The sequence below is a fragment of the Panicum virgatum genome, chromosome 3N (assembly GCF_016808335.1).
Source record: "Panicum virgatum strain AP13 chromosome 3N, P.virgatum_v5, whole genome shotgun sequence".
In the NCBI taxonomy this organism is placed as follows: domain Eukaryota; kingdom Viridiplantae; phylum Streptophyta; class Magnoliopsida; order Poales; family Poaceae; genus Panicum; species Panicum virgatum.
In genome coordinates, this window is record NC_053147.1 from 28,939,925 (window position 1) to 29,006,953 (window position 67,029).

A 67,029-nucleotide genomic window follows, 5' to 3' on the forward strand; every position below is an offset into this window, starting at 1 on the left:
CCACCATAATTACAAATATTTTCTGTTGCAGATACTGTGAAAATATTGAAGCATGGAAGTGCAGCAGCCCATTCTGGACTGAAGGTGATGTTGGCGCGGCATTCTGTGCTTGTCGCGCCACCCTGCTGTCGCGCCACCATGCAAATAATGCGATCCATTCTGGTTTGGGGAGGTGTTGGCGTGGCAGTTCCTCCTTGTCGCGCCATCCTGACTGGCGCGACAGAGTAGGCTTGTAGCGGCAATGCATGTGGCGCGATAAGGTGGGCCACGTCATCGCCCACGTGGCGCGGGGCCGGCTCGCCCTGCCAGCGTGGAGGCTTTGTCGCGCCAATATAAATGGCGCGACAAAGGCTACTTGTCGCACCAGTACGCCTGGCGCGACCAAACGGGCTATGGGTCGCAAATAAAACTACAATGGGGTTAAATTTAAAATATTATTAAAAAAAATTAAAAATAAAAAAATTCGGGCCGATGAGAATACGCGAGTACGCGATGTGTGCAGTTTTTTTTTTTTTTTTTTTGATAAGGACAACGATGTGGGCATAGCACACGTGTTTGTTGGGCTTGCGGAAATCGGAGGAAAACGAACTTCTCCGCAGAGGCCCGCGTATTGGGCCTGCCCCTACCCTACTCAATCCTCCTCTTCGCGAGCGGCCCGGCTCCTCCACACTTACCGTAATGCCTCCGTTTTTGTAGACTTGTTGGGTGTTTAGGCTGTTGGCGATGAAAAGTCTACATGGATGATGTGCTAAGTTGCTAACTGTTTGTTCTTCGTTTCCTCAAAAAAAAACTGTTTTCTCTTCAGCCAATCTTGATCACTTTGATTGACTACGGAGAGCACACTGGACTAGAAAACTGCATAGGAAAAGTGTCTTCAAAGAAAAAATGCATGTGAACAGCTCTTCAAAGAAATTGCAAAGGGATACATATGATAGGCTGGGTACTGATCGACTTGATTGTGGAGAACGAGTGCCTATCTTCCGTACGGTATCTTTGGTTCCCTCTCGCACAACAATACTTGCAGATTTTCAGTAGATAACCATCTTCTGTACCCCGAGAGCTCATCAGAAGAGGAGGGAAACATTTTTATTTCTATTTTCATCTTATCTTGTAAAGTACCAGCTCGTACAAAAAAAAACAGTACACCCTGACGCTTCCGCCTGAGGAAGAGGGGAGAGCTCTATACACCAATCAAGGAACGAGAACAACCCTGTAACGCGACAGCCAGATCTAGGAGGAGGTCTTGCCGCCGCACTTGGATGAGCCCATGAAGATGACGTGCTCCAGGGCCGCCCTGACCGGCGTGGAGGAGCAGGACATGGCCGGGGTGGGCTTGGCGATCGGGATCAGCGACTGCACCACGTCCGTCATCAGCGGCCGGTACTCCGCCTTCGTCTGGACGCACATCGCCGCGATGGCGGCCACCTGCAGCTCGACCACCCCAATTTTACTTTGTTGCGCAGATGCATTCGAGTTGCAGAGACGAACGAAGGGACGTTAGAAAGGAAAGAAAAAGGAAGAAAAAAAAAAGAGGAGACCTGAATGAGATCCTTGAGGGCGAACTGGCCTTGCAGGGCAGGGTCCACCATCTCCACGAGCTTCTGGCGGTTCGTCAGCCGCGGGAGGGCCTGCCAATTCAAGAAGGCACCTGCTCAGCTCAGTCAACACGAATCATTCCATTTCATGCGTGGTTACTGAAGGATCGGACCAGGAGTACTGACCCATGAGACGAGGACGTGCTGCCCGGGCGGGCGCCGCGTGTCGACGGGCACCCGGCCGGTGAGCAGCTCCAGGAGCACGACCCCGTAGCTGTACACGTCGGACTTGGTCGTGAGCTTCCCCGTGGACGCGTACTCGGGCGCGAGGTAGCCCGTGGTGCCGAGCACGCGGGTGACCACCTGGCCGTCGGCCTTGTTGGAGCCGAGCTTGGCCGTGGCGAAGTCGGAGACGCGGGCGCGGAGGTTGTGGTCGAGCAGGACGTTGCTGCAGTTGAAGTCGCGGTGGATCACGGCGGGGGTGCTGTGCTCGTGCAGGAACTCGAGCGCGCGCGCGCAGTCCAGCGCGATGCCCAGCCGCGTCGCCCAGCCCAACGGCGGCTGCCGCGCGCCGGCGCCGGCGGCGGCTCCGCCCGGCGGGTGGAGGTGGCTCCGGAGGCTGCCGTTGGGCATGAACTCGAACACCAGCAGCCGGTGGCTCTGGTCGGCGCAGTAGCCCAGCAGCCCCACCAGGTACGGCGAGTCCATCCGGCTCAGCAGGTCCACCTGCATTTGTGCATCGCCGAAGTTATTTCAGTTTCCTCTCGTCAGTTACTGCTGCAACCAACCAGCAGCGAGGCCATCGCCAAAGTCAAGCTCGGTTTGCAGGCAGTGGCGGACCTAGGATTTCTAAGTAGGGTATTTCTAAAAAAATGTGACCAGCTGCAATAACCTAAATGAAGTATTTTGGTTCAAGCATACTGAGTATACATACCAAATTATCTATACATATATACATATATTTCACTTGTTTTTCCGCCAGCAGGGTATTCCTAGGAATACGGGGGCATCAATACTAGGTCCGCCCCTGTTTGCAGGGTACGCAAGTACTGTGCCCGGGTGCCCCATCCGATCCGGGAGATGTGAGTGAAAGCTAAGCAAAAGCAGAGCACGCAGCATCATCGATCGATCGGGGCTCATGCACGGCGATCCGACTCGCTGGATCTCAGTTCACCGGCTCGATCGATGTCTCGGATCTCAAAGCAGCCGGTACGGTACGGTACGGTGCCCGATCCTGAGTTATACACCGGCGGACTACTTGAGCTTTGCGTGCACCGGCACACCCAGGCGCCGACATAGCTAGCTAGGAGCACTGGAGCACCGTACCCCGTTACGTGTCGGCACAGTGGCCACCGTCCCGTGTGGCCACCACCGGGCTTTATTGCCGGCGCAGCGGTGAATGGCGAGGTGATCGCCTGATCGGACCACCTGGGAACTGGACCAGGCCGTGCCAGGCAATCAAGCCGCGGGCGGATCGACGTGTGTGCAGCGGGTCACGCTAATTTGCGGTCGACCGTACGGAGCCTTTCCGATAGTGTTTTCTTCCATTTATAGTAAGTTTTTTATTGGCAAAAAAATTTAGAAAAAAAAATCAAGAAAAATTTTGGAGCAGCAGCAAATTAAAATTAGACAGTAGAAAGTTTTTTCAAGGAAAAAATCAACAAAAAAATTGGAGAGCAGAAAATTTTTTCAAGATAAAATTAGGGAAGAGGGAACCTTCAAGAGAAAAAAATTGGAAAAAAATTGTACGAAATAAATTAAAATAAATTCAACAGAAATAAATTTACATAAAAAATTAAAAAAATCTCAAGAAAAAATTTTACATTCAGAAAATAAAAAACTCAGATACAAAATGTTTTGAATAAAAAAAAAGAAAAAACGAAAAAAAATAAAAAATTAAACCCTATCGGGGCGGCGGCGGACCTCCCCGCGCGCGCCTTCCTGCCACCCGGCCGCCCCGCTGCCCCGCCGCCGTGCCACCCGGTCACCCCGCCGCCACGTCGCTCCGGTTGCCGCCGCGTCGAGCGCGCCGTAGCGCGCTCAGATCCGCGAGGAAGAAGATGAAGGGGGAAGGGGAAGGAGAAAGCATGGCGCAGCTAAGACGCGCTGCTCAGATCCACCAGCATCGCCGCTCCCACCACGGCCCCGCCGCACTCCACCGTGTCGCGCCACCCGGCCGCCGTGCCTCTCCGCCGCCACCGAGCCAGCTCCATCCCGACGAGGCCCGTGCGCTCGCTGCCATGGAGCAGAAGGTGGGGGAGGAGGAAAAATGAGAAGGTGAAGGGGAAAAGAATAAAGAAGGGGGAGCGGTAGGTGTGGAGATAGCATGGCGCACCTAAAACGCCGAGTGGGCGGATCTACCATGAGCTTTGGAATTTACTGTCAACCTGAAAACCAGTATCCGGGTGTGCAGCGCGGCCGCGCAGGTGTCGGGCTCCCGAGCACGGCTCGGCGTGGTGGTCTCGTGGATCCGACCGGCGCTGCCAGACGAAATGCTTGCATTGGGTCAAAAATGGCTGCATGACCGGCCGGACGGACAGGCAGCAGCGGTCCACGGCCACCCCGGTGCAGATGCATTGCCGTGCCGGCAGAGATCAGACCCCTGTCCCACACTCGCCGTAGCAGCAGCAGCATGCCATGAGCATCGCAGAGTACATACTGAACGTCTCCGTTGACGATCTGCTGCTGCTTCCGACGTCGCCGCGCCCGTGTCGACCTGAACGAAGTCTACTAGCTCGAAAAAGTCTAAGGAGCTTACGCCATGCTAGGGTCCACAAGCAAACAACAGCACACAGTAAGAGCAAGTATAGTAAGGTAAGTCAGCTGGCTAAATAAACTGCTACATCATCTGAATTCAATGCGGAGGAGTAAGAAACTAGAAAGAGAATGAAGTAGGCGAGTACCGAGTCACCGGCCCAAAGCAGGCGCATAGACGTGCCTAAAGCTCTATTGGCTGTGTTGCTGCTGCGCTCAGCAGCTATTGGCCGCATGTGCTGCGATACTCTCTCTCACTGCACTGCCACATTGAATGCTCTTCCACGCCGGACTTCAATCTGCCAACTGCTGGCGATTTCATTAGCCATGCTCTAAGCTGCCATGCTAGGGTCCTGGTGGCTGGCCTTAACAGTGAATGTGATAGCGTCAACGGCCCGTTCCGGATCCAAATTCCAAAACGCGATGCCAAAGGAAGGGTCGGCCCATGACACCAATGATTGCCCCGTGCACACGACCTTCCAAGATCGATCATAGACCCAACGCAAACCTAGATGACGCTCGTGACGTTGCCCCCGTGCCCACCACAAATGTGAAAAGCCAAGCCCTAACGAGCGAGCCGGGACGCAACGCCACGGACACTGTTCGTTAGCGCACACGCCGGGCGTGACCGCGTCCAACCGCCCGGAAGGCCACATGCGGTGGCCGTACCGGGACGGCGTGCGGGCGCAGGCAAGCGGCGGCGGCCGACAGGATCGGGTCGGCGTGTCTCACGCGCCAAACGGCCTAGCAACCAACCAGCACCGGAGCCAACAAGCCAGGGCTCGGGCTCACCCACCGCGAGACGCAACCACGCGCCGCGTCACGACGCCTCGGCGTGGCGTGTCACTCTCTTGGCTGGGACGGCTTCGGCCATCCGCCCGGCTGCAGCCAAGATGGAGCAGTCTGTCACGGAAGGCGCGGCTCGCAGTCATCACGCGCTGGTTTTTTGCCTTCCAGGTTACGTCCCGGAGCCAGTTCGCTCCAACGGCCGGGCGCGGCAGGCACCAACCGCAGGATCAGGAGCTCGAACCACCCCGCTGCTCTGCTCCAGCTCTGCCCTCCAACAGGTAAGGTTTGGTGCGCCGTACGCCGGGCGGAGCGCGACGTACGTGGACGTGCACGGGTGCACATGGACGGTGGCGTGAGGCGACGGTGACGTGCGTGTGGGTGTGTGTGGTTGCTTGGGTTGGGCGTACCTCGATGCGGAACTCGCGCTCGCCCTGGCGCCGCTGGTCCAGCCGCAGCCGCTTGATGGCGGCGGGGGTGCCGTCGGCGAGCCGGCCGCGGAAGACGTCGCCGGAGGCGCCCCTCCCCACCACGTTGCCCTCGCTGAAGCCGTCCGTCGCGCGCTCCAGCTCCCGGTACGTGAACACCTGCGCGCCCCGGCTCCGCGCCGGCGGCGCCGCGAACCCCAGCCGCCCGGCGTAGACGCACCCGACGCCTGCTGCATGCGCGCCGCCGCGGCGGAGAGAACCGGAACGGGAAAAACGAGCGAGCGAGCCGTCAGGATTCAGGAACCAATGCGACGCGGCCGGACACGATTGCATGCGTGACGAGACGACGAGCTTGCTCGCTCGTCGACTAGCTATAGGCACAGCACTCACCGGCGGCGGCGGCGGCGGCGGCGGCGGCGTAGCCGCACCTGGTGTTGTGGCTGCTGCAGCTGGACGTGGGCGCGCCCGTCTTGCCGTCGCCGTTGCAGCTCCCGCCGGCGTCCGCCTTCCGCGGCCTCGCGCGGCGGGTCGCCACCAGGATGACCGCCACGGCGACGAGCAGCACGAGGCCTATCGCCAGCGCCGAGACGGGCAGTATGGTGAACAGGGGGTTCGCCCGCCCGCCGCCGCCGTCCCGGCGGGGCGCCGGCCACGGGGAGGCCGGCCACGGCGCGAGGCGCGCGTCCGCGAGGTCCTCCGCGGCGAGGGGAGCCGGCGCCGGCGGGGAGGACGCGTCCGCCATCCCGGCACTCGAGGACGGAACGCGCCGGGTACGTAGCCAGCCGGGAAGGACGGGGTCGTGGGAGACGGCGCGCGCTTGCACACGGGAGATAAGGAAGGCAACGGGAGTACAGATATACTAGTAGCTGGGGTTGGGAACTACTAGCGTGGACACCGTAGCTGCTGTTGGGTCTACTCAGGCCTCAACCTGCATCCCCCTGCGCCTGCAGGCTGCAGTGCTAGCAGAGGAATGTACCAATGGAACAGCGTCGGGCAGACCGGCAGAGTCACCGGTCGTCACCCTGCCGCCGTCGATGTGACGGGCCGGTAGAAGTAGAACTCGCGCTGGAAGCTCCGTAGGTTCCTGCTCGGTTTGACGCCATGGGCTGCGCTGTCCGCTGGCAATGATCGCGCTCGATCCCGGACGCTTCTTCTGCCGTCGTCGTCGTCGAGATGGACCACGCAGGCAGCAACACGCCCCGTGCCAAAACTGGCAGGTAAAAACTAGGGGGTTCGTCTTCCGGCAGTAGATGCGCGACCATGTTTGTTACGGCGCGTGACGGCTTCTACGGAGTACTACTAGTACAATGCAGCCAGAGCCAGCAGCCTCCGCGACACGGCGACGACGGCGAGAGCTACAGCTACTGCGAGGGACAAGTCAAATCCGGGCGGGGAGAGGCGCCGAAACGGCCGAAATCACAAGCGGCCCCCCTCCCCCGCTCTCCCATCCGGCTCGTGAGCCGTGACCCGCGAGCTTCGTCTGCTTGCGCCGCGCGCCGCGCGCCGGGGTCTCGCTCTCGCGGGGAAAGGAAAACACCACTGGTCCAGGAGGAGGGTAGAGAGCGTACTGGCCTACTGGGCTACTGGCATTCCCTGCAGATTCCCGTAGCCAGGTGGGAATTTTGTGCAGGCTCGCGGCGAGTACGCCGTGCACGGGTGCTATACCCTCCCTGCCGAACTTGGTAGCTGCATCTCGTTCCATCGGCTCCGAACTAGGCGGGTTGTTCTTGGGATTGGAGTGAACTCTGCACGCATCTTTTCGGTAGGCGTTAGGCTCACGCAGGGGCGCTCCGAGTATACGTACGAGCATCGTACGGGAAATGGTTCTCGAGGAAAAGGGCTCAAGGCGCGCAGGCAAGGGAGCGCTTTTGAGCTCTGTTTGTGCTTGGTTGTCGCGTGCAGGAGTAGATGTGCGTGGAAAGGTTACGGACAAATAAATGGTGCTCGGCAGTTAATTTGGGGGTACCTGCGAGCAAGTACATACACATGCTATAACACGGACCTCGCCCGCATCGTCCCAGCCCATGAACTGCAGAAAAATAGAGTGCCGGTCTGCCGGAGTGCCGAACGTAACCACCAGGACCCTACCCATGTGTATCCATTTTTAATGCCGGATTCCCTTTTGAGACCACTGTGACGCCTAGGGCAGGTACATTGGTGTTGTCTCATAACCTGTCTCATATTGTGCTACGTAATTTAAGACGATCTAATAAACTATATGTACAATGGTTGTCTTTTTAAGTTGTCTCATAGCAATTCACAATTCCTTAATTTATGGGAAGAGTGAAAATAGAATTGTGAATTGCATAACAACAACTCATACAATGGTCAAATAGTTATCTCATAGTTCTAAATTTTAGCTCATGAGGCGGTTGTTTCGCGAAGCAACAACCTCAAACTCTCTCCCCTCTCTCTTTCCTCCACATCATCAAAAATCCTACGTTTCGGAGGCCCACTCTTCCAGTGATTGTGCGCGCAAGAACCAGAACGGGGACAACTTGAATTGCTACAGATATGTGGATATTCTCAGAGATAGCACTTGTCAATGTGCAGCGTGAGCTTCCTTTTATATTGAGAGAGGAGCCTCATGAAAGAGCAAAAGAGCTCTTTCATCAATTCCATAACTCCCTCCATTAGTCACGTTTTAATTCTCAGGTAAATCACTTTTAATTCTCAAGTAACTCACGTGAGAGTAATTGGTGCATGCATGGAGGAGACTCTTGTTATCAAGAGCAAAAACTTTGTAACTCCCTCCATTAACCAGCATTTAACTCTGCTTATTAGAAGATGAAACGTCTTCCACCAACATTGACAGCATTGAGTTTTAGTCGTGCCATGACATGCACAAAATATTTAATATGGGTCCTAGAATTATTAAATTTAATTAGACATAATATTGGGCTTGGCCCCATTAAATCCAACAACGCTATTTAGAATTAATATAAAAATAAAACTTATAGCTAATAATTATAATTATCTATCTCGCATCCTCTTTCATCTAATAAATATTGTAACACATACTCTAAAATATATATTTATCATTATCTAGTTACAATAGATTTTATTTTGCATTACACATTCATGTGTGTTTGACATATATTTAACCGAACCATTTGTTTATGAATTGGTATCTTATCTCTTCCATCATACATGACTACATTGTGACATATCATGGGTAGTATTTTTATATAAACAATAACCTAAATAATATATTGATAATAATAAAAATAGTACTTTAGAATTTTCATATTGGTGCACTTTAATATTTTATTATAGTTATATAATTTAGATTTGAATTTAGGAGTTACTTTAACTTTTCATAATAATATAATTGGATAATTTATATACAAATTTAGGAGATTATTTACAATATTTGAATAATGACATAGGTGGGTAATTTCCACGAAGATTATGGGTTACTTTAGATTTTTTTTATAATGGCATATGCGGGTATTTAGATACATATTTAGTATGTTATTTTAGTCTATTTTCATAATGACATATGTGGGTAATTTATTAGGAAAGATAGAAGATCCAATGACCATTACAATTAGAGTTGTCAAATTGATGGTTGAATATATCTAATTTTTATGAGAATTTCTAGAATTTCTTTATTTTTGTATTAAGGATCACATACTCTCCTGACTCATGGAGGAGCAAGGTCTTATATAAAACAAAAGGATATGTTATTTTGTGTTGTGTAATTTTCTTCAGAAAGTCTATTAGCAACCTTATCTGTTCACTTAAATTTATGATATTATTTTATTTCTTATAGCCACCTAACCTTTATAGACCCATGTGACACCTTGCAGTTAATTTTGCATCTTATTTTGCCTGAAGTAAACATAAACCACTTGGTTCACTTCTTGTATTTTTATATTTTTTTCTTCACATATCTGCTCGTATTATTCTCATAACACGTTTAGAGAACTGAATTTGGTTTACAAGTAACCAATAAAATGCTCTTGTTCTCATTTTTTTGCCCTTAATTTGTTGTGAGCTTGCAATAACTACGGGTGTGACATAAAGATTTTTAATTTTGTAGCTGCTTTGACAGGGGATACAAGAGTATACGTGCTTTTATATATGGGGTTAGATACCATTTTACTCAAGCCAAAAATATTTAGGGTAATTTTTTTGCTGGAATGGAGTAGTGGTGGGCATGCTTGCATTGGTACCTTGCCTAGGTGAGCTAAGGAGAGGCCTACAGAGGAGGTTCGTCCGCAAACTGTAAATTGTTTGGTTGTCTTGCCAATATGCTCTCTTGTGCCTCCCCATCCTCCCTCCATTGCATTTTAAGAGAATGGCATGAGATAATAATATATGACACACGATGAAATTTCTTTCTAACTCGGTTTAAACTAGCCCATCACCTCATGCTCGATATTGCCTAGTAATTATAAGATACATGTGTACATGGTAGAAGAAGTTTGTGGATAATATTGTGGCCCACGTTAACTAAAATTACATATCATTGCTCTCTCTCTCTCTCTCAAATAACACTTACATTTATAATTTTTAGTCTGTTATCTGTTTGTGATACATTTTAGTTCTAATTATTTTGTTTGATTTTCCATACCCTTTCGTAGTTTTTCCTTCGAGCGCTGCGTTGGTGATTGTAAGGAAAATGGATCTAATTAGGCTATTAGTGATTTTGATGATTGTGTGTCAACACTAACCCATAGACTAACAACATTTGCGAGTATACAAGGTTTAGTCTCATGGATGCGAGTAATGGACTTGGGGAATCAAACAGCAATGAACTAAGGTCAAGAAGACTTGTACAACCCTAGAAGACCTTAAAGGAACCCATGACATCATGGAAGAGAAGCCAAAGACTCACGATGAAACGAAGTCAAAACAAGGCAAGAACATTGACTGAATCATTGGGTCAGTGTATTGAAGAAGCACCGAATCAGTCAGCCACTAAGGGCAGCAACATCATAAGGTTCTGGAATGACCTATCCATTCTGGCATAGCTATGTGTAGGGCACCAAATCAATTGGAACGAGGACAAGTAGAAGCTACTGCATAGACTGACTCATTTGGTCATGCAGATCAAGAGATCACCGAATCAATTGGTGGAGCTTCACATACCAATTTAGGGCAGCTTCACATACCAATTTTTAGTTACACCAGATCAACGTAGAAGCTACACCAAATAAATTATAATTTTAATGTATCATAATTATAAAGCTAGTATAAATTAATTGTAATTGGAACTTTAAGCACTATACGATCTATTTTAACATCTGAATTTTGTTTCCTTTCATATATATATATACTACTCCCTCCGTTTTAAATTATTAGTCGTTTTGGCTTTATAGATACACTGATTTCTTTATACACCTAGATGTATAGAAAAATTATGCATCTAGAAAAGAAAAAAAATGATTAATAATGTGGGATGGAGAGAGTATTTAGGGCGCGTTTAGTTCGTGAAAACTTTTTGGGTTTGGCTACTGTAGCACTTTCGTTTTTTATTTGTTAATTAGTGTCCAATCATATACTAATTAGGCTCAAAAGATTCATCTCACTATTTCCAGCTAAACTATATAATTAGTTATTTTTTAAAACTATATTTAGTGCTTTATGTATGTGTTCAAAAATTCGATGTGACAGAGAATCTTGAAAATTTTTGAGAAGGCCTTAGCAAGAAGAAAACGTAAAAGATTCAGATGTAGGGCAAACAAAATGCTCGGTTTTGTGTGATGTGTACAACTATTTAGCCAGCTGAGTAAGTATATTACTATATTTTCTCTTAGGAAGAAGAAAACGAAAAAGATTTAGGTGTAGGGCAAACGAAATGCTCGGATACGGTTTAGCAAAAACCGAACACCAAAGGTTTCATTTCTAGTTTTCTACCGAAGGAGAAATAAATCCCTATCGCGCGGGCCGCATACTCTTTCCTTCCGCCTTTTCCTCCTCAACCTCCGACACGCTCTCCCCTCCGCCGTCGACCTCTCGAATGGAGGCGGAGCAGCAGAAGCAGCAGCCCCAGCGCCCGCGCCGCAAGGGGCAGAAGCGGAAGTTGGAGGACGAGGCGGCGGCCGCCGCCATCGCCGCGGCGGCAGCGGCGGCGGCGTCCTCGCTCGGCAGCGCGGACGCCGACGACGACAACGAGGAGGACGCCGGGTCGGCGGCGCCCCCCGAGATCTGCTGCCGCCACTCCCACGCGGCACTTGCCCGCGAGGTCCAAACGCAGGTTGACGTCCTCCTCCGGTGCGCCTCCTCATGGCGCCATGCCGACCGCGCCGCCGCTAAGCGCGCTACCCACGTCCTCGCCGAGCTCGCAAAAAACGGTAACCTCCCTTCGCCCAACCGCACGCTGGCCGCGCCGATCCGTGCGACCGCACCCTTACTGAGGCGGATCTGGTGGTTTCCAATTGCGCAGAGGAGGTTGTCAACGCGATCGTAGAGGGCGGCGCTGTGCCGGCCTTGGTGCGCCACCTGGAGGAACCTGCTGCTACTGCTGCGGCGGCGCAGGAGGATCAGCAGCTGCGGCCGTTCGAGCATGAGGTCGAGAAGGGCGCTGCCTTCGCTCTGGGTCTCCTAGCTGTAAAGGTCCCATCATTGATTTCCTAATTGAGTTCTAGTCGAAATGTTCCCTTTACTGCAATTCCTTGTATTACTGTCAAAATTTGTGTCCTACATCGGGCTGTTACTTTAAGTTCAAGTTTCCTGTATCATAGTAAGTTAGGACTTAGGAACTTCAGCTGCCACATATACAGTAATCCTGAACCTCCTAACTCACATTCTTATGTGCTCGTACTTCTTCTAAAACTGTACTAAGATCCAACCTAGACCTAGCAACTTAAGTGTTCCTTACTAGGCATATCAGCTAGTCATCTCTAATACCCTTTGCATATAAAACTTAGGAACGTAGGAAAATCATGTCCTACTCCAGTACCCTATAGGAATACTTGATTAATTGTGCTTTGAGTGTGTATGCTTTACTGTTACAGTTGTCATCAAGTTACTTTGAGCAATTTAGTCATGTATTTACTTGATGTCTCACTGCAACAGCCTGAACATCAACAACTTATTGTTGATGCTGGTGCTTTACCTCCACTTGTGAACCTCTTGAGAAGGCAGAAAAATACGACAAACTCGAGGGTAGTTAACAGTGTCATCAAGAGAGCAGCTGATGCCATTACCAACCTCGCTCATGAAAATAGCAACATCAAAACTAGCGTCAGGTTTATGTTCTATGCCTCTTTGATCTTCGACGCTCCTTGGAAAGTTTTTCACTTGTTGCTGATGGTTTTATTTTACTGCAGAATGGAAGGTGGAATACCGCCACTTGTTGAATTGCTAGAATCACAGGATCTTAAGGTGCAGAGAGCAGCTGCAGGGGCCTTGCGAACTCTAGCTTTTAAAAATGACGAGAACAAAGCCCAGGTGAGGCATACAAATAAATGAAGCCAATATTTATGTTAGATTTTTACATCTGAAATTGCACATGCTTTTATACATATATATCATGGTAAAATTTCCCTTTTATGCAGATTGTTCAATGCAACGCTTTGCCAACTTTGATCTTAATGTTGCGATCAGAGGATGCTGCAATTCACTATGAAGCAGTAAGGAACTGATTACTCGATTTATTGTGAACGCCATTTCTCTAACAGAGTGCTTTTTATACCATTGAGATTTTATCTGTCTATTACAGTTAGGTTGTTATAGGGAAATGGTCATATGCTTTTGTCTGGTGCTATTTCTCCGGTTTTGTACAATCCTTAATCAACATTTTATTTTAAGACCCCCGTGGGATTTAAATTTTTACAAACTGTACTGAGAGCTTAATACTGGACCATAGCATTGTGCTATTTTGAAAAATTTCATGCTGGACTCCATCCTCGGTTGCCTGGAAAATTTCTAGGTGTATTTCTGAAGTCTGAAACTTAATTTAGTTGGCTGTTTTCCTTCCAGATTGTATGTTGCTAACAACGCATTTTCACCAGCAACATTGCATAATTTATTAAGAGTTTATTGTGTACAAAGTGCCATTTGATTAATATTTATCTGATCATCATCCATGATATTATATTAATTTGGTTCGTGCACTGATATTCATATATAACATAGAGCCACCTTTAGTCAAACTAGTATAGATTATCAAATCGACAGAGGTAAGCATCTTTGAGGTACCTTCCATGGTCTGCCATTTCAGTTTTATTTCCAATTGTGATAGGCCTTAGTGGCTGAATCAAGCTAGTTCAGAGATCTCTGAAGCTAAAATTGAAGATTAGGAGCCTTAACAACACAACTAAGTAATTTTGGGACCTCTGGCGCAGGCTAGTATTTTTCATGATGCACATACATGGATTACCTGAAAAATTAATTATTTATTGAATGCATTTAATTCTTGGCGAGCAGTGTTGTGTCCAAAATTCGCTTACTGCCCAACCCCCATGTGGGGTGGGCTCATGCATCTGTATAACACTTCTTGCTTCGTCTAAAAGGGTTAACCCAGAGGTGCTTTGGAGCATCAAGGTTGATAACATGTCTCACCTATATAAATTTCCAAGGTCCACACCAAGCCAACAATACCACTGCTAAGTGCTAACAGGATACTAATTTGATGGGGTGTGGATTGTTACATGTTACACTAGAGGATGAAGCTATCTACTTGTTTCATGGAATATTGCAAAAACCATTCAGCGCCAGCTAGTTGGATTATGCTTAGAAATGTCAATCTCACCTCTGAGCTTGTGCAAAACAATAATTTGCATGGAACAGGCCAGAGTTATCTGCTTAAATTTCAAACATAATATTCTATGCTCATTTACCCATAAGGTCACTTCCATGCTCATTTATACACTATACTTCTACACAGTGCAAGATTACTTGTCCATACCAACCTTGTAATAATCCAGAATTCATGGCTGACAATCTTACATGGAGTATGACCATAGTCTTGTAACTATTCTATTCATGCTCTCTTTATTCCTATGCACTCTAATGAATACTCTCTGCTGAAATGTTAGGTTGGTGTAATTGGAAATTTGGTTCATTCGTCACCAAACATCAAGAAGGAGGTTCTTAATGCCGGGGCACTGCAACCTGTGATTGGATTATTAAGGTACGGTCATGATAAGGTGCACCTTTATGACACAGAAACATTTTACCATATTGGTTGGGTTCTGTTAACATGATCGATTTTTTAGTTGCGCATGGAACTTTTGAATTATTATAATATAGATAGACTAATTGCTCAGTTGAATATACCTTACAGATTGATAATTACTGTTAGGACACCAGTGTACATGATTTTTGTAAATTCTACTGATTTAAGCCAGCTAAAAAATGCTAATTATTATATGTTGTTTAAAAAACCTTAATTGTATGATTGGACATTCCTAGTCTTCTCCTGTTCCATATCCTTATCGTTCACAGTCTAGAACACGATTTTATTCAACTGAGAAGGTTTCCTTCATTATTCTTTAAGTTTCTGAAGGGTATTTCTATGATTAGCTAGATTTTGGAATCTATGCTGGTCTTGTTGATGGATGAAATGCTTCCTTTTTCAGTTCTTGTTGTACAGAAAGCCAACGAGAGGCTGCTTTGTTGCTAGGACAATTTGCTTCTGCCGACTCTGATTGCAAGGTGCTTGACAAATGCTTTACCCATTGTTTACAAATCCTAAGTTAATTTTACAAATCCACTGGTCGTTAATCAACACTATTGGCAATTACATGTCTGTGAGGTGCAAATGGCAATTTTTTTTTTGAGTGGGAGAATGACAAATTGTGGTGGAGGTAAAATTTTCAGCGGAAAACCACTGGTAGTTTGTCGACATAATTGGCATTTTGCATACTTAGATTAATTTATGTGAATTACAGATTGTGGTAGATGAAATTTTTAATAAACTGCAGATTGTTGATCATATTTTCTTTGAGGTATCAAAATATAGAAAAAGAAAGAACTGACTAATTGAATCTTTTATAATATAAAGAAATCTGGAATAATATATCTCAAGGAATGGCCAGGATTTAAACAGAATTAGGATGGTTTTTAGTTGTCCTTTTCTTAACTTTATAGACATATTTGATTTACAGGTCCATATTGTGCAAAGGGGTGCGGTCCGACCGCTAATTGAAATGCTACAGTCGTCTGATGTCCAACTGAGAGAGATGTCTGCTTTTGCACTTGGGAGGCTTGCCCAGGTTTAATTTCCATTTTAAGTTGTTTTTTTAATGTTTGTCAGTTTATTGTTATCTATTCTGGAGAATCAGTGTAGCAGTGAAAGTAAAACAATGCAGACAATTTTTGTCCTTATAAAAACTGCATAACTTTGTCAAATTTGTTGCCTTGCTCCTTTGTGTTGATTGAAACTACCTGTGGGGAAGCCAATATCATGATATATTTAGGCCAAAAATTGTAGCCAATGTGTTCATTCTTGAAAGAATCAACATAAGTTTGACTTCGGGTTAGGTGCAGTGCACCTTGGAAAACTGAAGTTATGCAGCTCTTGTCCACAAATGGCAGAGCTTCAAAAACCTGAATGTTGGCTGCACAGAATATTGTCTTTTGGTCTTTGCTCCATATTCTCTGACAACTAACCCTACTATCTTAGCAAAACTTTTGAACCAATGTAAGGCCTAAATTTGGTTTGAAGGGGTAGACCAGTGTACTCATTGGCATCTGGCTTGGTGCTAGATCCTAGGTAACACTGTGCCGCTTAAATGCCTAGCTGATTTATCCTCCCTAGATCCGCCTAATCGCAGGTTAGGTGCTAGGAGCTGCGCTATCACCCAACTAGCGCCAAGTGGAGCATTGGGAAAGACCCAATTTGTCAGTGGTAGATAACATTTGTGCTTTCTGCATGCATGTTGAAGTCAGCCATGTAAAAATGTGGCATACCAAACCTCATAGTCATAGGCCATAGCACATAACTTCCTTGTGTGATTGTTTTACTATTTTATTATATAATAAATGGATAAAAATCTGGATACACTCGATACACATTTTTTTGGGAAAGAGAGTCGGTGTGTTTGTATCTGTGTGTGTGTGGGGGGGGGGGGGGGGTACAGCCTCTTTATATCTGTACCCTCCCTTTTCTTCTTAATATAATGATGTGCTGCATGTTCGAGAAAACTGGAGTTTGTTTGATTTTCAGTTTCGTTGTTACTTGTAATTTGATCTTGAGATATTTTTTTCCCCAGGACACACATAACCAAGCAGGTATTGCATATAATGGTGGTTTGTTGCCTTTGTTAAAACTTCTTGATTCAAAAAATGGATCTCTGCAACATAATGCTGCATTTGCCCTTTATGGAGTTGCAGACAATGAGGTAATTCACGATTTTCTTTCAAAAGAAGGGTGCCCATATTTCTGAAAAGCTTGTTAGGAGGGAGGGATCTTGTTTCTCTTCTATTTCTTATTCTATTTCATCGTAGGACTATGTCTCTGACTTCATTAAAGTTGGAGGTGTCCAAAAGTTGCAAGATGGGGAATTTATTGTCCAGGTAAGTTGATGGTTGTAGTATAAATTGTTGGTTTTTTAGATCAAGATCTTTACATGCCAGCACAACATGAAGGAGATGAATACACACTGTATTCTTTCTTCTCAATTCAATAACAACTTACAAGAGTTGTGTATATATGTGTAATTAACCTGCTGCCTTTCGGCTCATATTCACATGGCCAGCAGAACTCGATGAGTTCATATGGACTCCGCGTACTACTTATGCAGTTAATAGACCCTACCTTTGGCCTCATAAAATATCACGCTCACATGCATTTGGACTCCGACTGACATGCATTTAACCAACTAACAATTCTCAGATTAATAATAAAATTCTCCCCTCTAAGATCTTTTGTACCAACTACCAAGTAAATGCCGTGTGTCAGCAGATTTGATATTTGCAAGAAACTTCATAAGAATGTTTGCTTCTGCTCACCAATCTGCCCTCTTCTCCACACAATCACAAATGAAATGATAGGGAGTGCCAATGTGCTTGCTTCGGCCATGAAACACGAGATTCTTCATCAATGCAATGGCTGCCTTATTATCAACAAACAACTTGACTAATTGGGCTCAGAACTAGTCAGTGCACTTTGCAAACTCCTCAGCCACAATGCTTGACAAACAGCAGCTGTTGTCGACATAAATTCTGCTTCACTTGTAGATAGTGCTACAATCTTATGTTTCTGAGAGCACTTAGCAAACCCCTTTCATGTACTGCCTCCATCACAGATGGTAGTCTTATTTTGGATGGGCACAATGACCAAGGTAAAAAACGTTGCTTATCAATCCTACTTATCCCGTCATTATTTACCTAGCGGAAAGAAGCGATCTTTAATTTGTAAACCTCGTGAGAACAAACAGTCTTTATGCTCCTCTTTGTAGGCACGCAAAGTAGAAACATTGCATCGTTTCCCGAGGCACAAATTTATTCCTATGTAGTTAATGGGCATTGAGCCCGAGAGGCAATGGGTGGGTGGGCTCAACTAAGACTATCAATTTTCAAATTTTCAAATTTTGAAATAAGACTATCTTCTGTGAATGGAGGGAGTAATTGCTAGCACCATCAAGGCACAACACGTTAGTAATGAAATGCAGTTCTGCATCTCTACAAGGGTTAGGCTTCATAGCTTCCTCTTTGAGCATGAGCTCTGTTTCTTTCCCTCATATGCAACAGCCATACTGAAGGCTGGTTCCTCTTCATGCGAACGCTTGAGGCGCACCTCCTCATTGTGGCATTTACTATCACAACCAGATTGATAGCGGCCAAAATCCCCTCTCTTAAAACATTTGACTTTTGTTTTGTCCTGTCTTGTACTGGAACGACGACTGATAGTGCCCAGAATTCCCATACTTCTAACACTTGATCTTTCTCTTGTCATGGCTTGTGCTGGAATTGCGACCCCCATCATCTTCCTGGCCACTGCGGCCACTTTTGCTGCATTCATGTCTAGACGTTGGGACTCTCTGCCACCCCAGCTGTTGCTAGACTTCTAGTGACTGCTGCTAGACAATGAGCCTCTGGACTTCATACACGCCTGGCACTCTGCATGAGTGAGAAGGAGCTAATTAGCTAATATCTGCAACTGTGCCTCAGATACACACGCTCTCTTTATATTCCTTTAGTCGGCCTATTGGCTCCTCAAATGGCATGTTATCCAAGTCAGAATTGCTCAGTTGCAGTGACCACCTGCAACTGCAAATATTTGTTAGGAGCAAAGTCAACTAACTTCTGACAAGGATACCCCCCCTCCCCCCAGCTTCAAATTCGCATGCCAGGCTACTAAGGGCGTGTTTGGTCGCTCGGCAAGCGCTCACCTGGCCTTGCTGAGGCAGGAATTGGACAGAAACACACAGTTTCCGGGCAAGCTCTCCTCGGTGTCTGCGCTGGCAAGCTTTTTGATTGCTTTTGCAGGATAGCGATTTTGGCCACCTGGCAAGGCAACGCACGCTAGCCCAGGAGCCAAACATGCCCTAATTTTCCCTGCAAACTCATCAACTACTCAAATTCCTTTGTCATTAGTGCCTCGAGCTCACTCTTTAATGTTTGCACCCTTGCTTTGTATCAGCACCAACTGGAGATAACAAGTGTCAGAGTGTTAGATTTGTACTAAAATAAATTGCTCACTTTGTTGTGCGGTGTGCCTGCTTTTGATTAAGTTATGTTTACTTTCAGGCAACAAAGGACTGTGTAGCAAAAACATTGAAGAGGTTAGAGGAGAAGATAAATGGGCGAGTAAGCTTTGCTCACAAGGTTTATATTACTCTGTTTGCGCTGTATTAGACTTGTATTTATTCGGCTGCTTCCCATGTGATGGTTTACAGGTGCTGAAACACTTGCTTTACATGATGCGAGTAGGAGAGAAATCTGTGCAGAGGCGTGTTGCTCTGGCTCTGGCACACCTTTGTGCCCCTGAAGATCAAAGAACAATTTTTATTGATAATAATGGTATAAAGATTTTCGCCCACTAAAAATGGTATCCTTTCATTCTCATTCTACGTTTTGATGTTCTGCATTGAATAAATTTTGCTTTAATCCAGGTCTCGACTTGCTTCTTGATCTTCTGATTTCCATGAGCTCGAAACATCAACAAGATGGTTCAGCAGCATTGTACAAATTAGCCAACAAAGCTGCAGCACTTTCTCCCATGGATGCTGCCCCTCCATCTCCAACACCACAGGTAGGTGAAGGAGTTAATATAATTCAACTTTGCCTTGTATTATATGCACTAGTTGAGTGTCAGTGACATAATGAGCTGAATGTGATGATTAAAACTAGTATCACAATGGCACGATTTTCAGTGTGGTTTTTCTTGAATGCACATGAATTTAGTTTGATAAAAACATTGTGGGAAAGGATGTTGGGTATACAAGGTGGGCCCAAACGAGTTTCTCTTTTAGTCCAACCTGGTTGCAAATACTATGTTGGTTATTTTAGATTGTTTGGCAGTCTGTTTGCAGTTGTAGCCAGAATTTAGTAGTCCCTACCTTTTTTCTGTAGCGAGGTTTCCAAATAGTCCTTGCTCTTTTGCAATATTGAATAAAATGGCATTATGTCATTAAGGGATTTTCCATCCATAACTCTGGTAATGGCTGAGGCACTGGCACTGTCACTGAATATACATTTCGTTCAGGTTTACCTCGGTGAGCAATACGTGAATAGTTCAACACTTTCAGATGTTACTTTCTTGGTGGAAGGTTGGTACTATTTCAGTACTCTGATGTCATCAACAGTTATTCCAATAATCCTTTTTTTATTGCGCCTCTAATAATCTTTATCCTTTCTTGTACAGGAAAACGCTTCTATGCACACAGAATTGCTTTGCTTGCTTCTTCAGATGCATTTCGTGCAATGTTTGATGGTGGCTACAGGGTGAGTTTTGAGGCTTGGTGCAACATTATGTGCCTTTTCTGGTTGGAATATGCGGATCTCTTTTCCTAGTTGACTTATTGTTTTGGTTTTGGATAAACATTGAATCTAATGTCTAATTAAAAGGTTATTTTCTTATAACCAGGAAAAGGATGCAAGAGATATTGAAATTCCCAATATCAGATGGGATGTTTTTGAGCTCATGATGAGGTCAGTAAGTTTTTGGCCTCCTTTTCTTTCTGTTTTCTTATTTATATCAGTGTCTTCTCAATTAATGTCTGAAATCATCCTATCTGGTTTATGCAGATTTATCTATACAGGGTCTGTGCAGGTAACCAGCGAAATTGCTCAGGACGTTCTTAGAGCCGCTGATCAGTATCTCTTAGAAGGCCTCAAACGCCTATGCGAATATACTATTGCAAAGGTGATTTGGAAATCTATTCTTAGTTTTATGTTTAAACCACTGATTATATACAATTTGACTATATATATTCTTGCTGTCTTGCAGGATGTGAATCTGGATAATGTCTCTGACATGTATGACTTGTCTGAAGCCTTCCATGCCGTGTCACTGAGACATACATGCATTCTGTACATTCTGGAGCATTTTAACAAGATCTGCACCAGAGCCGGGTACTTCCTATCGCCTTTCGTGCGCTTAAGTAGCTCGAACTAGTGCACCACTCTCATAACTAGTGCACTTAAGTAGCTCAAACCTTAACATGCAATCTTGTCATGCAGTTCGGCTCAGCTGATCCAGCGTGTTATCCCGGAGCTCCGCAATTTCCTAACCAAGGCGTTGAGTTCAAGGAGTCCAAGTGACAATAATGCGCAGATATGATTTGAGTTCGTTCACATTCATTGACATCACTACCGTCATCTGACCGATGCAGCTGGAGGTCCTGTACAGCTTAAGTTTCTGGCGCTGAGCGTTCGATGGTATCTATAGTGGGTACATGGTGGCTGGGTCGTTAAAATTAACATCGATAATGTAACAAACTTCTGTTCATTTAACAGAGGGTATGGCTAAAGAGAACCTATGCATCTAGTCATGTGTTAACCAGCTCTTGCTGGAAGATAGGGTTAGTTGGACGGTCCTGAGTCCTGACCGAAATTTGTCGGTCTCGGCTTGGTTTCCCGAGTTTAGGGCCGTTTCCAGTTCAGTGTTATTCCCCGCGTCCGTGGAAGCGGTGTAATAGTCATCTATGGTGTTCCTTGTCGTGCTGAACTTTTAAGCCTTTTTTTTTATATCCATGCCCCTTTGTTGATTTCTGGCACTATTGAGGACAATAATGCTAATGCGGGTAGAAAAGAGATGGTATGCGGGCAGTAGACTAGTAGTATAATCAGGTTGGATTCTTGTTCCAACGCTCCAGCGGGGGTGTGACTGTGATGGGGCGCTGGGGATCAAGATGACCCGCAAGTGTCGGTGGAGCTGTCATCTTTGTACCACGGGCTGGCAACTGGCATGACGGAAATTGGAAACACGAGACAAGGATTGGACTAAGCAAGCCTTGTCTGTACTCTGGATGGAACTCGGTGCTTGTATCGGTAACAAATTCGTCGCTATCCGTAGCAACAAACAGTAGCAGTGCCGGAGAAGTGGAAGAACTTGACTGTGTTTGGGTTGAGGGAGGGCGGGGGTGGTTGGTGAGGCGGCGAGGCGCCGCCGCGTCGTGGGAGGTGGTCGAGGTGAGGATTTGGGTTTTCGGGGTTTGGGGTCCAATCTCCGACGGAACTAGAGGGATGGCCGGTGGCAGCGATGGTTGTGGGTTGCGGGTGGCGAGGTTGGCGGCGATGGCATCGCCAATCGGGTGATGGATGACCTCAGGTAAGCGATGCCGGCGGCGGGAGCAAGTGGCAGCACCAGAGAAGGGCGGGAGCAAGTGACAGCACCAGAGAAGGGCGGGGTGGCACGACGGGGGTGGGAGGCGGGCGGCATGGCGCCGCCAGCCACGGGCGGCGGCAGAAGGGATGTGCGGTGGTGGCTGTATATGCATTGTAGAAGACCAAGGAGGGAGAAAGAAGATACGCATGCTAAGCAGTTGTTGGTATGGGTAGCAACAAAAGCTCGCCGCCCCGTATTAGTAATGGCTAAGGATAAACTAATCATGGGCCGCAGCAAATAGGGTCTTTGTTGTTGAAAATCTGCTGACAAGTTTGTTAAATTCAAATGCAAAAAAAAAAAACTACATGGCTTGTACCCACACGACATTCTCAGAGCAAACGGCATTTCTGAACGTACAAACTTTGCCGTTGCACTATATCCGATCAACTCACCGCCCACCGTGTATAAACATGGACGCAAACCCGCGACTCACGGCAGCTTCTTTTGTGCTCCTTCCGTACTCCAGCCAGCGTGTCGGATCCAGGATTCGGATGCGAGCCTCCACAGGATTGGGCCCCTCCTGCCAGCGTCCAACGATTCGGCCGCAGCTTCTGCTGCCGGTCGTCGATTCGCCTCTAGGCTCTAGCCCTCTCCACACGATGCTCTTTTGCCTTTTTGTCTCTCCAGTGCTCCGATTCGTGGCACCGACACGATCATTTCGCGGCCGCGGATACGGAAGAACCCAGCGCGACGGAAGCGGCCGCGCTGACGCTGAAGAAGCCATGAAGCCATGGATCCGGCTGCTGCCGCTCGAATCGTTTCTCTAATAATACTAAAAGTACTTGTACGCATTGCCGCCAATCCTAATTACTACGTGCAGCCCTAGTTGAGGTGGCTTTTGTTTTCTGATGGAACAGCAGGGGTGTGAGCGGTGAGCCCCTCCCTAATTGAGGTGGCTTTTGTTAATCGTAAGAGACAAGCTGCTAAAGCCACATTATTGAGTGTCTTGTCACACGATGATGTTTTCTTTTGGAAAAATTGTCATACGATAATGACATGTCTCAAGCTATCATATCCACTCCGAGTGAACAGTGACCGACCCTTCTCTCTCTCTTAAACGTCTCTCTCTCTCCGTGTGAACTGTGTGGCGCTTATACTGCGCTTGTTTGCCTTCGCTTCAGCAGCATCTGCGGAGCGGCGGCGGCTACTCGCCTGCTCCCCCAGGGGGAAAGGGCACCGGCGACGGCGGCCGGCGAGGAGCTGGACCCTCGAGCCCGGATGCCTCCTCCCGAGCTACAGCTAGAGCAAGATGTAAGAAAACCTCTCTCTCTCTCTCTCTCTCTCTAGATCTCTGGTTATAGAACGTGCTATGCCCTATGCTACTAGCGGCGGCTGGCTGCTTGCACTTGCTCGATTCGCGCATTGTTCGGGAGTTAATCTGGCACCGACTGGTTTCGAGTGCACTTGCTGTCGTTTTCGACCAAATTTAGGGGCCGCGGAAAGACACAGATTTACTCGGACTCTAGATTTGTGGCTCGTCGCGCCCTCAGCTCCTGGTGGAAATGGTGTAGATTTGTGCACCTCAACAGCTTTTTTGTGATCCGTCTAATTTGTTATTTTCCTGTCTCATGGAAGATTTACTAGTTGTAGTAAACAAGGAGGCCTGACATTCCTCAGGACGGTAGAAGATGCCAAAACAGGAGTAGGGTTTGTGCATATTTGGAACCTTTTGCCTTTTTGTTTCTTGTTTCATACAAGGGAATAACAACCGATGTTCAGCGCGCTAGGGTACAGAACATGCGTGCTATGCTTAAACTGTGCTACATGGTATTTTCATTTGCCTGCTACGATTGGTACTTGCCTACTTGGCATCGGCAAAGCTGATTTAATGTGGAACAACCTCACGTTGTTATTTGTCATTTTGTCTGTGTGTTCACATCCGTTCATACAGAACACCAAGACTTTAGAATGACTTAAAAGCTGATCAAATATGAAGGGAACAAACTTGCAGACACCCTTGTCCTTCTCAGAGCAACATTTAGGAGCATGTTATTGCAAAACCAGGAGTTTGAAGCAAGGAACCTAAGTTTTTTTTGCAACTAGAAAGACTAGCTTCTGCATGGATGTTGAAGTTCATCCCAATTAGGTTGTAGTTTCATCAGTATCTGAGTTTTGTACTTATGTTGCCCCTTGCTTCGACAGAATGTTTGTTGAATAAAAATTACTTTGTTTTACAGCACTAATGTCTGATCCACCTACAACTGATGCTGGTGATGAACTGGAGAGCTACTCGTCCTTGGGTTTGACAGTACCATACTCACAGAAAGACAATGCTAAATTTCCAAAGGTTCTTTTGCTTCTGTCAGCATATCTTGACAAGATAGTTAAGGAGAATGAAGAGTTACTTGATTCCAGTAAAATAAAGGAGTCAACCACTATCTTTCATGGTCAGAGGGTGCCAGAACTTAGCATAAAACTCTATGCAGAACGCATCTTCAAGTATGCACAGTGCAGCCCATCTTGCTTTGTGTTGGGACTCATCTACATGGAGAGATATCTACAGCAACCAAACATTTACATGACATCATTTAGTGTTCATCGCTTGCTGATTACAAGTGTTGTTGTTGCTGCCAAATTCATAGATGATTCGTAAGAACCCACCACATCTTTTCAGTTACAATTTATCACTTCGTTTGTAAGCATGCTCTTACATACTGTTGACATACTTTTGAGTCTGTGAACCTTAGATTGATATTAGGTATTCATTGTGATATTGAACAGAGATGCAAACTCAACTTTAGCTAACTCAAATTAGCATCACTAGGAAATGCCCACATATGATGTTTTACCACATGGAATAGCTTTACATGTTTTGTGGTCTACCTTCTTTATAACATATTGGTATGGAGGCAATTATGCCTTCTTTGTATCATAAGAAGCATCTTTATCTCTGAATAACTTTTTCCATGATTGTCTGCCCATTTAAACCGCCAGTTAATAGGAATTCATTAATCAATCAGTTGTAAAAGGCAATAGGAATTCAAGGTTGGTAATATTGGGGTGAGGAAAGGAGAAGAGATGTTAACCAATGTTTTTTTTCTTCCCAAAAATATGACACAGAAGAAAGGTTTTCCAGTAACTTTTGCAATGCATTTTTGCAGGTTTTTCAACAATGCATACTACGGAAGAGTTGGAGGGATTAGCACAAGAGAGATGAACAGGCTTGAATTGGATTTGTTGTTCAGTCTGGACTTCAGACTTAAAGTCAATTTAGAGACTTTCAGAAGCTACTGCTTGCAGTTGGAGAAAGAAGCGCTAGCTCTTGTTCTAGAGAGACCGATCCAGGTCCAAGCCACCAAAGGGACAAAACCCTTGATTTGTAATGGCAGTGTTGATGAGACTTGCAAGCATGAGCTCGTGCGTGAGAAGTACAGCAGCCAGGCTCTCCAAGGATGTAGCTGGTAATTTGGGTTTATGACAGCCAGTTTTGAAGAAGTGTGGGTGGCCTGAGGACTGATAATTCTTTTATTTGACAATGTGCACTCTGATGACTTGAAATCATCTTCATTTTAGTTAGCGAGGCAGTTGTTTTACTTTTCTACAACATTGTAATTCTTAAGCCACGCTGAAAACGTCATTCGTGAAGTCTGGACACGTTTCAGTCTGGTCATGCTATCCAAATCCAATCCTGCAGATTATTTGGAAACTGTCAGGAATGGGTGCCTGACTGCTAAACCTGCGATGAACTAAGAAATATTCCTTTTTTTATTTTGAACTAAATCTATGAAATATTCAATCGGCAGTAGGATCAAGGTAAATACATCATGAAATGAACAGAAGAGAGTCGAAATTCAGGAAATTCAGGCTAGGGCTTCTTTGGTAACGAATTAATACAATCGCTAACACGGTTTTCTTATCAACTAGTAATAGCTAAGCACAATCCATATAATGATAATGAAAAGAACATCTTGAGTACTAACACGACAAAAGCTCACTCCCAGGCATGAGCTTTATTGTCACCCACTAGCATTCCACAGTTTCTTTTGCTTCCAGAACACCAGAGTTAGATAACAGATTGTCTTCTCTTGGTATTGAGCACCCGCATCGCATTTCCTGTTCTCCCCACCACTATCTGCTCACGCAGAGCTGGGTTGAAGATGCTCATACCAGAACCAGAGGGCACACTGGGTTTCACCCGAGCAGGTGAAATTGCAACTCTCTTCTGGATGCTGAAACACAACCTGCTTGTGTTCCCAGGACCTCCTGGCGCCGTTCCCAGCTTCTGCTGTGGTGTCACTATTTTGTTCCACAAGCCTGGCATTGGAGGGCTTGTAAACTTGCTGCTGCTGCCAAAATCAATTCTTCTCAACTTTGCTCCATCTGGGGTTGCATCAACTGTCCCATGTCTGGGAAGGGGTGTTGCTGGAATTGATCCAAATGCTGCGACTGATCTTCTAGGCATATGGGCATGATTAAGTCGAGATGCTGCTCTCTTTTCATTGAGCACGGACAGCTGCTCGCCAACAGATGGTAATATTGCCATTGAGGAACGCCTTTTAGGCTGGATAGGGATTTGCCGGATCATCGGAGTCAGGGATACACGCCTTGCTTTGCCAACAGCCTTATTAGGATCAGACCCAGGATGTGCTTTGTTCATCGTCACAGGAATGTTCTCTTTGTTTTGAATTGTTGGTGCTTTACTGAACCTTGATCTAGAAAGGCCCGAAGGTGGTGCATAGTTGTTATTCCTTCCCTGAGGTTGTCTCTGCCTCATAGGAACAAGCGGTGGCCTTGAAGATCTAGCAGAATCCCTAGCAGCCACCTTCTTCTCATTGCCTAATTCATTTTCCAGCTCTCTAATCTGTGCAGACGAAAAATGTACATTTCATGAGCACAGGTTAGGTAGAATACACAGAAGGCTTGCTCTTTTAGGAATTAAAAAGAACTGGTTCCCCCACTCACCCGCTGCTGATAATTTTTGCATGCTTGTTCGGCATCCTTCACCTGTCGCAAAATAATTTTTGCTTTAACATGTAATTCCAGAACAGTAGGTATCTAATAGGATAGAAATTAATACAATGAGATTCGAGGTGATACCTTTTCATTTAGTGTTCTGAACACATTCTCACGAGAAGCATACTTGAGTTGCATCAACTGCAAGCTTTGATTCAGATGTGCATTTTCTTTTTCCTCATGCCGAAGTTTCTCAGACTGGAATGGACTTATAGTTAAGAACGTAATATAACAGTTAATATCATGTTATAACTTTCAGTGTGATACAAGAGTAAAAATACCATCTGTTTGAACTTCAAACTTTCAGCTGGATCCGCTTGCTTACGAGCAGGGCCATGTTCTACAGCCCGGACTCTACTAGCAAAATTTAGGGAACAAAGAGTTTCTCCTGAATCTGTAGAGCTTGGACTTATCTGTATGAACATTAGTGTCTTGCAATCTCCACCTGTAAATGGTGAACGAATAAGGTTGTCTCCCTGTTCTTTTTTTGTTTGTTTATTTGTTTGGACATTCTACTGCACAAGTGAAAATCAGTAGAGGTAAATGAAACTCCGTCATTTAGCTAAAAACCAGCGCAGTAAGATTGTATATCTCAGTAAAAGTCGAATGAATAAGTTTTTGTTGGTTTCGACATTCTAATGCATGAATGCAAATCAGTAGAAGGAAACAAAACATGAAACCCCCTCATTTAGCTCAAAATCGGTGTACTTGCCACACAAGTAATACAAGGAGAAAACTTACCTAATGAGCTTTGTAGCAAATGAGTTAGCTTGGAGTTCCTATTTGACATAAAAAGGAGACGATTAGAACAATATAATATAAGCAGCTAATCAAGATTGTATGAATAGGACTAACTAACCTGTATGGGATATGAGAATGTTTTGATGCAAGGGCAGATATGACATCACCCAAGGCAGAGAGTGATTTGTTGATAAACTGTGACTCCTTCAGCCTATCCCCTTCTACTCCAGTTTTAGCTACTCTCTCACTTCCAGCAAGGTCAACCAACCACATGTGGCTTCTACTCCTCTGACCCGTCACCAAATGCTCGCTCCTGACAGTAACCCTAACCAAACTGCAAATAGAATACAAATTCGGGTACATAACATGAGACAAAATGTTTTATCTTATTGCTGCAGTAGTAATAATGACAGGTCTATGCCGAGCTGACAAACTGAATCTAATTGGTAGCAATCTATTTTTGGAAAATTGAATCATATTCTAGAATTAATTGGAATGATGTAACATAAGGTAAAACACCACAACCCTCACCAGTGGGAGCGGCTACTGAGCTCATTGGCATTTGTTGATCCAACAGATCTGTTTCGGGCGCCAAATTTCAGTTTCTCCCACACGCCATCTATATTATAAACTGGAGCCTCAATCAAACCAGGCACCTCTTGTGTCCCATCGGCACTTTGCTTAACATCCAACCTAGAAAGGTAACAAGAAACCATGCTTCATCAGAAAAAAGAAAGAAAAGAAATCAAAAAGGGGAAAGAAATGAAATGTACCTTTTTGATTGATCATTGCTCTCATCAAGCAGATCTCTGATTTTTTCATTATAGACTTCCAATATGCTTACTGAGAAGGTGTATGCAATAGACGTACTCCTCTCCTCTGACATTCTGAATAATTCTTCCAAAGCCCTATAATTTACACCCCTATCTTCTGGAACACCTTCCATCGTGAAGGTTTTCCCAGTTCCTGTTTGTCCGTAAGCGAATATGCATACGTTGAAGCCATCCATCACTGACCTAACAACGGGTACGGTCTCTGAAAATACAGTCTCTGAAAAAAAAGATTAGAATACAACCGGTTAAGTTCAGCATCTTTAAACAGGTCTGCTACTAGCATATGGGACAACTCAGCTGCTGGAATACTACTAGCATATGGGACAACTCAGCTGCTGGAATACTACTAGCATACAGGACAACTCAAGCTACTGGAATACAACTTGTAAACTACTAGCATACAAGACAAGTCAGCTAGGTACAGTTTATGTAACTATTCACAAACATACCTTGATCATCATCTGGACCAAAAACATGATCAAACTTGAAAGACTTTCTTTCTTTTTCAGAGGGGATGAACTGCAGCTCAATCTCTTGTGATGAGTCGATCTCAACCACAGACGAGCACCCACGGGTCATCTCATCAGAGCTCAGAGGCCTGCATCTGCAGAACACCCTTATGTTCCCCCTCAGCTCAATAAGTTCATTGTATAGACGCTTCCTCTCAGCACACTCATCTGCGTACTTCTTCTTCAGGCCATCATATCTAGGTCCGCACTGATCAGCACACTTGGCCACCTGCTGTTTGTACCTCTCCAAGAGGCTGTTATACTTTTCCCCTACAAACAAGCAAACAATGGCCAAAAATTATTAATTATAGTAGGCAAAATGCTTCAATTGTTAAGCAAGGCATGTGCAAGTTTCTCTGTGTACCAAGGAAGCGGAGGGCAGCAGCACCATCACGACTGGTGATCTCCTTAAGCAGCGGTGACAGGGTAAGGGTGTTGTCTTCTTGATTTCCAAACTCCTGAAACAAATACTTGACGAAATAAGAAGCAAACAGAGCATCTTTCCTCCTGAAATAAAATTCAACCACAGTCCGTAATTAATAAGGGGACAATTGACATTTTGTTGTTCCTTTCATGTGTTAGTTTTCTAATTCGATTCCCAAATTGTCAAATTTTCCCATCAAGGATGAGCACGAGCAGAAATCTACATAATTCTACGGCCTCACCTCCATGAAGATGCGGACAGCCTCCCCTACTCCAGCGACCACCTCCTTCTCCTTCTCCTCCTCCTCCTCCTCCTTCTCCTTCTCCACCTCGCAGCTCGCCGCCGTGTCCTCACCTGACAAACAAGTTCCCCACCGTGAGACGGACGACGACAGAAATCTACTTCCCAGCTGACACTTGCTACGAGACCAAGAGGCCGAACCTGTGGGCTCCTGAGTTGACGGCTGCGGCGCGGCCGACACGGGCGATGGCGGCAGCGCGCTGTTCGGGTCTCCTCCGGGCGCGCGTTGATCTGGGCTCGCGGGATCCGCGCACTCCCCCGCGCCGCGCTCATCGTCACCTGGCAAGAAAACACTGGACCGCGTGAGACGAGCACGCACACCAGGCCAACCCACCCACCCACCCACGAGAAACCCTACTCCATCGCCTCGGAACTATGAAACCGTACCTTGCGGTGGCAGCTGCTGCGGCGGAGACGCGGCCAGCGGCGAGGAGGATGCCCCCACGGCGACAGGATCTGCCTCCATCGCTGCGATCTGGGGGTCCGGGCCTCCGGGGAGGAGGGGATCCGCTCACTGGGGATCCGGGGGCGTTCTCGAGGAGGAGACGAGCGGGCGGTTTGGGAATGGGCTTCGGGTTGGGGGAGAAGCGGAGCTGCGGAGGATTCGATTTTTGAATTGGACGGATCCGTGGGGATGGGGTTTGGCTGTGGGGGAGGATATGACCGTTTGGGAGGCCGCGCCTATTTATTTTTTTGCGTTCGTTTGCGGGGTGGATGGCCGCGTTGCGGTGGGAGCCGTGGATCCTGCGATGGGTGGCCTGGATTCGGTTTCTGCTTTACCGTTGTGGCTCGTGAACGAGAACGGGGACGTTTCTATTTACTGAGGATATATTTATTATATATATTCTATAAAGAGCTAATAGATATATTTTGTTTTCCAAAATTGGGCAAGCTCTCAGGTGCCCGTGTCCGGAGTTCTCCACGCCAAGGAAAGATGGGGGGAAATTTACCCGCAAAAAAAAAGATGGGGGGAAATTCTCGTAGAAACAAAAGATTTATGTTTCAAAATTCTCTTGTCGGGATGAAAAAACTAGATGTTACAGCAGTGTATAGGCAAAGGTGGGGGTTTTTCCCCACATGAACCTGTTCCATTTTGTACACCTACAAATTCAGGGGTGACATATAGGCAAGTATCTAAACAGTCGGAGCCACACAGAATATTGCCTAGGGCACGCTACAGTAGTATTTATGTACACTACAATACATCTGTGCATCATGCTATTCCACTGGCTGAGTGGGAACAAGTCTCCCAAGGACCACAGAAAAAGGCACCAAAAATCTACTGAACTACCAGGCTGAGACTGGCTCCCCTTGGTGCTTCAGGATCAGATCACATCCAATCAACATAATCAGATGATGATTTTGCTCCTCGTTTGGGCTTCGTGTACCTGTTATTCTCAAACTTCGCTTTGGTAAGGAGGGAATCCAGAACTGCTGCTTCAGCAAGATCGTAAGGTGCCATCAATACACTGCAGGCATAATATCCACATGGGTGGGGGTAAGAGAAATAGAAGATCAGGATAGTCAATGCTAAATAAGAAGGCAATAATACATGGATAATACAGTCCTATTTGTTATGGGGACAAAATACTTGCGACTACTATAATTGTATCCCGTGTAGCCCTTTTATTATTAGTTGTACCCAATCAGTATAGAGCCCGAACTCCCTCAACCTCAATTTGCTTCTAAATCCTCTCTACTCATCAACAGATGGATCCAACAAGTTCCTACTGGTCAGAACTATATTGCTTCCATAAGATTTAAAAGTGTGAAAATTTGAATGTGATCTCTTTCACTATTTCAATTTAGTGCGACATGTATTGTAGGATGTAGGATCAGCTAAATTAGATCTTTACCCTCATGCTAACTGACAAAAAGAGTAGCTCTTGGGTCTTGGTAATGGATATGTACCTAGAAAGAACATCCTCCAAAATTGTGTGTTGGCAAGGCGTAACAAAGTATATGCACTTTCTTGGGCACTGCCCAACAGCAAGCTGAACAAGGTCATCTTCACCATTACCTGCAAATAAAAGGTTGTGTTGATTTCAAAGAAGTATTGAACTTTTTCTTAGAAAAAGATAAAGTGCGGATATTGCTTAATATAACTACTATGAGGGTTCCTACAAACTTAAGCCAAAGAGTCTGTGGTGGACTTACCTTGAGATATTGCACGAGCGGTACCAATATCATCCGAAAATGAAAATACATGAGGAGCCCTTTTAACACAAGAATATGGGCATCCTGCACGTGGACATCAATAATTGCAATCTGTCAGATAAAGTTGACAAAACATGTCCAGACGATTGATATTAACAACTACATAAAAGGCCTACTCCTATGTATATGCTATAACTCTGTAAAAACTAGGAAAGTGAAGGAGTTCGGTTGCATCAACAGAAGGAACTCAACCCTATGCATAGTATTTTCTGATTCTAAAATGAGGACTACAGCATTGTCCAAATAAAAATTGATATCTGGTGCCACCAATTAAATTAGTACAACATGGTGATTAATCTCTTATAGTTAAGGATATCAGAGAAATGATGAAATTTTGTGAAACTTAGTCTTCTGGTGCCAATTCTAACACTAATATCTAATTGAAGTTTGGCAGCAAATCTCATTCTTAACAAAACTATGATTGACAAAAAGACTTGTGCCCTGCCCAAAACCCTCATCCTTAACCATTGAGGAAATACAAGTGCAACAAGTACCAGTGCCAATGCATAGAAGTTCATTTACAAATATGTCACGGGCTTCACACTCAGGTTCATCAAATGGGTCGACATTGTTCCTGCACAATATTGTAACAGAAGCACATGAGTTGGAATTTATTGAGAGTGAGACTGTACTGAAGCAAAGATCCCTATTGTCTTTTTTAGATAGACCTACCAGACCTCACAAAAAAACTATAAAAGTATTCACAAACGCAGAAACTACAGTGTCATAAGAAATTGGAAAGTGAACAAAGAACATAAATCATCAGTGGGTTTGGATTTTGGAATATGGATTGAGAGAGGAGTTGGTAACTAAGCCCAGGGATTAATTACCAGATTGTTGAGTGGATCAAACTAAAAGAATTTTTTTTCAGAACGAGCAACGAAAGTACTTAATGTAATGCATGCTAGGTTTATCTTACTCTCTTCTTATAATAAAGGAAATAACGATGGGAACTCATATAATCAAAATAATGATAATCAACCTTTCATTAGGTACTACCATAGGCAAAATCTGAAGTCAAGTGATTCTTATTCTTTCTCCTATTTTTCTCCGCAGGCAACCCAGTGCTAGTGCAGAATTATCTTACTCTTTGACCAACTGTCCAACTATGTTTTGAACCACGCATGTTCCAGAATTTCACCGTATTGGTAGTTATTATAAGTTTACTAGGAATCATCACAGCTCTTTAATTCGTTACGATCAAAACATATTCAAGATTGCCATAAGAAATGGCTGTTACAACCTGATCTATCATCTACACTGAAAACTCATGAAAGGAGAGGAGCCCTGCTATTATTAGTGTTAGCTACCAAAAAAAGTGTATATAAAATATTGTTCTGCTCAGCATCCATGATATGTTCAGAATACAAGCTGATGGATGTATTCTCTACCTTTCAACCATCATGTCTTGGTTGCCAGATAACATCTGTGTGTGAAACAAAACAGTGTAACTGACAGTGATATGTAACCAGAAGGTGAAGAAAAAAATAATGAAATATACTCTCCAGTAAAACCAACCGACCTGTTGGGTTAGAGCGACTCCAGCGGTAGTCCCTAAATGAGACCCTTCAAATGCTAAATGGAGGTTACCTCTATTTTTTACAAGCCTCCAAATTTGCTCTAACTCCAGCAATAGTCCTCAATTCTAACTTATAATAGAGGGCTTCCTAGAGACCCCCTAGGAATGGAGGGTGGAGGAGGGGATCTGGAGGCCTTCCCAAAATATAGGGTCTGCTGGAGTGCATTTTTTTGCCTTAGCCCTCTAAACTTGGATGGGGATTGTTTAGATGGTCTGATGGAGTTGTTCTTATATCGAGGCTGATTTCTAAAATTTTAGCTAAATATAGCTGTTTCTAATTTCTACTACTGAACTTTAAATTATCAAAAGCACCTTCATCATTCTGAAATCCTTGAGGCCACACTTGCACTTTGAATTGTAATTGTTTGATGATGTTTGGTTGCAGTTACTATGATAGCATCCATAAGCACATGCACTGAACACAGGGATAGTACACAGAATTACCTGATAGGCCTTGATCACTCGTCTGATTATTAAATCTGCGTTTTCTGGGTCCTTGCAAACATCAGGATGGAATTCCTTCACCTGTAACAGAGCTCCCAATGTTATGTCGTGGCATGGTGGTCAAACGAAAATAGTACTACGATGTTTTAGCTTAGCAAAAGCCCTCCTTGCACACCCGTAGTTTACAAGATAAAAAAAATGCTTCTAATTCTTAAGGTACTGTTCCTTCTATAAAAAACAATGAAAAGATTTCATAATGCAAATAGGTTGGAGAATCTGTGAGTTCTTCTTATGCTTTTCCATTCGCTGCTTTCTTCCTCCTAATCACAAAGAAATCAACCCTCAAAATGGTGGTTCCAAAGACAAGATTAATAGTTCAAGGAGATCATGGAGGTAGGCAGCCAAGTTCTTTGGATATACACTAACAGTTGACTACTCTGTAATGAAGCGGAAGAGGCACACTAGACACTACCCGGGCACGGAAGGCGGCCTTGAGCTGGGCGGCAGAGTAGCAGGCGGTAGCGTCCAGGCCAAGGATCTGGAAGGGCGTGGCGCGCGGGTCCAGTATCCTCCCCGTCTCTCCCTCGCCGCCCCCACCCAGCGCCGAGACGCGCGCCGGGCGGAGGGCCGCGCCGAGACGCGGAGACGGCGGCGGCAGTGCCCTCGAGCCGAAAGGGAAGGACGGTGCGGCGGCGGACATCATTGCATTGTTCTGAGCTGAGAGGCTCCCGCAGCTTCGCGGCTCGCGTGGCTGTGTGGCGCTCGTCGCTGTGCCGTCTGCTGGCCTGCTGCGTTGTGCGTGGATCGAGCTTGTGATCGTGACCTGGGATTATGTGGTCACTTAATTACTAACCTTTTTTTCTAAAAAAATTACTAACCTTTGGTTTCGAAATACTTAGCACTTCTCGTTTAGCATGACAATTTTGACCAAGCGTTTTTTTCTTAAAAAAATTGTACATACTTAAAAATCTCAAATAATAATAAAGTTTATTTCATAACAAATATACTGATATATAAACATTAAATATATTTAAATATTCTATAGAAAAAACATTTGGTCAAAGTTGGACATAATGTATCATTTAAAAATAGTTTTAAATGATATATTAATATTCTTGTAAATGATATATTAATATTTGGTCAAAGTTGGTCATCATGTATCCTGGTTACACCATTCTCATCATGCAACGCAAAATCATTTAAAAATAACTTCGTAGAGTTATCAATGAAACATAATATTCTTGTAGGTGTATGTTGAGAGATCTAATTTAATCGTTGACCGTTAGGAAGGTCTAGAACAATGATGTTGTTGTTCTTGTTTTGTTCTTTTTTTCTCCTTTCTCTTATTTATCTATTTTATTTTCTCTTATTTATCTATTTTATTTTCCTTTTTTAATTTGCATTGTCATACAATTTGTCTCTATTTTATTTATTGAAAATATATTATATGGACATGCATTTAACCTCTTCTTTTTTATTTCTATAATAATTGTTTTTCTATATTTTAATCTTTTTTACTATCTTTGTACAAATATTAATTGATCATGTCATTCTAATAGTTTTTTAAAAAAAACTTAGTTCAATGAGTTTCTTTGGGAACTTGTTATGAACGAGTTTTATTGGAGAAGCCGAACAAATTTAGACTTATGTGCATAAGTTATAAGTTATTTAGGAATGTAGAATAGAAAGTTTTCTATAGAATAAGTTATCCAAACAAGATTCTCGTAAAAAATTTCATATATAATGACAAAAGGATGTAGAATGTTTGGCAGTTTATAAAATTGTTGGGTTTTAGTTGTCATCATCATAGTTTCTTCATTTCTAATAATATTTTTAATTACATTACCATATACTCCTTAACGGTCTCATAAGTTGTCCATACTGTTCCATAAGTTTTTCATAATGTCAATGAGAGAGGGGTCAGGGGGATGAGAGACAACGAGGCGGTAATTCCTAAAACAACTACCTCATAGATTAAAATTAAAATTATATGGCCATTTTGCTCATAATTGTGTGAGAGTTATTATTGTCATAGTATTACTGCGAGATAAAATATTTATTTTTTTATTCTACAAATTAAGTGATATAGTATTACTGTGAGATAAAAAATACAATGCATATACGGTGTACGAACAAGCTAGAGTGCTAACAGTTGGTGAACTCTTATGTTTGTCGAAGTATTTAGGCAAAATTTGCTGCAGGACACCGTTGAAATGCTGCCTTTGCCACAAGCCACTAAAAAACCGTGTCGCTGCTCAGGGACACTAGAAAATCACAGCTCTTTGCTGGAAGACACCACACCCACTATTTTATTCAATTTAACTGGAAAGAGATACAAAATGACAATATTACCCTTACTGCCTTATCCTCTCCCGTGGCTTATCCTCTCCCATGGCCCCGACACGGCGAGGAGCAGCTGCTTCACGTACTCACAGCCGCCGCCGGCCAGCTTCCGCTGCTCCTCCACACCCCTGCCATCCGCAGCCTGCTCCTCGATGTCGTAGCCGTCGTTGTGGGAGTTGCCGTTGGCATCTGCCTCCACCGTCGAGCAGGTGCGCCTAAAGCTTGTCCTTCATGAGCCCTGTGACCATCCACGCGAGCAGCCCAGTGGCCTCGTCGGCCGACGCGCACTGTGGCTCGAGGATCTTGCGGAGAAGGAAGATCGGGACCTGGTTCTCGTGCTGTCGTGCATGAGCATGTCGCGGAGGAGTGTGCACAGACCTCCTTCCGGCAAAGTCAACGAGGTGTGCCATCCTCGACGACACCCACCGCAGCGCCCTGCCGTACCCCTCGGCCGCCGTGTCTCACCGCTGAAGTCGAGGTAGCAGTGGTAGTGGGCACGGACCTCCAGCCGCTCGCGAGAACTGCTGGACGAGGCCCTCGAGCTCCGTCGCTGCCCACCTGCGCGCTCCACTGCCGCGGGGCATGATCCGCGCACCCCACCGCCGCCGCTCCGCCCTGCCACGCATGGGAGCGCCGCCACCCACTCCTCCCACCTAGCCTCTGCGGGGCTGCGCGCGCATGGGAGAGGCAGAGGGCTGCGCGCCGAGAGGCCTCCCGCCGGCGTGGCCGTTGCCGGGAGGGGCCAGCCGCTGGGGAGAATCGACGCGCCGTCGGTCGTCATCTGTTCGCGTTGGCCGCGGGGAGAGAGCACCGCCGGAGATGCACACCAGCACTCCTACGCACTGGGAGGGGCGTCCGCCGGGGTTGCGCGTGGGGAGAAGACGCCGGGGATGCGCATGGGGAAGGGGCTACAGTTGGAGGGCCGCCGGCAGCCGTCGAAGCCGTCGGGGAGGAGTCGCGCCTCGCGCCGCCTCCTGGTTCGCGAGCATGAGAGATGTCCGTGGATGGGTTCGGCGTGAGGGTGAGAACAAGGCAGAAGGGTAAACTTGCCATTTCGCGTTGCTCTCCAATTGAATTGAATAAAATAGTGCGTGCGGTGTCTTCCAGCAAAGAGCTGTGATTTTCTAGTGTCCCTGAGCAGGGACACAATTTTTTAGTGGCTTATGGCAAAGGCACAATTTCAACGGTGTCCTGCGGCAAATTTTGCCAAGTATTTAACATAGTTGGATTGACCAAATTTTTTCATGTTCATCGAAAGGTTTTGAAATTCGTTCGACCAAAAGTTTTTGTAATAACGCTTCTGATCGAGAAGTCACCAGCGAGAGAAAGCTCGCCGGAGGAAGGATTCCACCCAAATTCCAATCCCATCCCCACCGTTCCCCGCCGCGCGCGACTGCACGACGGCGGTGGCTGCCGCCATGCTCTCCTCTCTCGCGCTAGCACACTCCTCACTCCTGCCCCCGCCTCGCGGTGCGCTGCTCGTCCCGCTGCCTCGCCGTCTCGCCCCAAACCACCCACCCCTCCGCGCCCGCTGCCTCCTTATCGCCTGCACGCCCCCGCGGCAGCTCCTCACGCCTCGCTGCATTGCTTTCGCCGCTAGGATCTCGGCGTCAGCCGCAGAACCGGCGCGGGGAGATGGGGATGGTGTCTCGGTGGCGGGGCGGAAGGGCCCGGGGTACCGGAACCGGTTCCTGGACCTGGCGCGGCTAGGGGCGGTGGTGGAGGGCGCGGCGGAGACATTCTTCCGCAGCGAGATCCGCAGGCGGCTTGCCGTAACCGCCGCGCTCATCGTGCTCAGCCGCGTGGGCTACTTCATCCCGCTCCCCGGGTTCGACCGTCGCCTCATCCCCGATTCCTACCTCAGCTTCGCCCCGCTCCCTGCAGGTCCCATTCGTCGTTGCCCCCTCTGATTTCTCGTTGGCGAGTTGAGCATGGAGTGTTTTCTCGAGGATGTAATAGTTTGTAATGCCACCTTCCTTCGTGCAGATGACATTGGTGATTTCTCCTCCGAACTGAAACTGTCGTTTTTCCAGCTCGGGATCAGTCATCAAATTTCAGCATCTATTGTCATACAGGTTCGACACCTCTTATCCTTTGGTCAGTAAGTTGCTTTTGTTTCCCAGTGGCAGCAATTGCATGTCTTGAGTTAATATTATATTCTTTTGAATCTCTCCACTTGACCACTTCCATGATCATCTCATTCCCATTTGTTGGCTCAACATATGAGTACGTTATTGTTCAGTTATCATAGATGGCCAAGTTGCACATTATTTTATCATAAGCTGGAACTTTCAAAGAGAAGTTTGTTTTTCGCAGCATTCAGACTTGGGAAATTTCTATGTCAAGCTTGGAAAATTGCTTGCATATAAATCCTTTAGAAAATTGTACCATAAATCATTTTAACATGTTGTTTATCTATTTAAATCCATGTGCTCAAGTTTCAAGAAACCTTTAGGCCCCAGACTTTACGATATGTTTGACACTCTCACTCCCTCACATAAGCTAATAAGTTTAGGTGTAAGAACATTATGCGGAACAGATATTAGACTGGATCTACTCATGTTCACTTTCATAGGCCTAACTGAAACATTACAAGTCTAGTATCTTTCTTTTGGCATTTGATTTCCATAGAAAAGTGCAACCTGTTCTTTCAATCCCATTGTTGCAATAGAAACTGATCTTCTTTTATTGAAAAAACGCATAACAAAGGTATCTGTTTTAGGTTCTCTGTCATGTTCTTCCATCACTTGAAAAGCTTCGCAAGGAAGGATTAGATGGCCATGAGAAGCTAAAAGGCTATATGTGTGTCTAGTTGTCTATCTCGAGCAGTGAGACTGATTTCGTTTTCCTGGAAATTATTGGCTTTTGACATATAATTTCATCTAGTTTGAATCCCTTTATTTGTGTTTAGATGGTGGCTATCTTTGGGTTTTGCAACTGTTGCAGCTTTTACTGTTTCATGCTATTCCCTACAGTATTCAGTGTACGCCGCAAGTTACAGGTAAACTTCTTTTTTGCTGCAAGATTTCTATTCTTTGAAATACCCTTTCCTCACGAGGCACACTCCATCATCAGCTCACCATTCTTGTTCCTTTGTTTTTCACTCCAATGCCTTATCAGCTAATATTTAGTGGGGTGCTTCAGGATTAGATTCAGTGCAAGTGTATGCTGTGATTGGAGTTTCGTACTACTCCATGTATTTGATTTTATCTGTGTGATTACCTGTTTTTAGCAGTGGGCGGCAGTGCGGCACTAATTGAGCCATCTTGAAAAAGGGTGATATAAAAAAATTCTAGGGACCAAAGTTGTTGCAAATCCCAGTTTGTTTGAATGAGAGGAAAAAATTATTTAGTATGTGTTACAGCTCAATTTATTTTCATTTCATTTGTTACAGGGTTAAGCATATAATTATAACAAGCCTTTTGCTTGTTCTTGGTGCAATGTCGATGACATGGATTTGTGACACCATATCAGAATCTGGATTTGGTAATACTTTATCTCATGCTTATTTGTAATTTATTATCACCAGCACATGCTCTGAACGTTTTGTGTTTTGTATAAAGTTCTGACACTCATTCTATCATATGTAGATCCTGTGCTTAATTAATTTTTCTGAATATGGGAGAATTAGATTTGTGCCACTATGCCAGTTACAGTATCCATATTTGCCATTGCTTTTGTAATATTTAAACCCGTGCCACCATTGTTTAAAATTTGTTCTATTTGTGTGCCACTACCGTACCATTTCCAGTGCCATGAACAAGTTTTGACACACGACATTGGCATACATAGAACAACTAACAAGTTTTACACACTGATGGCAGTCTAAATAGTACAAAAGCTATGGCAAATATCGAAACCACAATGGGAACATACAAATCTAGATTTTCCTCTGAATATGCTATTTCTGTAGTAAAAGACCAATACATGACTATATACTGTATTTGTCTATTTTTTAGCAGAAACAGTGGGGGAGTCCTCTGCTGTGGTATTATATTAAAAACAATAAAATGTACAGACTGTACAAGGGGAAGAGCATAACAAAAAAGAAAAAAACACTGCACCTCAAGAAAGAGAACAGAAATTATTGTAGGTTTAGTTCTCTATCCAATCCAAAATCAGCATTCTGATGGGCTCATTTGTCTATTTGTTTGAATAATTTATTTGTTAAAACATTTTTCTTGGTGATTCATTCGGTACCAAATAAACTGAATCTTGGCAAACCCAGGTCGCATTAGCTGATTGAAGTTCATTCATTTGAGCAATTTATTTGGTAGGGGAAGCAAAAATTGTTTGTAAGTTTGTTATGTAGAAGGGCTCATCGAGGCTTCCCTGTATGTTACAAGACTACAAGAGAGTTTCTCATTCCTGAAGGGCTGGAATAAATAAATAAATTCCTCACTTTGTTCTTTTTGTTAGTTGGTGTTTTCATTCAAAACTACTGTTTCTGGTCGTACTAGGGCTCTTATTAAAAAAATAAGCTATGTGTTTCACTTTGGAGCTTTCATCGGCTTGATTGATGGGTTTTAGTCCCAGCTATTGAACATGAGAAATGTGCACAGTACGATTCACTTCTGTATGTTTTCTGGAAATCTGGAAATGTCATAAGGTGCATGTAATATCTGTTGTTATCAATATGTATACCTTCTTATACTTGGTTAGCACTTTTATGTTTTTTTTTATATTTATTACATCCAGGACATGGCTCATCTTTGATTATCTGTGTGGGGATTTTGACTGGTTATACAGATACACTACACAAGATGATAACTCAATTTTCAGGTTATTTCTCCAGACTTGAGCTTGTCAACCTAAAACTCATTTAAGTACATCTTTATGCTTCAAATGAATGTGTTTCAGTAATTGTTTTTACTATGACTAATGACTTCGGTTGTTTTTCATTTGTTGTGCTATATTCTTTCTGGAAGTATTTTGGAGCATGTTTTCAAGGCACAATGCCGAAACCACATTCTCATACACTAATCTTTCAACTATACCTTCTTTATCTACACACTGATAGTTTTAGTTTATGTTATTTTGTCTTAGTCCAGCTTGTCGTTTGAAACAGGGAATTTTTCCAAGTGTTGGCCTTACATCTTGGGAGTAGCTAGTATTTTTATGATGCTCACCATGGGGGCTGTGCTTGTGACTGAAGGATGCAGGAAGATAAAGCTTCAGTACTATGGATTTAAATTGGCTTCTGGTGCAGGGTAATAGAAAATATAAATTCTGCATTCATTTTTCTTTTGTGATTTATTTCTACATGTGATCTGCACGAATTTCCAAAAGAACTTCAGGTAACAGTACAAGATTATTTGTATTTCACACAACTTGTAAATAATTCAATGTTGAGCTATTACACTTTGTGCTATATCTTTGTTCAGATAGAATTAAATATTGACCCATCCATTTCACCCTTATTTTGTAGGAACGAGAGCACCCCAGTTACAGAGGTTGAGCCATATATCCCCTTCAACATCAATCCGACTGGAATGCAGCCCTTGCTTACAACCTCATACCTGCTAGCCTTTCCAAGCATCATGGCCAGGTAACCCATTAGCTATTTCTTTTCTTGTCTTTTCACTTCCCCTAACATTCTAATATGAAACATCTACAGCATTTTTGGGTCACACTTTTGGAAAAACTTGAAGGAAATTTTGAATCCAAGAACTTCAGCTGGTGGTAGTCCCTGGGTTTATTATTTGACATATGCTTTTCTTGTCTTCGTCTTCAACATTTTTGACATTGTAAGTCTATGTCTCATCTTCATTATTGTGTTTCAGTCAATAGGGTATGTTGCTTGTGCAGATTCTATTTAACCCAAGAATGCGCTTACGACTCAAAAGATATTATTATTTACAAGATTACTTCTCATTTCTAAACATCCTCTACATCATTCAAGATTTACAAATTTTACATTTATCTACCTTCTTTTGATGATCTCATATATTTCAATAGCATCATACAGGACTCTTTGTTGCTTGGTATTTAAATTTTGGATATTCCTTAGTGCCATGATGCTCTATGTTCAGTTATGCATCTTGAAGGAGAGAATAATTGTGTCTATTCCTCTAAACCCTAGAAGGGTGGGTAATATCGAACCTATACATGGGCCTTTAGATGGGCCTCTATACATGGGCCATAAGGCCACTCACACATACACCAACACCCCCCGCAGTCTGAACTACCGGCGCAGCGGTGTTCAAGACTGGACAATAAAGAAAGCACACACAGGGCAAACACCCCCCGCAGCCACAACTAGCCACCTGCTACGTTGAGGCTGCAGCGAAACTCCGAGAAAGTCGAGGAGGGGAGACCCTTGGTGAAGATGTCGGCAAACTGGGAGTTGGTAGGGACATGGAGGACCCGAACATCACCGATAGTAACCTTGTCGCGAACGAAGTGCAAGTCGATCTCCACATGCTTCGTCCGCTGATGTTGAACGGGGTTGGTGGAGAGATACACGGCGCTGACGTTGTTGCAGTAGACGAGCGTGCTCTTGGCGAGCGGGCTGTGGAGCTCCGCCAAGAGCTGTCGTAGCCAGGACGCCTCCGCCACGCCGTTAGCGACAGCCCGGTACTTCGCCTCGGCACTGGAGCGGGAGACAACTGGCTGCCGTTTGGACGACCAGGAGGCCAGGTTGCCGCCCAGGAAGACGACGTAGCCGGAAGTGGAGCGGCGAGTGTCCGGACAGCCAGCCTAGTCAGCGTCGGTGTAGACAACCAGCTCAGCAGAGGACGAGCGGTGAAGGGCCAGGCCGAGGTCCACAGTGCCACGGACGTAGCGGAGGAGACGCTTCAGCGCAGCAAGGTGTGACTCCCGGGGATCATGCATATGGAGACAGACCTGCGGAACAGCGTAGGTGAGATCCGGCCTGGTGAAGGTGAGGTACTGCAAGGCACCGGCCAGACTCCGGTAGGCAGTAGGATCAGCCACAGGATCCCCCAGATCAGCAGACAGTTTCGTCTGAGTGTCGACAGGAGTGGAGCAAGGCTTGCAATTAGTCATCCCAGCCCGCTCTAGAATATCGAGGCCATACTGCCGCTGGTGAAGGAGGAGGCCAGACGGGTAAGGCTCAACAGTGACGCACAAGAAGTGGTGGAGGTGGCCAAGATCCTTCATAGCAAACTCCTGCTACATAGAGGAGATGACGCGCTCAAACAACTGCTGACTGGAAGCTGTGAGCACAATGTCATCGACATAGAGCAGCAGATAGGCAGTCTCATCCCCACGGCGGTAGATGAAGAGAGATGTGTCAGACTTGGTCTCGGTGAACCCCAATGTCAGCAAGAACGCGGCGAACCGAGAATACCAAGCCCGAGGAGCCTGCTTCAGACCATAGAGAGACTTGTTGAGCCGGCAGACCATGTCCGGACGACTGGAGTCCACAAATCCCGCTGGCTGAGAGCAGTAGACTGTCTCTGACAGAGTGCCATGAAGAAATGCATTCTTCACATCCAGCTGGTGCACAGGCCAAGAGCGAGAGACCGCAAGCGATAGGACCGTGCGCACGATAGCAGGCTTCACCACTGGACTTAAGGTCTCGTCGTAGTCCACACCAGGCCGCTGGGTGAAACCCCGGATAACCCAGCGAGCCTTGTAGCGCTCTAGTGTGCCGTCAGCCCGACGCTTATGTGTCCAGATCCTCTTACCTGTGACCACATTGCAACCAGACGGACGCGGCACGAGGTCCCACGTCTAGTTAGCAAGAAGAGCCGCGTACTCCTCTTCCATCGCGCGATGCCAGTGAGGATTCGCCAAGGCATCGCGGAAAGAGGAGGGTACCGGAGAGACCCGCGGCTCCCCCTCGGTGGCGGAGAGAGTCGCGGCCTGAGACGCCATCCGCCGAGTCACCATGTGATGGATATGTCGAGGATCTCGATGGACGACTGGCGGGTGGTACACCGTCGGCTCGACACGAGAGCGAGGCGGCGGAGGCGGCGGCGGCGACGGCTCCGGTGTAGGCGTCGCTGGGGCCTCCGGAGCCGGAGGCGGCGCCAGTGTCGGTGCCGAACGACGCCGGTACACCTGCACCGGCGGAGCGTACTACGCAGGTGCAGGGGGAGGCACCGGGGCCGCGCGTGGCAAAGCAAGGGACCCCGGGGCCGCGCACGGCACGACAGGAGGTCCTGGGGCCGCGCGTGGCGCGATAGCGGGCACCGGGGCCGCACTGGGCGCAGCAGGGATCACCGGAAGCGGTGCCGGTGCACCGGGAAAACCTGCAGGGAAAGGACAGACATGTAAAGGTGGCTGAACCACCGGGTCAGTCGAAAACAGCGACTCCAGCTCGGGGTCAGGAGAAGGTGTGGAGGAGGTGGAGTAGGGGAAATCCGACTCGTCAAACACGACGTGTCGGGAGACCAGGACGCGGCGAGAAGTGAGGTCAAAGCATCGGTACCCCTTGTGGTCAGGGGAGTAACCAAGAAACACACAACGAGTCGAGCGGGGCGCCAGATTATGAGAAAGCAGTGGCGGAGATGTTAGGGTAACATGCACATCCGAAGACCCGAAGGTGGTCGTAGCGAGGAGGGATACCGAAAAGAGCGTGGTATGGAGGCCTGGATAAGCAGTGGACGGAAGGCGGTTAAGCAAGTAGGTGGCGGTGTGGAGGCTCTCAGCCCAGAAGCGCGGGGGCAGAGAGGCCTGGATCAAAAGGGTGCGCACGATGTCTTTCGTCGTGCGAATCATCCGCTCAGCCTTGCCGTTCTGAGGAGAGGTATACGGACAAGACATACGCAGCTGAACACCCCGAGAGAGGAAGAAGGAACGGGAGGTGGAGTTATCGAACTCAAGTCCGTTGTCACACTGGACGGCCTTAATGGTGAGGCCGAACTGAGTGGGCACCCAGGCAAAGAAGTGGAGGAGGGTGGGGAAGGTCTCAGACTTGGCGCGCAAAGGAAAAGTCCAAGAATAATGAGAAAAATCATCAACCACCACTAGATAATATTTATAACCCGACATGCTGAGTACAGAAGATGTCCACAGATCACAGTGAACAAGATCGAAGGCATGCGCAGCATGCGAAGAAGACGAAGAAAAAGGAAGTCTGACATGACGACCTAACGGGCACGCATGACAGGTGCTCACCAGGAGTCCTAGTACATGGAACATCGGTACTACGACTAAGCTGGGCCAAAACATCGCGGCCGGGGTGACCAAGCCGGCGGTGCCAGGTGGTGGAAGACGGCGTCACGGCAAAAGCAGCAGACGAAGAAGAAGTCGAAGGCGGAGCAGCGGAAGCAGGAAGTCGAAGGGTGTAAAGGGACCCCGAGCTGTCACATCGGAGGAGCGGACGCCGGGAAGCCGAATCCTTCATAGTAAGACTAGAAGAGTCAAATTCAATGGAACAAGAGTTGTCAGCAGTAAACTGGCGAATGAAAAGAAGGTTGTGAACCATCTGAGGAGCAATAAAGACATTGGAAAGACGAAAAGAGCCAGTAGCAGAACCCACGGCGGTGACAGGAAGACAAGATCCATCACCAACCATGATGGAAGAAGGACAAGAGGGGTGTGGGGGTCGGACAGAGGAGAGGATACCGGCATCTGGGGTGGTGTGGAAGGAGGCACCCGAGTCGGCGATCCACTCGGTGCCGACCGGCGGTGTCAGTCCCATGGTGCTGAAGGACTGCGCCAGAGCGGGCTGGTCCCACCCCCAGGCCAGGTCGGCTGCTGGCTGGGCTGAGCGGGCGGTGTCCAGGACGGCGCGAAGAGGGGAGCCGTACCGGTGAACATGGCCGCCGGCTGGAGCTGAGGACGAGGCTCCCCCCCGGACCCTGGAAGGGCCACATCGAGATGTGCCCTGACCATGGGTTGCTGAAGGATGGCCAGGGCGTACCTCCAGGGGCTGGGGCGGGAGCGGGAGCGGGAGCCGGAGTCTGCACGCCCCGACGCCCCCCGGCACCGGTACCCCCAAAAGCAGGGCCACCAGTACCACCCCCCCCCCCCCCGACGACGTCCACGCCCCCCCCCCTCCGGTCTCCCCGGCGGGAGTAGCACCAAGGAGGGAGGTGGCAGGAGCGGCGGAGGAAGCCGGTGGAGCAGCAACGAGCGCGGTGGGGGTGGACGAGGACGACCCGGGCGCGAGACCCCTGGTGATCTCCTCGAGGGCGAGGTCGTCCCGGACCTGCAGGAAGGAAGGAGGGGAAGGGCCTCTGGCGGGTGTTCCATGTCTTCAGGTGGTCATAGGTGCTGCTCAGGCCACGCACGACATTGAGCACCAAGACCCGATCGGACACCGGACACCCGAGGTCGTGAAGAGCATCGGCCATGCGAAGGGCAGAACTCACCGACGGAGAGGTCCCCCTGCTCGAAGGTGCGGAAGCTGGCGTCGAGCTGCAGAGCGCGGAACTCGGCGTTGCCGAGGAACTGCCGCTTGAGCGCTAGCCAGGCCTGTCGCGCGGTGCCGCCGTGGGTCTTGACGAGGTCCTAAAGATCTAGGGAGATGGTCCCAAAGATCCAGGACATGGCGACGCTGTCGAGGCGCAGCCACACCGCGTCCCGCGCCTTGATCGGCGAGTCGACGAGGACGTGGTCGTCGAGGGCGTAGCGGCGGAGGGCGAGGAGGACCTGGTCCCGCCAGCGTCCGTAGGAGGAGGACGTGGGGTCGAGGAGGACGGTGACTAGGGCCTTGATGTTCTGAACGTCGGCGGCCTGGAGGTGGAGCTGGGCGACCATGGGGTCGATCGGGTCGTGCCAGGGTCGAGAACCAGCGGGCGGGGCCTGGTAGGAGGAAGAGGCGCCGTGCTCAGGGACGACGGGCAGCTGGCCGGAGGAGACGCGGAAGTAGGGCGTGTTTGGTTCGTGGCCTACGGCGCCACACCGCGCCACACATCCCGCGCCGCAGGTGTGGCGGCCGAATCGGCCGCCGCAGTTTAGGCACAGTGTGGCGCCATAGGCCACAAACCAAACAAGCCTGTAGTGCTCCGCCTCGGCGACCCGGAGAGCGAGGGCGTCGGCCGTGGCGCGCTCGCGCTCCCAAGCGAGGGCAGCCACGCGGACCCGCTCCTGAGCCGCCGAAGCCTCCGACTTGGCGGCGAAGAGGGCCGCGGCGAGAGCGGCGTGGGCCTGCTGTCCACTGAGAACGGCGTCAGCGGCAGGCTGCTTGCCGGAGGCGACGGCGGCGGCGGCCGTGGGGGCGGCGCCAGTGGCGCTCGCAGCGCCCGGAGCAGAGGAGGCCGCAGCGCCCGCGGCGGCGACGCCCGCACCTGCGGCGCCCGCAGCGCCCGGAGCAGAGGAGGCACGGCCTCGAGGAGGACCAGCGCGGCGGCCGGGGAGGACCAAGGCGGGAGAGGAGGAGCGCCGGCGGCGAGAAAGCCGGGCGGCGGCGGCTGGGCGCCGGCGGCCCAGGCGCCCAGATCCGCCCGAGCGGAAGCAGAGGAGGAGGGAGAGGAAGAGGGGAGGGGAGGGAAGGAGGAGAGGGGCAGCAGCGGCACCGGTGGCCGGCCGGCGGTGGCGGCGGCGGCTCCGGCTGGTGGTGCCGGCGGCTAGAGGGAGGGAGGGAGAGGTAGGCTAGATACCATGAAGGAGAGAATAATTGTGTCTATTCCTTCAAACCCTAGAAGGGTGTGTAATATGGAACCTATACATAAGGCCACTGACACATACACCAACACATCTAATGGCTATGTACATCCAGAAACATTTTCTGTAGTTTTCCATATCAGCATGCCATCCGTTTTCAAATATTAAACTTACATATTCAGTGTTCTGACATTTTCTTTATCAGATAAAACAGATTGTACATTGTGGGCACACTGTTTATCATTTATGGCTGCTTGTTATCTGTAATTACTGGTGTAATTGCGCAATAAAGTAACTTATATGTGAAACAGCAGAGGAGAATTCACAGAGAAGTAACTTATAGGCCCTAACTTAATAATGATCATAGTCTATAATTTTATAGTTGAACATGGGGTCTTAATGTTTTTCAGGAACTAAGTCATTTTCTATTAGAGGGCGTGTTTATTGACACATATTGTCTGCAAATATTTGCTGCAGGCCAACTTACCCAAAGAGATATCTGACTACCTGAATAAGATGAGTGCGAGGGTACCAAAGATAAAGCCTGGAAGAGCAACAGTAGATTATCTTACAAAGATACAAACCTCAACGCGTTTCTGGGGTAGGTGTCCTTGAAGGAAGCTCTTCAGATTGTCAAATTTATTCTGATTTGCCCTTCTGCACATTTATGCTTTTTTTTCCTAAGAGAAAAGTCATCTCTTATATTCCAGGTGGCCTACTTCTGAGCTTGCTTGCAACTTCCTCTTTGTTGCTTGACCGATATCTCAGGCAAATAAATGAGGGATTCTCTATAGGATTCACATCAGTTTTGATTATTGTGAGTAGCTTTTATGCTGACTTCGTCAGCCATTTTGTCCAATGTTAACCTTTTAGATGCCATTATCCTGGATCAGATCTTGGCAACTGATTATAAAATTCTTAATGATCCAATACCTGATCATGTTACTTCAATCCTAACTATGTTTTTGCAGGAGAATTTGATATCCATTGCTTGAAAAAAGAAACATTTTTTTTCTGATCATGTTATCCAATACCTGATCATGTTATAGAATTTGATCATGTTATCCATTGCTCTCTAACAGACCGAGAGCATATATTTGTGTTCCTTGGAGGAAAAAGAAAATGAGAGCAAGATTCCATTGCTTGAAAAAAGAAACATTTTTTTTATCAAAGGGCAACTCCTGGATTCATGCAATTGAAGCATGGCTTCATGCAACATTTTTTTTTTTGGGGGGGGGGGGGGGGATCATTGCTAGCAACTGTTGCATTGGCACCGAAAACTGGAATGCTTGCACTTAGACATTTAGGATTAAGTTTGGATTTGGTAATTATTAACTTGATTGACATGCACTTAGGACAATGAAGTTATACGAAAAATGTTGATTTCAGGTGGGCTCAATTATTGAGCTGAGGAGGTCATACCAAGCATACAATGTGATGCCAGCATTAAGCAAAGTTTTGAGGAGATATGGTGCCTAAGCGTATGTGAGGGCATATGTTGGTGATGATGTCACCATCCACTCGACCACTAGGTACTTCTTTTACTTTGTTGCAAATATTTATCGATTTTTTTGTCAATAGGTTTTCAATATTGGAAGTTAACTATAACATTTGTTCTCGGTCTGTTAGAAAGAAGAGCATGAGTCGGAAAATTTCCTGGGGTTACAGGCCGTGGCGGCGAATGATGCCAGTGCCAACACTTTGCGGTAGTGCCCTAATGATGAGTAGCTTATACAGCTTCTGTTAGATTCATTGATTGGATTTGAACGAGGAATCATGGTTCTACATCGGGCTTCATTGACAAAGTGTACTGAAGAAGCAACAAGGATGTCCAGCTGTTGTTTCAAGTGCAGCAAATATGAACCGTGGTGAGGGCCGCGCTTTTCTGTATTTGGGCACCACAGTCCACAGTCGGAGCCATTGCTCAAGTGAAAGAAAATCTCAAATTTCCTGCTCGCCATGTTGTATAACTTTTAGGCGTATCACATTGCTAAATTCTAATCTGTTCACCAAAGCTTTTTTTTTTGCGAAAAGGGAAGAAATATTAAAATGGAGCACAGTACATCCCCCTTTTACAACCAGGTCCTTGCAGAAAAGGTTGTATTTGTAGTTTCTGCACGGTAGAAATGTTTGGGGCAGGTGGACTGGCCATCTCTGTAAGACCGTGAACTTAGCTTGTTGTAGACATGACCACCAACTGTTGAATGGCGTGTAGCTGTCGGTTGGTCGTGTACTCCAGGGCTGAAGCAGATGAATCGGTCCCGACAAGGAGCAGCACGGTGAAGTTTGCTGCGTCTGCGGATGGCCCAATATCTTACTTGTAACCTTTCCAAAAAAAAAAATCTCACTTGTATCATGTATGTATGTAGTGCCTGTAGCTATGGTTGGATGGAGATTGTACTAGCGGGTCAGGCGGCCAGCGGCTAGTCAAGGGTATATACTTCCTCTATTTTAAATTATAGGTTATTTTGATATTTCTAAGTGCATAGTTTTGCTATGTATCTGGAGGTCAGGTGTATATTTGGTGCATAAAAAACTATGCATCTAGAAAGCTTAAACGATCTATAATTTGGAACAAAAGGAGTAATAATGTGCTAACAATTGAAGCTCAGGCCGTGTTTAGATGTTTTGTAAAAAAAATTTGTGATGGAATCTTGCTAATTTGAAGTACTAAATAAAGTTTATTTACAAAACTTTTTGCACAGATGGGTTGTAAATCGTGAGACGAATCTAATGATGCTAATTAATCCATGATTAATTCATAATTAGCGGATAGTTACTGTAGCATTACTATTGCAAATCATGAATTAAGTAGGCTCATTAGTTTCGTCTCGCGATTTACAGTCCATCCATGCAAAAAGTTTTATAAATAGACTTCATTTAGTACTCCAGGCATGTATCGAAACATTCGATATGATATTTTTTGCGTTTACGGAGTTTACGAGTTGTGATCTGGCCTCATTCAATTCAGGTTATGTTGCTGTGCTGTCGTCTTCGTTTAATACTAGCGCGATGCAAAGCTATCTATCCTCTACGTCACCACTGATCCAAAATAAACATCGGATGGGCGGATGGGGTACCAATGTGCGTGCGAAAATAGGTTCGCCGAACTGAAAACGCGCAGCCGTGTGGTTGGTCGTACATCTCAGGCAAACCGTGCTGACCGAAAAACGCACGTACGTCAGCCCATCGCCGTCGGCGACGAACCAACAGCAACAGCGACGACAGGATCGGCGGGTCGCCGTTGCCGTGCGCGTGCGCCGGAGCTGAGCCGCTCTCGTTTCGTTCAACCACCTCCCTCCGCGCCGCGGGTCCTCGCGTGCACCGTCAGGGCACAGAGCGCGACGCGCAACCTTGGGGGAAACGCTCCCGGAAACAACCGTGAATCGTGAAAAGTCAATCCGAGTCCTGCTCGTCCTCTCCCCTCCCCTTCCGCTCCCCCGTCGCGTCGGACGGACGACGCCACCGCCCGCACGGGACCCCGACGACGACGCGCTCTGCCCGCCTCCGCGCGCGGCTAAGTAACCTCCCCCCTCCTCTCCCTCCTCCGGTCCTCCCCTGGACGCGTTGCTCGAATCCGCCGCGCTGCCTCCTGCTCGGTTACCCCTCGCACCTCGCCTCGCCCGCGCTGCGCCATGGGCGCCTCGTCGAGCCGCCGCCGCCGGGACGACTACTACCCGCCGCCGCCCCCGCCGCACCACTACTCGTCCTACCCGCCCCCGCCTCCCCCGCCGCACCACCACCACCACCACCCCCCGCCGCCTCCCCCGCCGCACCACCGGGCTCCCCCTCCGCCGCCGCCCGCCTCCTCGTACTACTACCACCCCCACCCGCCGCCCCCGCACGCGTACCACGGCCCGTGGCACCCGGCGCCCGCGCCGCCGCCGCCGCTGCAGCAGCCTCAGCCGCCCGCTCTGACGGGCCCCCCGCCCGAGTACGTGGAGCACCAGCAGGCGCAGAAGGTGAAGAACTACGTCAACCTGCACAAGGACACCATCAGGCTCGAGCCCGACGGCGCCGACCCCGATCGCCGCCTCGTCGCCTTCACCTTCGACGCAGTAACCGACGGCAGGTGATTTTCGGGTCGTGCTGCTGTTGCTCTCTGCTGTAATGGGGCTGTTGGATTTGTTTCGCTGACCTGAATTGTGTAGCTACTGCTTTACAACATTTATTGCAACCAGGAAAAGTTAAAGGGCTCAATACTGCTAACATGAGTGCTTAATTACGATCAGGGGCCACAGTTGAAAATATCCTTAATTCCTTATCTTTTGCAGTGTGACTATACATTACTTTGCCAAGGAAGGAAAAGACTGTAGTTTTTCTTCAGTGTACCCAGAATTACAGACGCCAACAAAAATACCCTTCCAGAAAGGGTTAGCCCAAAGGTTCATCCAGCCCTCTAGATCTGGTGTTGACTTGGAATTCTTTTCTCTTGATGAGCTTTCAAATCCATCAGGGGAAGTATTCCCTTTGGTAGTTTATGCAGAAGCATATCCATCTCCAGATGAAGGTGGCCCGTCAGTAAACTCCACTCGTGCCCAGATTACTCTTGCTGTTTTGGAGAAGCATAATAATGACCTTCGAGTCAAAGTTATCAAGCAAATCTTGTGGATTGATGGAGTGAGGTATGAGCTACAGGAAATTTTCGGTCTTGTCAACTCCACAGAAGCGGATGTTGCCGATGCTGATGCTGATGACACGGGAAAGGAATGTGTTATCTGCTTGACAGAGCCAAGGGACACTGCTGTTATGCCTTGTAGACATTTGGTGAGAACATAATTTACTGTATCGTACTTTTTCTGTGGTAGATCTAGCTTTCATTACCTTAAAAGTTCTGTCTGATTGGTCCTTTCTTGTGCAGTGTTTGTGCAGCGAATGTGCAAAAACTCTACGATTTCAGTCAAATAAATGCCCCATATGCAGACAGCCTGTTGAAAAACTAATGGAGATCAAAGTTAGAAGTCCTGAGCTATAAAGGAGACTGCTGGTATGGCTGTTGCTGCAGCATTATATTATCTAATTGTCCATAATCCTGTAAACAACATGAGTCTTGAAGTGTATAGTTCTGTTGATGGTTGTGAACTTGTGATGATGTGGTCTCGTGAAGAATTGTGAAGATCATCACTTGGCACTTGGTTTCTTGTCTTTTTCTGTTTGTTATAGTATATCTATAACATGGCATCTGAAACCAATCCTTGGCATAGTTTTGGATCTTGAGGAAGCTAATTTTGACACCTTTTTCCCTGTTATGTCAACTGCCATCTTTATACTTGCTTGACACAGACTTTTGTCATGCCTTTCCATATTCCATGACCATCCTTGTATTTCCTTTTGGCAAAGCATTGGTGATGTTTCTGTCTAATCTAGCTGGTAGCAAAGCCTAATAGTTGCTTGTTGATTATGTGTGCATAACAAACATTTTTACCACATTACTGTAACCTTTTGTGTACTGCTTACATGATACATGATATATCAACCCGGGTAGAACTCATGAAGTCATGATACATGGTAGACCATCGATATGGAATCTGGGAGTTAAAAGTGGTGTGCTCTGTTCCAGGTAAGTTTGAACTAAAAGCATTGCTATTCTTCTTAGGGTCCTCTGCTGTGCTGACACTAGTGGAGTGAAAAGGTGAGTGAAGTTCACTAGTGCTCCTCAACCTAGCTTAAATATGTTAAGGTCCTTCATTTGTGATCTGTTGCATACGTACACATATTTTGTAATGAACTTAAAACATATTTGGTTGTGGCATAGAGTTAGTACGTATTGGAAAAAATATGGATGAAATTGGTGAACTGCTCCATTAATCAAGATACCATTGTTTAAGTTATGAAAAAACGACATGAAAGATCTAAACCACTCTGTCGTGGTGTGGCAAACCACAGTCGGGTGGCGGAATGCACCCGCCTAAGCCAAGAGGGTGAGTACTCGGGGGTTAGCTAGGACTAGTTCGATCTCTTGGAAGAACACGATGAATACAGCCAGTTTCCTGGTTATAAAAACGTCGTTGAGAAAACGTTCTTGTGAAATCGACGTTTAAACGTTAAAACGTCCGTTTAAACGATAAAACGTCCATCGTTTCGTTAAAATCTACCCTCTATTCGTTTCGTTGTTTTATCGTTTTAATAACCCTGGCCAGTTTAGAGTGGTTCGGGCCGCCGGAGCGTAATATCCTACGTCCACCGTGTGCTGTATTACTTGCGCTCTCGAGAGAGTCTGAGAACCTTGGTGTGAGTAGTGCTGAGTCCAGTGTGTATCTCCTGTCTGAACCTGTGTTCTAGCGGGTATGCTCTTCCTTTTATATGTCCAAGGGAAACACGTACACTGAGCGGGGCCCCGATAGGTGGGCCCGGCGATATATTATAAACTACACTTTGGCCTTCAATGCCTCAGATCCGGAGGTCTTATCGTCGGCTTCCGTGCGTAGCTTCTGACCAGGGATGGTCTTGAGCTGTCCTGTCAGAGTAGAGTTAGTGTAAGGATCGATGGACCAAGAGGGGGGTGAATTGGGCCTTTTTCAAATTTCTAAAACAAAGTAAAGCAATCTTAACCTATGCAAAACTAGTAAGGCTCAATTCACCAACCGGCTAGCTAAGCAAACTACACAAGCTTACAAAGATACAACAAGATATTAAACTAAGCAAGGTAGAGCTAAGCTATGATCTCTAAGGTCAAGCACATAAATAATTGCATGAAAGTAAGTGCTTGAAAGTAAGGAGTGGGCAAGAGACAACCGGATTTTTTCCCGTGGTGTCGATGTGTTGGCACACACCCCTAATCCACGTTGTGACACTCACTAAAAGTCTTGTCACATCCCAAGTCACCGAGACGAGGGCGTTCACTAAGAGTCTCCGTTCACCATCCCGGCGTGGTGGAGCTCAAGCCACGTACAAACTTCTTCGGGCTCCCACAATCGTTGGCAAGCTCCGGAAGAAATACCTTCAATCACCAAGATCGCCTAGGTGCTGCCAATCACCAAGAGTAACAAGATAGGGCCTTCACTTGAGCAAGAACCGATCACCAAGAACGGATGCACACAAGCTTCTCTCTACTCAAGTCCTTAGTCTTGCTTTTTGATTGATTGAATGAACAAGTATGTGAAAGATGAAGCTCAAGGTGGCTCTCAACAATGTATGAGTGTATGAATGTAGCTTGGTGTTAAAAGAGTGCAAAATGACCCATTGGAGGGGTATATATAGGCAACTCACACGAATAGAGCCGTTGGAGAAAAGCTGACAGAAAACTGCGTAGCGTCGGTTAATCCGACGTACCTCCAATAGTCAGCGTCGGTTTAACCGATGAATGTAAACTGCCCATTCTGAAAACTAGCCGTTACAACTTGGGCAGATTAACCGACGTATCATCGGTTTAACCGGTGAGTGTAGTTGTCCACTGATCAACTGAAAAACCAAGTCTCTGGACAACTGCACCGACGTTAACTCAAAACCATCGTCGGTTTAACCGGTGAGTACAACTTCTGAAATCCCTGGAAAAACCATCTCACTGGTCAATTGCACCGACGTCTCATTTCAAACAGCGTCGGTTTAACCGGTGTATTGAACTTGAAATGCCCTGGAAAAACCAACTCTGGACTAATGCACCGATGTTAATTCAAACAACATCGGTTTAACCGGTGTATAGAATCTGTCCAGACTCTGCTGACTGCGTTTAACCGACGTATAGAAAAGTGTAAGCGTCGGTTAAACCGGTGTATAGACTTTTTCTGATTTTGCCTTTTCTGATTTGAGTCTTGAGTGAAATCCAAATATTCTTGAGATATAAGTTGAAAACCACTTATTTGAACTTCTAGAAACTTGAGTGACCATAGTGTGCATCCATTTTCAAATGACCATGTCCATGCTCAAGTTACTTGACCTTAACCCCTCTTAATAGTGCGATCACTACAAAACTATAAAACCTATACTAACCTAAGTGTCCTTCTCAACCTTACGACACTTAGGACTAGAAAGATCCTTAGTCTTGATATATATATGAGTTGAATACTGAGATCGCCTTTTTGAATAACGAAATTGAGGGGCCTCTTTTGACATATGACCAAATGAGCGATAATGATCTATTAAGCTGCACAAACTCATTAGTCACAATAATGGTTGTCATTAATCACCGAAACATACCTTGAGGGCCTAGATGCTTACATCTAGTCTCTGCAGCTGCGCGTCGAGGTCATGATGAAGCGCCGAACTACTGACTCAGTCCACTGTAGCAGCGTGCACTGTTGCTCCAGTCAGTAGTAGGTCATCATGACTCGTCGCCCATGCGCGCGGCGCTGAGTCTTTAATGCTTGCCTTGGTAACTGACGAGCCGCCTCGGTAACTGGCGATCCACAGTGTGGACTGACAAAAGCTGCCCCGTGCCCAGAGGCAGCAGAGCCCGCCTCAACCACTCGCACTTAATGCGGGTGGGTGAGGAGAGCTTACAGCGGAAGGCTTGCGCCTGCGCCCGCGCCCGCGTTTGTGTGACACGTGGCGGCTTCGGACCCCTCCCGAGCAGCTAGCTGAGCCGAGAGTTCACGGGGGTCCGGATAGCCAAGTGGAGGTCCCGGACCCATCGGCGGGGGTCCGGGTCCGCGGCCACAAGTGCTGAGCATTTCCACCTCTGGGACACTTGGTGACACCGGACCCGTCCCCGAGCGGGAAGCGGGTCCGGGACCGGGACCGTTGGTCCGGTGAGATGGAGTCGGATCCCAGGGGTCCGGTTGCTCAGCTCCTTAGGGCGTAGTTACGGATAACTACGCGAGTCTTGGCACAGTAGGAGTGGGTACCCCAGTTGCAGGGTACCGGCAGAGGCCCCCGGGCCCGCCTCGGCAGAGGCAACGGACCCGCAGGTGGGGCCACTACTGTGAGCAACTTGGCTGCTTCTGGCGCCCAGCGGTGCGCGCCGCAAGGGTCTTGTCCTGCGTCGTCCATCCTTTGGGTCACCTGCTGCATCATCACGTTTGGACTTGCACATGACTCAAGGTAGATGCTTAGTAGCGTGCCCACGGGTCACAAATCCTATTGGCTGTAATCCTTTGAGATAGACAGCTAGGTTCAGTGAACGGAGCTCAAGGGGCCGGCCTTTAGGTTAAGAGAAAGTCCGGACCTCCAGGTTTCCAGTCCTAGGTACTACGGCACTCATTCACAGGAGGTGATGCGTGCAGGCTTAGGGTACGGAACCTGGCTAATCGGCTACACGGCTCCGAACCTCCCCAGAGAATGAGTGCGCTTCCCTGAACCTGCAGGTTCCCAGGGGTCCGAACCCCTCTCTTCCATGAGGGGTCTCGAGCTAAGTCACTAACTAGCCAACTCAATTCGGACCACAATCACTGCATAAGAGTAAGAAGCCACGTGGGGGTTAGCGCAAACAGAATGCGTAGATTGAAATTGGAATGTAACATCCTTAGATGCGAACTGAGAATAAACTTTTTCTTTATAACTAGATGTGTGATGTAAGCCAGAACACGGGTTTATGAGGCCGGAGCTGTCCGGACCTCCGGGCCCCCAGTCTTATGTACTACGGTACTCGCCCTAGGGAGGTAGAGCATGCAGGATTAGGGTATGGAACCAGGCTAAGCGGCTACACGGCTCTGGACCTCCCCGGAGGGTGAGTACGCTTCCCTGAACCTGGTTCGCAGAGGTCCGGACCCCTCCACGGGGGAGGCTCACCGGACTGGACCACATGGAAGTACTACCTAGTTACAAAGGAAAAGGTTTTATTCCTTGCTACGCCTCTAAGGGTAGGACTTACAGAGATGTAGAGTCAGGGGTGCGACCGGAGTCGGCTTTCCGTCGGAGCGGGCTTGGTGCGACCGGAGTCGGCTTTCCGTCGGAGCGGGCTTGGTGCGACCGGAGTCGGCTTTCCGCCGGAGCGGGCTTCCTCACATGAGTGAGGTATGCTACGAGCTGGGATTTGTCGCTCCGCCGCTCGCAGCTTGTGAGGGGGCCCTTGATGGGCACCCTGACTCTCGCCGACGTGCAGCGCGCGCCGCTGCTGACGGTGGCTGCTCCACGGCACGGTTGCCCCTGGCGCAGGAAGGCGAGAGGCGCGTGGCGCGGATGACGCCACACCCTCCGTCATCTCCACGTCGTCATCGTGGTGGGAGTTCTCAACCATCCGAACCATGGAGATGAGCAAGATATGAACTAAAACTAGCTAAAGTGCCCCTACCTGGCGCGCCAAATGTCGTGGTGGGAGTGCTCAACCACCTCAGCCATGGAGATGGACAAGAGATGAGCTAAAACTAGCTAAAGCCCCCCTACCTGGCGCGCCAAATATTGTGGTGTGGCAAACCACAGCCGGGTGGCGGAATGCACCCGCCTAAGCCCAGAGGGTGAGTACTCGGGGGTTAGTTAGGACTAGTTCGATCTCTTGGAAGAACACGATGAACACAGCCAGTTTAGAGTGGTTCGGGCCGCTGGAGCGTAATACCCCACGTCCACCGTGTGCTGTATTGCTTGCAATCTCGAGAGAGTCTGAGAACCTTGGTGTGAGTAGTGCTGAGTCCAGTGTGTATCTCCTGTCTGAACCTGTGTTCTAGCGGGCGTGCTCTCCCTTTTATATGTCCAAGGGAAGCACGTACACTGAGCGGGGCCCCGACAGGTGGGCCCGGCGATATATTATAAACTACACTTTGGCCATCAATGCCTCAGATCCGGAGGTCTTATCGTCGGCTTCCGTGCGTAGCTTCTAACCAGGGATGGTCTTGAGCTGTCCTATCAGAGTAGAGTCTAGCCTCTGCAGCCGCGCGTCGAGGTCATGATGAAGCGCCGAACTACTGACTCAGTCCACTGTAGCAGCGTGCACTGTTGCTCCAGTCAGTAGCTGGTCATCATGACTCGTCGCCCATGCGCGCGGCGCTGAGTCTTTAATGCTTGCCTTGGTAACTGACGAGCCACCTCGGTAACTGGCGATCCACAGTGTGGACTGACAAAAGCTGCCTCGTACCCAGAGGCATCAGAGCCCGCCTCAACCACTCGCACTTAATGCGGGTGGGTGAGGGAGCTTCCAGCGGAAGGCTTGCGCTTGCGCCCGCGCCCGCGTCTGTGTGACACGTGGCTGCTCCGGACCCCTCCCGAACAGCTAGCTGAGCCGAGAGCTCACGGGGGTCCGGATAGGAAAGTGGAGGTCCCGGACCCATCTGCGGGAGTCCGGATGGCACGTGGAGGTCCCGGACCCACCTGCGGGGTCCGGGTCCGCGGTCACAGGTGCTGAGCATTTCCACCTCTGGGACACGTGGTGACACCGGACCCGTCCCCGAGCGGGAAGCGGGTCCGGGACCGTTGGTTCGTTGAGATGGAGTCGGACCCCAGGGGTCCGGCTGCTCAGCTCCTTAGGGCGTAGTTACGGATAACTACGCGAGTCTTGACACAGTAGGAGTGGGTACCCCAGTTGTAGGGTACCGACACACTCAAAGTTGTCATTTGATGTGCTATACATATTTACCGTGGATTACATTATTCTGCCGTAAAGTTTTACCTCTCTGTGAAGTACAATGGACATTGTTTTTTTTTTGAACGTACATTTGGTTGTCTTTTCGTTACATTTCATTCATCAGGTGATTCAGTCTTTGAGTAATTTGTATCATTCAGTCTAAGACTCAAGCTTTGGGTGTTTTAGTTAGTAGAGTCAGATGAGCAGTGGAATAAATCTTCTACAAAGCATATATCAGGTCTGATTAGTTCAGTACCACCGAAGTTTAGGCACAATTAATGTTATTTTTAGCATATCATATGCCTATGTGGAAAACCCAAGATTGCCTGGCTATAACTCACATTGGCAAAAATTGCGTAAATTTGAATCGCATCGATATTTTAATTCCTTTTTGCCGTTGGTTTCTGCTTTTTCCAGTTGCTGGACATGCCATGGATGTTAACAGACGTATCGCCGTATCGCCTGTCTTCGCGAGAGAGAGAGGAAGAGGGACAGTGGACAGACGTATTGCTGTATCGCCTGTCTTCGCGAAGAGATATTGTACCATATAAATAGCACCGTTCATGGTCATAGGCCGCTTGTACAGTGTTCTGATGTATGCTTGCATCCCTTTGGGAAACTCGTATAATGGAACTTGGTCCATTTTTTTCGTAGATCCAAGAGACTTGCCCCAAACTCACAAACACACGGCCAAATACCCCTCAACCTTAAAAATGGCAACATCCACAACATGTAGTTTCAAGACTGTCGGCAACATCTCCTCCTGGTACTTTTGGTTTCAAGAGAGAGCCATTTGGTGATATCAAGCACCAAAAGGTCGTCGTAGCATGTTAATTGCAACTAGTGAGGGAAAATATTTCTCGAGAAAAAGAAATTGCAGACGGTGCACCCTTCATCTAGCCTTTGCACGGAAGAACACGGAGTCAGTCCACACAGGCAAGTCGACCTCACGAAATGTCGAAACTCTACGAAAAAAAATAGTACGCATCCGTCGGCGAAGGCAAACATTCATGCACGGATTTCCGCGCGGCCGACCGCCGCGCCGGTGTGCCGACGAGACGCCGAGGAACACCGCGAGCTGCAGTGGACAGGATAGCTGGAGCACCAGCGCACGGGGGTGGAAATGGAACGGGACGTGCGCGGGTGGCTCAGCGCAGCACGCACCCTGTCACCTCGTCACTGACAGCTGCTCTTGTCTTGTCAGACGGCACCGGCGATCCGTACGCGGGAGGCCGCCAGGCGCCAGCCAGCTTCTGAACCGACGGGCTCGCGTCGCGTCCACCCATCGCAGATCGCAGTCAGGGCGCACCACCCCGCCGGCCGCTACTTGTCCCTCGTCGGCTCGTCGGCCCCCGCCCCGCCGCCGTAAACAACGAGCGGCCCCCGGCACGTCGGCTGTCCAACCAGCGTCCCCGGCCGTACTTTTTACTTTTTAACCTTTTTTATAAATAAATTTTACATTTAGGGTCTTGAAGAAACAAATTGTGTTTTTGAAGCCAAGGGGTCAGCGCCGTGACATATGACGTCAAGATAACACGTCTCGGCGCCAAACTTTGCGAGCCGATTGAATGTGGCAGTCGACATGGAAGCGATGTGGCACCACCTCGGCGCCACGGATCTTGGCGCCGAGCTCAGTGCCATAGGCCTCGACACTGAAGTTTTAACTTGTGTATTTTGGCATTTGAAATAGATAATTAGCACTGTTCTAGTAGAAGTATAAATTTTATGCTCTAGGTCAGATGGTGAAGATGCTAGCCTCCATCCTTGAGCGGCCCAGGTTCGAGTCACTGCCCACGTTGATTTTTTTTTCATTTCTTAGGCATATCAGCCTCTACTCCATAGACCAAGAAAAGAGTTAACTCCATATCAATGTGCATCAATTTCCTAGGATTCATAAATGCACAGGCGGCCACTTTTCTTTCTTTTTGCATGCAGCCATCGTGAGAGAACAAATAAAACTAAAAAGATGCAAATGTTTGCATGCAGCCATCGTGAGAGAACAAATAAACAAAACGAAAAAGATGCAAAACTAGGACTTGAACCTGGGTCTGCAAGGCAAAAACTAAGTGACTAAACCACTAGAACTTCAAGGTAGGTCATGCACATTATAGGGAGCAGTTTTTATTATATGAATTAGTAAGTTAATTTTTTTTTTGCAAGTCAGCGGCAACATTCACAACACCGAGCTCGGTGCCAAGATCTGTGGCACCGAGGTAATGCCATATCGCCTCCACGTACCGAGCTCGGTGCCAAGATCTGTGGCACCGAGGTAATGCCATATCGCCTCCACGTCAACCGCAACATTAGATCGGTTTGCAAAGCTCGGCGCCATGACTTATGGCGCCGAGACTTACCTTAAATGGCGCCGGCCCTCTGGATCCAAAAACCGAATTTATTTCTTCAAGACCCTAAATGTGAAATTTGTTTATAAAAAAGGTCAAAATGCAAAAAGTCCCCGGCAGCGCACGCGCGGGCAGCCACACACCCCGCTCGCTCAGTGCTCGCGCTCGCCGAAGTGGTCACCGGCTGGTGAAGCGGCTGCGGCTCCACCTCCGACGCTGACCTCCCCCGGACCCCAGTGGGGGAGGACCGGAGGAGCAGGTCGACGTGGAGCGCGCGCGGCCTCTGCCCGCCCCGGTCCACCGATCCGAACGAACCCATCATCTGATCCAGGATTCCGTTCCGGATAGGAACCAACCGGCTGGCGGCGGAGCCAGTCGCCCCGATCAGCTCCGTGGTGGCGACCACTGGTTGGTTAATCCTGGTGATTCCGGCGAAGATTCACCGCCGCGGCACATGCCCTCTCCCTCGGGTGCTCTCCACCAATAATGAGCAGCGCACCTCGGCTGCCAATCAGGACGCCGCGGGCACGCATCGGCGGCATGCGGTTCCTGGCGGTGACCGCCGCCGCCACCTGCTCGCTGGACGTGACACGGCGCCCCTTTTCCCTGCCCGCGGCGCGGCAGCCCGCGCTGGCCTACACGAACATGCCGCCTGACGCCGAGAGGGGCCTCCGCGCGGCCACCCTGGCGGGCGCCGGGCCACACCATGTGGGCAGGCAGCGGAGATCCCGGGGCCCCCCCTCCCGACCGCGGCGGGTTCCACTTCCATCCACGATGAGTCGCCCACTCGCTCGGCGCGGGCTTCGGTGGCCGCCTCCGCGCCGGAGCAGCCTCATCCGCTCTTCCCCTTCTCGCGCAGGGATGGATATTGGATAATGCCGGGGCAGGGCATGCCGTCCCTTTTCCCCCGCCCCGCGGACATCATCCGCCGCGAGTGGGCACCGCCATGCACTCATGCCGCCGCCGCCGCTGCCGCGCTACGCGTCCGGTCCGGTGTTACTTCCCGGCGAAGGTTGCTTGCTATACGGGACGGGACGGGTCCGGTCATCATGCGATCCCGATCACGCGGCGCGGCCGAAGAGGATCAGACGGCGGCGGCAAACGAGCGAGCGGTTGCGGTTCAAGCCGGCCTAGCAACCCCGTGTCGGGCCGCTTATAGGCCCCGGTCGTACGAGCAGTCAGGACTCAGGAGGAATCGGGATAAGCTTGTGGAGAGCAAAAAAAAAAGAAATAAAAGGTGGTCGTCAGAATAGCATTTGCTGACAGGTGGGGCCGCGCGGGCTCTCGCCGTCCGGTGGCCCGGGGGTCGGGGGATACGTCTGGACGAGGTCGCGGGGAGGACGGAGCGGATTGCGAACATGTGCAGGGACCGCGCCCCCACATTCGTGGGGCCCACGACCTTTCCGGGCGGGGATTGGCCAGCTGCTCCGCCGGGCCCCGGCCCCACCGCACAGCCCCGCCCGAGCTGACACCAGGAACAAGAAAAGGGCGGCCGCTATTAAACCGCCCCCCTCCGCTGGCTGAGCACAGCGACCAGAGGCCGCCGCGAGAGACCAGAGACAGCAGCAAAGCCTCTGCTCCTCCGTCTCTGCCCTTCTCCTGTTCTTCCTCCTCCTCCTCCATTGCTGCCGCTGCCCTCCGAGCTTCTCGCCGCCGCAGTCTCAGCACGTTACGGCACAGAAGCCGAGCAGCATCAGGGAGAAGGCGATGGAGGTGGAGGCGATGCTGGAGGACGACGTGTTCTTCGCCGAGCTCAGCAAGCGGATATCGCTGCTCATCACCGACGACGACGAGGGCGCCGACTTCGCCGCCGCCGCGCAGTTCATCCCCGCCGCCGCCGCGCCCCTCACGGTGAGCCGCCCCACGCTCCTCCCCGTCTCCTCCCATCACCAGGCATGTGCATGCACGTGTGGTGGGCTGGTGGCTCGTCAGGGTCGGTTCAGGTCCAGGCCCAGCCGCCCGGGCCAGCTTAGCTTCTGTTGCGTTCCCGGAGCTTCTCGGTGGTTAGTTGGTTGGTGCGGAGTGCAGACCACACACACACCACCCCAACACATGCCCGCCCGCACCTGCACTCGCACACCACCTCACCAAACCGAACCGAACACACCAAACGCCATGTCGCCAGGACGGCAGGACCGCTCCTCTGCCCCCCCCCCCCCCCACCAACCCAACCCAGCCCAATCCGCAGCGGAGCAGGACGAAGAAAGAGGGCATCCCGATCATGGCCTACTTGGGGTATCCGCAGCCTCGATCAACTAGCATCCGAGCACCACCGGGTGTCGTGCATCTGGGGTATCTCCGGGGCACTTGCGCAGAATTTTCGGAGGATAAGCACAAGATTGGAGCTAGAGCTACTCGCAACAAGCGCAGGTGTATCTCTCGTGCAGTGGTCGTAGTACGTCAGCGAGCGCCTATCGAATTGGGGAGAGGAAACAAGGGCCGTGTTTAGATGTTTTGTAAAAAATTTTGCGATAAAATCTTGCTAATTTGAAGTACTAAATGAAGTTTATTTACAAAAACTTTTTATACAGATGGGTTGTAAATCGCGAGACGAATCAAATGATGCTAATTAATTCATGATTAATTAATAATTAGCGGATGGTTACCGTAGCATCACTATTACAAATCATGGATTAAGTAGGCTCATTAGATTCGTCTCGCGATTTACAGTCCATTTATGCAAAAAAATTTATAAATAGACTTTATTTAGTACTCCATGTATGTGTCGGAACATTTGATGTGATGTTTTTTTTATTTACGAGGTGCTTAGGCTGCTCACTCTGCTAGTGAACTAGCACTGCCTGCCTAGTGCCTACTGCTACGGGTGGACGGGGGCCACTTGAATTTCGAGGGCCCCGGGTGGAAACTGTGGAGACTCCTTTGAGCAGAAACCGCGCGAATTCCGTCTGAATCTCGAGCGAACCTTTCAGTTTCTTTGAAATCCCAGCGTCGGCCGTGTAAAAGGAACTGTTTCTGTCGGCCGTGCATGTTTGTGGGTAGCAACACGTAATTCCTCCCAGTTGAGTACAGTAGAAGCATGCTGTCTACAGTGTGTTAAACTGGACACCGATTGATCATTGATCGCAACGGGTCCATGACAGCAGCAGCAGCAGCCGTAATGGCACAGGCACAGCTAATCTTCTCCCAGGCATGAGCTTGCTAGCCCGGCAGGCCGGGCGAGCCCCAGTCCCCAGTCCCCACCCCAGCACGCCCGTGATGTGCACTGGCGTTTGCTGGGAGCCAGCGGCCGGTGTCACTTTCCTTGGCCATTCCTGAATTAGAAACTTGCAAGCTACGCCTTCCCACCACCGCCGCCACCGCGACGCATCGCATGGCTATCCCCGCCGCCGCGCTTGCGCCCCCGACCCCTGTGCTCAGTGGCTCCAAACCTCAGTTAATCACTAATCACCCAGCTTAATTATGCCCCCTCCTCTCTCCCACTCACGTACGGACACGGCGCCCGATTGCAATTAGCATGGGCCCCATGCACTTGATTAAGTTAATTGTTATTGGTGGTCACGTACCCCTCCTGCTGTGCCTCCTCCCTGCATGATTGCCAAGAATAATCATTCGCTCCTTTCAGAAAAAGAAAAGAATAATCACCTGCTTTCTCTCTCTCTTTGTTTCCCGAGCCTTTTTGCGATCGGGGAGTTAGCCATCGACGTTGCTTGGAGCCTTGGATCAGACGTTTTTTATTATTGCTTGCACACAACACCCCGCCCGTCATCATGGCATTGCCATGCATGCGACCCGTGCCGGCCGGCCGGCCGGCCGTCGCTGTTGGCAGTTGCTAGCCTCTCCGGCGGGGCCGGCGTCCACCCGTGGCAAGATCCGGCGCCGAGACCTTGGCATGCACGCAAGTGGGCCATGAGTTATGTTCCTGCCTGCCTAGTTGCTGCTCCATCGATCCTGCACAGCTATCGGCCCCTGATGGTTTCCATTATTTCCGGGGTTTTTTTATAGATTTATTTTGATAAAGTTTTGCCGTGATCACATCGCGTCATGTGCGAGCACCACCTCGACACGACCATCCAGCGAAAAAACGATCTCGCCTGACTGATTGGTTGGCTCCGCGCAGGGGTTCGCGTCGCTCGGCCATGTGCCGCCGCGGCAGCAGCAGGGGGGAGGCGCGTCGTTGCTGGCGCCACCGCCCTACACGTTGTACCACCACCACCACCACGGCGCCAGCTACGGCGGGGACAGCGCCGCCCTGGCGGCGGCGTGGCAGCAGCAGCAGCAGCAGCAGCATGGCAGCAAAGGCACCGGCGTGTTCATCCCGCGGTCCACGCCCGGGGCCGCGCACCCCAAGAAGAAGAGCAAGAACAGGGGCGGCGCCGCCGCCAAGGCCGCGCGGGCGGCGCAGGCCGGCGCCAACGCCCTGGCCGCCGGCGGGCCCGCCAAGAAGCGCGCCTGATCTGAACCTCTCGTCATCACCATGAATGAATCAAAAACAAGGAAAAAAAAGCACAACTAACTCCAGGTGCAGTGCAACGACAGTGCCAGCGGGACCGGACCGACCGGATTAGTTAATCTGTTTAATTAATTATAATTAATTATTAATTTAAGTTATTATTACCGCCGTTATTACATGGTAAATAATAAGCCACGGTTGCTTCCACCCCGCGGGTCCAAAATGTATAATGTGAGCCCAAAGGGTGGGAGGAACATGGGGCGGGGGCGCCGCCGCACAAATAATCTGTGTGTATAGTGAGCTGGTGGTGCCGTAGTTTCTTTTTTTTTATAATCGGGCGATTTATTAATTATTTTCTATTTCTTTCTTCCAACCATTTTTGTAAGATGATGAAGAAGTGAATTCGATTGGTGTACTACTATACTACTAGTGCTGGAAGAGAGTGGAAATGTCAATGAGCAAATGATTGGTGCCGCTTGATGCCTCGCCCTGCGTGCTGATCCCCTTTCTTTTTTTTTTGTCCCTCCTCTCTTTTGTGCCCGACGCGAGGGGGAGGGAATGGAATCGCGCGGATCGTGCGTGCGTGCGTGGATTCTTGGGACAACGCATCCAGATCTGGAAGTGGAATCGCGAGCTGCCGGCCGTGTCCCCCTGCGCGACATGGGAACCTGTGCGGCGGGTTGGTTGGTGACGTACGCTGCTGTCCCTCTCCTGGGCTCCCCCTCCCCACAGGCCACACAGCCAGTCAGC

General features: G+C 48.1%; 8 protein-coding genes and 1 long non-coding RNA gene across 15 annotated transcripts; 5 read left to right on the forward strand and 4 right to left on the reverse strand.

The window, feature by feature from the left end:
* Positions 1–1,061: 1,061 nt before the first annotated feature.
* Positions 1,062–6,514, reverse strand: LOC120665566 (probable serine/threonine-protein kinase PBL7). The gene is made up of 5 exons (XM_039945161.1): positions 5,894–6,514; positions 5,486–5,733; positions 1,722–2,261; positions 1,539–1,628; positions 1,062–1,425 (listed from the first exon to the last, which is right to left on the reverse strand). Exons 1-5 carry the CDS (start codon positions 6,243–6,245, stop codon positions 1,231–1,233), a joined length of 1,425 nt encoding a protein of 474 aa, XP_039801095.1. The 5' UTR covers positions 6,246–6,514; the 3' UTR covers positions 1,062–1,230.
* On the reverse strand, positions 2,401–5,477 carry LOC120665567. Its single transcript, XR_005671211.1, has 2 exons — positions 3,871–5,477; positions 2,401–3,770 (listed from the first exon to the last, which is right to left on the reverse strand). It is a non-coding gene; the product is annotated as an uncharacterized LOC120665567 (long non-coding RNA).
* Positions 6,515–11,394: 4,880 nt separating the features above from the next.
* On the forward strand, positions 11,395–21,616 carry LOC120665568 (ARM REPEAT PROTEIN INTERACTING WITH ABF2-like). Of its 2 annotated transcripts, none has more exons than XM_039945162.1 (19): positions 11,395–11,805; positions 11,898–12,067; positions 12,530–12,702; positions 12,784–12,904; positions 13,012–13,086; positions 14,494–14,588; positions 15,037–15,112; positions 15,565–15,672; positions 16,672–16,800; positions 16,907–16,975; positions 19,151–19,210; positions 19,300–19,423; positions 19,516–19,655; positions 20,109–20,172; positions 20,268–20,347; positions 20,490–20,554; positions 20,651–20,768; positions 20,853–20,977; positions 21,086–21,616. In XM_039945162.1, exons 1-19 carry the CDS (start codon positions 11,472–11,474, stop codon positions 21,183–21,185), a joined length of 2,226 nt encoding a protein of 741 aa, XP_039801096.1. In that variant the 5' UTR covers positions 11,395–11,471; the 3' UTR covers positions 21,186–21,616. The 2 variants fall into 2 exon arrangements, with proteins under 2 accessions (XP_039801096.1, XP_039801097.1); XM_039945163.1 differs by having other exon boundaries at positions 11,898–12,061.
* Positions 21,617–23,278: 1,662 nt separating this feature from the next.
* Positions 23,279–25,878, forward strand: LOC120665571 (cyclin-P3-1-like). 2 transcript variants are annotated; one of them, XM_039945165.1, is made up of 3 exons: positions 23,279–23,483; positions 24,410–24,821; positions 25,334–25,878. In XM_039945165.1, exons 2-3 carry the CDS (start codon positions 24,415–24,417, stop codon positions 25,635–25,637), a joined length of 711 nt encoding a protein of 236 aa, XP_039801099.1. In that variant the 5' UTR covers positions 23,279–23,483; positions 24,410–24,414; the 3' UTR covers positions 25,638–25,878. The 2 variants fall into 2 exon arrangements, with proteins under 2 accessions (XP_039801099.1, XP_039801100.1); XM_039945166.1 differs by lacking the exon at positions 23,279–23,483 and adding an exon at positions 24,148–24,318.
* Positions 25,879–26,012: 134 nt separating this feature from the next.
* LOC120665570 (kinesin-like protein KIN-14J) lies at positions 26,013–30,649 on the reverse strand. The gene is made up of 13 exons (XM_039945164.1): positions 30,380–30,649; positions 30,134–30,271; positions 29,934–30,046; positions 29,633–29,726; positions 29,209–29,538; positions 28,700–28,976; positions 28,458–28,619; positions 28,045–28,260; positions 27,927–27,964; positions 27,467–27,630; positions 27,270–27,383; positions 27,135–27,176; positions 26,013–27,033 (listed from the first exon to the last, which is right to left on the reverse strand). The coding sequence occupies exons 1-13, from the start codon at positions 30,456–30,458 to the stop codon at positions 26,236–26,238; spliced, it is 2,565 nt and encodes an 854-aa protein (XP_039801098.1). The 5' UTR covers positions 30,459–30,649; the 3' UTR covers positions 26,013–26,235.
* Positions 30,650–30,986: 337 nt separating this feature from the next.
* Positions 30,987–35,029, reverse strand: LOC120665572. Its single transcript, XM_039945167.1, has 7 exons — positions 34,705–35,029; positions 34,233–34,313; positions 33,601–33,635; positions 32,704–32,783; positions 32,150–32,233; positions 31,904–32,012; positions 30,987–31,461 (listed from the first exon to the last, which is right to left on the reverse strand). The coding sequence occupies exons 1-7, from the start codon at positions 34,933–34,935 to the stop codon at positions 31,323–31,325; spliced, it is 759 nt and encodes a 252-aa protein (XP_039801101.1). The 5' UTR covers positions 34,936–35,029; the 3' UTR covers positions 30,987–31,322.
* Positions 35,030–37,900: 2,871 nt separating this feature from the next.
* Positions 37,901–50,109, forward strand: LOC120665573 (preprotein translocase subunit SCY2, chloroplastic-like). 4 transcript variants are annotated; one of them, XM_039945168.1, is made up of 13 exons: positions 37,901–38,459; positions 38,562–38,650; positions 39,298–39,377; positions 39,487–39,576; positions 39,970–40,061; positions 41,274–41,357; positions 41,644–41,785; positions 42,004–42,123; positions 42,193–42,322; positions 48,573–48,696; positions 48,806–48,912; positions 49,485–49,627; positions 49,725–50,109. In XM_039945168.1, the coding sequence occupies exons 1-12, from the start codon at positions 37,994–37,996 to the stop codon at positions 49,572–49,574; spliced, it is 1,614 nt and encodes a 537-aa protein (XP_039801102.1). In that variant the 5' UTR covers positions 37,901–37,993; the 3' UTR covers positions 49,575–49,627; positions 49,725–50,109. The 4 variants fall into 4 exon arrangements, with proteins under 4 accessions (XP_039801102.1, XP_039801105.1, XP_039801104.1 ...); XM_039945171.1 differs by having other exon boundaries at positions 48,864–48,912; XM_039945170.1 differs by lacking the exon at positions 48,806–48,912 and having other exon boundaries at positions 49,725–50,104.
* Positions 50,110–51,502: 1,393 nt separating this feature from the next.
* LOC120665574 (probable E3 ubiquitin-protein ligase LUL4) lies at positions 51,503–60,179 on the forward strand. Of its 2 annotated transcripts, XM_039945173.1 has the most exons (4): positions 51,503–52,167; positions 52,370–52,862; positions 52,957–53,082; positions 59,944–60,179. In XM_039945173.1, the coding sequence occupies exons 1-3, from the start codon at positions 51,731–51,733 to the stop codon at positions 53,068–53,070; spliced, it is 1,044 nt and encodes a 347-aa protein (XP_039801107.1). In that variant the 5' UTR covers positions 51,503–51,730; the 3' UTR covers positions 53,071–53,082; positions 59,944–60,179. The 2 variants fall into 2 exon arrangements, with proteins under 2 accessions (XP_039801107.1, XP_039801106.1); XM_039945172.1 differs by lacking the exon at positions 59,944–60,179 and having other exon boundaries at positions 51,504–52,167; positions 52,957–53,331.
* Positions 60,180–63,378: 3,199 nt separating this feature from the next.
* Positions 63,379–66,753, forward strand: LOC120665575. Its single transcript, XM_039945174.1, has 2 exons — positions 63,379–63,719; positions 65,947–66,753. Exons 1-2 carry the CDS (start codon positions 63,576–63,578, stop codon positions 66,280–66,282), a joined length of 480 nt encoding a protein of 159 aa, XP_039801108.1. The 5' UTR covers positions 63,379–63,575; the 3' UTR covers positions 66,283–66,753.
* Positions 66,754–67,029: the final 276 nt, after the last annotated feature.

Bases quoted from the DNA above. Each gene is read 5' to 3' on its own strand.
- LOC120665566 (XM_039945161.1), bottom strand. From the start codon at position 6,245: ATGGCGGACGCGTCCTCCCCGCCGGCGCCGGCTCCCCTCGCCGCGGAG. The intron at 2,262-5,485 runs GTACGCCCAACC...GCACAAATGCAG, and splicing joins AGCGCGAGTTCCGCATCGAG to GTGGACCTGCTGAGCCGGAT. The intron at 1,629-1,721 runs GTCAGTACTCCT...TTGAATTGGCAG, and splicing joins AGCACGTCCTCGTCTCATGG to GCCCTCCCGCGGCTGACGAA.
- LOC120665568 (XM_039945162.1), top strand. From the start codon at position 11,472: ATGGAGGCGGAGCAGCAGAAGCAGCAGCCCCAGCGCCCGCGCCGCAAG. The intron at 15,113-15,564 runs GTGCTTGACAAA...TTTGATTTACAG, and splicing joins CTGCCGACTCTGATTGCAAG to GTCCATATTGTGCAAAGGGG. The intron at 20,348-20,489 runs GTGAGTTTTGAG...TCTTATAACCAG, and splicing joins TGTTTGATGGTGGCTACAGG to GAAAAGGATGCAAGAGATAT.
- LOC120665571 (XM_039945165.1), top strand. From the start codon at position 24,415: ATGTCTGATCCACCTACAACTGATGCTGGTGATGAACTGGAGAGCTAC. The intron at 24,822-25,333 runs GTAAGAACCCAC...GCATTTTTGCAG, and splicing joins GCCAAATTCATAGATGATTC to GTTTTTCAACAATGCATACT.
- LOC120665570 (XM_039945164.1), bottom strand. From the start codon at position 30,458: ATGGAGGCAGATCCTGTCGCCGTGGGGGCATCCTCCTCGCCGCTGGCC. The intron at 27,631-27,926 runs GTAAGTTTTCTC...CACCATTTACAG, and splicing joins TTTGCTACAAAGCTCATTAG to GTGGAGATTGCAAGACACTA. The intron at 27,384-27,466 runs GTATTTTTACTC...AGTCCATTCCAG, and splicing joins GTTTGAAGTTCAAACAGATG to TCTGAGAAACTTCGGCATGA.
- LOC120665572 (XM_039945167.1), bottom strand. From the start codon at position 34,935: ATGATGTCCGCCGCCGCACCGTCCTTCCCTTTCGGCTCGAGGGCACTG. The intron at 32,013-32,149 runs GTAAGTCCACCA...TTTTATTTGCAG, and splicing joins CGCTCGTGCAATATCTCAAG to GTAATGGTGAAGATGACCTT. The intron at 31,462-31,903 runs GTACATATCCAT...TTATGCCTGCAG, and splicing joins TTGGAGGATGTTCTTTCTAG to TGTATTGATGGCACCTTACG.
- LOC120665573 (XM_039945168.1), top strand. From the start codon at position 37,994: ATGCTCTCCTCTCTCGCGCTAGCACACTCCTCACTCCTGCCCCCGCCT. The intron at 41,786-42,003 runs GTAATAGAAAAT...CTTATTTTGTAG, and splicing joins AAATTGGCTTCTGGTGCAGG to GAACGAGAGCACCCCAGTTA. The intron at 48,913-49,484 runs GTGAGTAGCTTT...TGTTGATTTCAG, and splicing joins TCACATCAGTTTTGATTATT to GTGGGCTCAATTATTGAGCT.
- LOC120665574 (XM_039945173.1), top strand. From the start codon at position 51,731: ATGGGCGCCTCGTCGAGCCGCCGCCGCCGGGACGACTACTACCCGCCG. The intron at 52,168-52,369 runs GTGATTTTCGGG...TATCTTTTGCAG, and splicing joins GACGCAGTAACCGACGGCAG to TGTGACTATACATTACTTTG. The intron at 52,863-52,956 runs GTGAGAACATAA...TTTCTTGTGCAG, and splicing joins TTATGCCTTGTAGACATTTG to TGTTTGTGCAGCGAATGTGC.
- LOC120665575 (XM_039945174.1), top strand. From the start codon at position 63,576: ATGGAGGTGGAGGCGATGCTGGAGGACGACGTGTTCTTCGCCGAGCTC. The intron at 63,720-65,946 runs GTGAGCCGCCCC...GGCTCCGCGCAG, and splicing joins CCGCCGCCGCGCCCCTCACG to GGGTTCGCGTCGCTCGGCCA.